Genomic DNA, 72,089 nt, shown 5'->3' on the forward strand with positions numbered 1-72,089 from the left:
AAATGTACTATATTGCACATTACTAGATTTTAGGTGTGGTTGCTGCATTAGTTATATTTTTTGAAGCTTTTTATATCTTTATTTTCCCCTGGTAAACACACTAACGCATTTCCTTTCCTAGGATGACAACATTCATTCACCCTTCTATATCAGGATAACAGAAACAAAAAAAGGGAGCTCCATCCCTTCTCCTTTTGTCCATAAAATAAAGGGGCGTGGTTCTGTAGTCCGCAGAGAACAATGTAATTGATAGCAGTCAGCACAGGTAGCAATAACACAAAGCTATCAGCTCACAAGATTTCCCACAGTATCAACAAGATATAACTAAATGCCTATACAGTAAAACCTTGGAGTGTTTTGTAAGACAAGCAAAATGTTTTCATAAATTTTGATCTAGTAAACAAGCGATGTCTTAATATACAAGTAGTGTCATGTCACAACTGAGCATAAAAGAGAAGAGAGCTGCCTCTAAGTGTAGCAATATGGTCACATGAAGGTACAACATTTAGCAACTCACATGGTTGATGAATAAACCAGGCACATCTAAGTATGCAGGCATCGGGGTAAAGGTGTCCACATAGACCATCCTCCTCACCACCATCAATGTCATCCCTTCCACACTGGGCTCCACGAGGGCTTCAAGCATCGCTTTTCGATCGCTATACTCTTCCCGGTCACGATTGCAGACTGACAGCGTTGAGAGCCGGTGGTGCGGAGGATGATCTATGTAGACAGCTTTGCCTGGGATGCCTGCATACTTAGATGTGCCTGTTTTAATCATCAACCATGTGAGTTTCTAAATGTTGTACCTTCATTAAATGTAACCACATTGCTACACTTAGAGGTGCCTCTCTTCTGTTTTATATTATGTAGCTCCTGCTGGATTTTGCTTCTAATCCCCTTGTGGAGGCTGCCATTTGTGGATAGACATTTGATGGTTACACAACCTATCACATTGCTATAATCTTTTTATATGGGCTATAAACTGAAGGACTTCTGGTTGTGGAACGAACAATCAGAGTTTCCATTATTTCTTATGGGGAAATTGGCTTTGATATACAAGTTCTTTGGATTATAAGCATGTTTCAAGAACGAATTATGCTTGCAATCCAAGGTTTTACTGTAATGGCATATTTACCAGACCAAAAATACCCAAATAAGTAAAGTTTATGTACAGTATATAAAAACAAGAATAAGGGATTATGATGTGACAGGGATCAGCTGAGTTTTTTGTATACTTTTATGAAACCTCGTTTACTTGCCTTTTGCTACACCAAACCATGAATTTAAACTTGGATAGTAAAAAAGGAGTGCGTTCATCATTTCAGGCTCCTTGTACATATACATGACAGTCACCCTTGCATGCCCACTCTTGGCAGGAAGCTGCATGCATCAACACAAACACACAGCTCTGAAGCCTTAGGCCGCAAGATTGTTGCCTGCTACTGCCTCTTTCTTCCTGAAAGCCAAAAGATGGTAAGCAGCTGTCCCTTGTGACTTGATACACAGAAAGGAGGTTCAGGGATCTTAGGGATTCAAAGCCAAAGCTAGTGAAGTCTCAAACATGTAATTGATTGAAAATATGTATTTGATAAACAGTTGTGCAAATATCGTATGCCATAAAAACTGCAACTGCCATCATTTTATTCTAGAGAGCCTATGTTTCCAAAAAACATTTATTTATGAGAGAATTTGAAATGATTTTCTAGCAAAAAAATATGTGTAGGAGAAATTAAATAATTGCCCCACTAGAAAAATTGTTAAAGGGCACATACTATAAACCCTAAAATAAAATAGTAGCTCAGTCCTCTAATAAATAGAAATTAATATACTAATTTTTGAGGGCTTTTTCTATCAATGAAAATTTCACCTTTTATACTTGCACTTCATGTTCCAGGGTGACAATGCTTACTATTGCCATACAACACTTTTTCCAAATCAAAAAAGGAAAGTTTTGCCTTTAATTATACTTTATGTATGTACTGGATTTGTGCATCAAAAATGTTTACGGTATCTTTTTATATGTCAGTCACTAACAATTTTTCTTTCCTGACAGACTCCATGGCAGCATATGTAAAGGTTAACCCTGCCTCCACTCCTCCCGTATAGGACCCCACTCCCATAAATCTTTGCTCTGAGCCAGAGGCCACGTTCCTTTTTTGTCCTCCTCCTAAGGGCCAGAATGGTTGAAGTCTTACCTTGAATAAAGTGTCCATGATCGAGGCATGGTTGTTCGGCAAGCTGTGCCCCTTAAGACATGCGGAATCTCCAGCAGTCCCCAGCTATTAGTGGGGTGGCAAAGGGCAATGGATTCAGTGCCATGTGAAATCTCCAGCAGTCCCCAGCTATTAGTGTCTTCCCACCTGCGTGCCTTTCAGTGTCTAAAATGATCATTACTATGGTGTCTACAGATCTCATGGTCAAGTGGACACTCTGGAGAAGGCGGCCCTTCTGGAAGGGGTTTCTATAGCAGTGGGAACCAGGAAACAGAATTCAGGTCATCTACAAAACCTCAGTCATGCCAGTGAGTCCCCTGGTAGCTGCAATGGAGAAACTGGCTCATTTGCCATTCCATTGCCCACTTTCCTGGTTCACAATCACGTCCGATATGACCAATACGGGATGGGGGGGCTTGCTACCTGTCGGGGATAGCGCAAGGCAGGGGGGCTGTCAATTTCACAAGATTGAACATCCTGAAACTACGAGCAGCCTTCCGCATCCTATAGGCCTTTCACCATATAAAGAAGAGAGCGTCAGTGCTCTTAGGCTAGTCAACAGTACGGCATGAATTAAAAGACATGAGGGACTCCCAGCCTGTTCTCTATTACGGGAAATGGAGCAAATTATGCCTTGGGCTCAGCAGAATTGAGCCTACATCTTAGAGGCTTATGTCCCCAGAGTCCAGAACATTCTAACAGACTTTCTTCCAGAGTCCAGTTGGACAACAAGGAATGGTCTCTACATGTGGAGGTTTTTCAGGCGCAGATGCCCTGACGGATCATTGGAAATGCAGCGGGTCCTGTGCGTTCTTTAAGTCCTGGTCATCCTTGGGTTTCTAAGGTGTTTCTTGGCAGTGATGCCTTATTGGCCAATTAGGCCATGGTTCCCCTCTCTAGCACTGTTCAGCTAGCGGAACTCAGTACCCCTTCTCATCAGGCCAGACTTTCTGTCACTGGGTGCATTTCTACATCCATGTCCAGCACGGTTACGTCTGATGGTCTGGTTCTTGAGATTGGAAGTCCTTGGCTGCTCCTCCAGAGTCATTTTTTCTCTCTTGAATGCTAGGAGAGTAAACACAAACAAAGTTTACGGGAGTATCTGGTCAAAGTCTGTGCAATACATGTCTGCTGCTGACGGATCATGTACTGATCTAGAAGTTCTAAATATTCTGGGCTTCCTCCAGTCAGGTTTAGATCTGGCTCTATTGATCAGCTCCCTCAGAGTACAAGGGTCAGCTTTATTGGCCTTCACAGGTGTTTCCATGTCTGGCATCTTTTCCTGTCCAACAATTCTTCAAGGGAGCAACTAGACTCAGACCTCGGAGTAAGCGGAGGTTTTCCAAATACATTCTCCCACTTGTTCTCAACTCCCTCTCGAGAATTGGAAAGGAGTGTTCTAGGGCTGTCTCTCTCAAGGCCTCTCTGTGTCAGGGTGCCAGGAAACCAGACCACATGGGAATGCAGGTAAAATAAAACAGTTTATTAAAGCAAACTACAATAAATGCACAGCAAGAGTGGGGAAGCGAGATCAGGAACAAGTCAAGTCCAGAAGTGGGTAGTCATCCAAGCCGGGGTCGAGTCCAAAAGCAGGTAGTCTGCCAATGTTGGGTCGTCTGCCGATGCGGGGTCATCTGCCTGTAAAGGGGTCAAGAGCCAGGAGAGTTGTCAGCCAAGCCAGGTCATCCACAGAGGAACACAAGTGCAAGGACTGCAACTCATCAGGTGATAGATATAGTCAGGTGTGCAGCATCATTACTGTGTGACACCCAGGCAGCAGGCAAGTTATGATGCAATCAGTTTTTATAGGAGGCAGCAGTCTGCACATGTCCAAGATGGCTGCCAACAGGAGGGCAAGGTAAGAAAGACTGCCTTTCTCCTGTCTATCACGTCGGCATAAAAAGCCTCAGAGATTGTTTCACTGGTCACAGAGAACTTTTCTTGACGTTCTTCCAGTTTGCGTGGTGCTTTACCTATGCTTGACTTAATTTCTAAGGGTACATCAGTCTTTCATGGGAACCAAGAAATTGTTCTGCCAACCACTGGAGTACTAACTTTCGTCCTTTAGACTTGGGAGAGGTCATGTTGTGACTTAGTTCGTTAAAGCGCATGTCTAGTAAACGGGGAATCCTGAGTTTGACTCTCAGTAGGGCATTCCTTTGGTTCTAGGAATCTCTCAGATATTGTGAAGTTATATCTACAAGCTACAGCTTTCTTCAGGCTTCAGAACACCAGTTCATTCTTTCTGTAGGAAAGGACAAAGAGAAACGTGCCTCATCACGGACGATTGTGGCAGGGATTGTCTGGGCCATCCGACAGGTTCACAGAGCCAAGGGCTTGACTTCTTTGGGGATGGTGACCGCTCGCTCAGCCAGGAGTGTATCTACATCCTGGGCAGCTTTGCAGAATGTGGTTCCCAATGTAATCTATAGGGTGACCTTGTGGTCCCCAATCAACACATTTATGGCTCATTATTGTGTAGAGCCGGCCTCTTAATCTTCTGTTAATTTTTGGTTTACAAATCCAGTTGGTTGACGGTGTCAAATAAACCCTTTTCTTTTGTTCTGAAATTGCCCACTCGTGTGTGTATGGCTAGTTAGTTCCCTTACGTATGCTTCCATGGAGTCTCAGGAAAACAGAACATTTTCTATCAAATACTTACTGTAATTTTCCCTTCTGATGGACTCCATGGCAGCAGGAGTTCCCTCCCAGAGTTATGAGTAAGCTAGTTACGGAACGTGGCCTCGAGCTCAGAGCAAAGATTTATGGGAGTGGGGTCCTATAGGGGAGGAGTGGAGGAGGGGTTAACCCTTATGTATGCTGCCATGGACTCCTTTAGGAATGGAAAGTATTTGATAGGAAATGTTCTGTTTTTTTTTTGCCTTTCCCAGCTAGGCTGTATAATTAATTATTTGCAACAGTTTGCCTTCAGCAAATTAAACTGCAGGAGTGAGTGAGGGATTGAGGGTTTACAAAGAGAAGTTCGCCCCCTAGAGGTCAGGTTGGAAACCAGAAGTCATTAAAGTAATTCTCCACACTTAATTTTCCAAGGTATTAACCCCTTCATATATAAAACAGACAGTTAGTATCCACTCTCTCTTCTCCTCTGCATGTAATAGCATTTTTAGAAAGGTGATGCAGAACATGATCCATTCCACAACAGCCACTTGTGTCCTCACTTGACACCTGTGTCCTCCCTAGACACATATTACATGAACATTATTATTACTCTGCCTTTAGAAGTGCACCTTCCCCCTCATTGTCCAGGGCTGCTGTCACCCGATTCCTACCCAGGCTGACTGCTATATCTTGTACATGTGTCCAAACCTTGCAGGGTAAAATTTGCCATACACCACATGCATTTTGTCACAAGGATAATCTGGTACAACTGTTCTACAACAGAACAAGTCTATTTAACCTAGAGGGTTGAATGGCTTAAACTCCCAATGAATGGTACTTTTGGATACACTAGATCTAGATGTGAATACATCTCTCAGTAGTTGACACAGAAAACTTCTTCATTTGGATAAAGTTCCTTTAGGGATGGTTCACACCAGAACACAGTGCAAGGAAGCCGCATTCCCTGCACATTTCCCACATTGCATTTAAACACACTGACCTTATGATCGGCATGCGAGTGCCGATGTAATAATAATGGCATCCCAAACTCAGATCGCTGCATTTGTAGGCATGAAATTGAATGGTACCACAGTACCATGCAATTTGGTGTTGCATGTGTTTGAAAGTAGTGCATGCACCACTTTTTCTGCGTTCTGTGTGATTTTCAGCTTATTCTAATGAACGGGCTGCAAAATTGCAACGTAGAGGAATGCGACATGCGTTCCTGTGTGGTCCTGATTTCAACCAGCATGAACTTGCAAGTTGTATATACATTTCACATTACTTTCCAGAATATCTTCACATACATGTACAGGCAGTTGCATAAAATGTGGCTGTTCCAATTGCTGAGGTAGAAATGGCTGTGCTACTGTACTGATACACTGTCCCTAGTGGTTACATTTAAAAAGGAGCATGAAGATAGAACTCAGTGCGTCCCATACGTGAATAAAGTCCATAGCAAAGGAAAGTCCATGAAACTTGGATTCCCTGTAGAATGGGCCAATGAAAGGGTAGCAAAGCAAACAAAGAATTATATTACAGTGGTAGGTCCTCATAGCCCTATTCCCATTGGACTCTCTCTACTGTAGGGATATCCCCAAGAAAAGTAGGATATCCCTGTAAAGGAAAAGGTCTCACACACAACCCAACTTCCCCCACCCACCCCAATTAGCCAGAATTTTAAGTGGCAATCACAATAAAATATCAACATACAATAGACACTTGCCTACAAGTGTGCTTCAATCCGACAAGGATGTTGCTACTGTCATGTGTAGGCTGTATTCCATCCACTTCCCCTTACTCCTAAGTTATTACAATTGTAGAAAGTGGATCATGTTTGATTACACAAGCTTCCTCTATTCTGGAAGAGAATGTTATTTGCATATATAAACATTGCTTTAATGATACAGTGATGCTTTATTTTCTTTTTCTCTTAAAGTGATTGTAAAGTCTATTTTTTTTTCTATTAAAATAACAAACATATAATACTTACCTCCTCTTTGCAGTGTTTTTTTTTTTTTTACAGGGCAGCCCAGATCCTCCTCTTCTCGGGTCCCAGAATGGAGACAATAATGTAGCAGGCCAAGAGAGATGACGTGGCCACTGCGGCGGCCTGTGTCACAGGAAGGGGAGGGACCAGGGGGGCTCTCTCTCCAATCAGATAACGCGTTTCAAAGCTCCCGCCTTCTTTGTCAAATAAAGTAATGGGAACGGCGTTACCATGAGGGGAAGAGTAATCTGTTAGATTACTTGTTACCCTCTAAATTAACTGCGTTAAGTAACACAGTTTACTTAAACACAGTTACTACCATCACTGGTTGTAGCAGAGCATCCCAAAGAGAGCTGGGAAAAGTCCTGTTTGGGGTTTTTATACATCTCCCAGGCTCCTCTCCTACACATTCAGGGATCTCTGATCCACGATCCAGTTTGGATCTTGGTCCTCTCCCCCAGGCCAATTTATGCTTACCTGAGACGGACAGCCAGTGCCTGGGAAATCAGACAACATATATACAAGTTGTATATGTTGGAAGCTGACAAACTGTAGGCTTGCTCAGCCTGGTAGTGAGGGCCTGTATTTTGTATAATTAGTGCCGAGACATGGCTAGGTTTTTGTTTTATTATCATTTTTTTAAGGTTTGGTTTTTGAGACACTGTACAGCAGCTGTATATAGACTTTGTAAATATCACAAATAAGCACTTCACAGTTTTGTCACTACCTGCTTGGATTTGGTATCTGTGCCTGAGAGACTGCTTACCCCAGGGATCTTTGTACCTGCTGCCTGTTCCCAGCTTACAATGTATTTTGTATAACTTCATCTATTTTCCTCTCCAGAGAGATGGGGCCATCATTGTTCACTCAACATCCACAGTTCCTTAAAAATAACTTTGTCAGGGTATAAACACTGTAACTTTGAATGTAATGTAAATGCACAGAACATATAATTTGTACTTCAAACTTTTACCTCCAGAGACTTGGAAATGTCATGCTTGATATTTATTTCACACAGTTGATGTATGTGGCCTTTTCTGTGACTTTCATAAAGGCTTCAGGGGTAATGTGAGTAATGTGGGTATAACATCCCTGAATGAAGAAGGGCATGATGGGAATGGAGCAAAATATGGCCTCAGGGTGGGAATGTAATCAGCAGCACAGTGTAGGAGAATGCACCAGCAGATGATTCACGGAGAATGAATAGAGCTGATGAGATATTTAGGGTTGATAACAAACAGCATAGTTATGATAATACTGGAATAAACATGCTGGGGACAATCTGACTTCATTCATTAAAGTATCTGAAATAACAACTGTCTGTGTTGTCCCCTAGCAGTCGTAATGGAATATTAATTTTCAACTTTGATTTGCAGCTATGGAATATCACAGACATTTTCTTTGTAGCACTACCCCCTAGATAGCTGCGGAGATTGGATTCCCCTGGGTTACCCATAGCAAACTTGTAGAAACTTGTCACTTTAACACTTGGCTCAGACAATGAACAGTCCAGAGGATTTGGTTTTTTGTATTTTTATTGGAACTTGGATGGGAGAAGGGATGAGTGGGATACTCCAACTTAGAACAATGCACAATGTAGAGGACATCTATCTGTCGAATGCGCCAAGGCCGCTGCTTCACTCTGCCACTGATGTGATCTTTTTTCAGGGTCCTAACTTGGTACCCACTTTCTCACTTGCTGTGTGTGCTAGACTCTCACTGGAGTGGTCCCCTTCCTGGGCAGACCCCCGGCAAGCTCCCTGGTACTCACGGACACTGTTTTTCCTCAGGTTGCTCTGTCACTTGCACCACTGTCAGTATCCACTAGACCCCCTGGCTCAGCACCACACTTCTGGTCCACGAGGCCGACCACCCGTGACCACCTACCGCAGCTGCAGGGGGAGAGACAGCCGTCACCCTCCTCCTGGGACCTGGCTTCTCGCCCAAAGACACCCTGTCACATGTGCCCGTGGCTTTTATAACATATCCCAGGATGCACCACTGTTGTGCTTACCCACTGGGATAATCATAAAAGCCTGTGTGTCACTGGCTGGGTTTCCTCCACTGTCCAACAAGCTCCCCTATTGGATACAGTGGGGACACTCCCTCATACCAAATGAATCACACATGGACACATGCAACAGGCCTAACTACTGATCAGGCTCCCCTGTGAAGCAGGCAGAGCAAACTATGCTTTTCCTAGCACCTACCTAGGAGGGTGCTACATCTTTTTAGGACACTTCGATAAAACAGACACAATGTAGTCATCATGCAATCATTTTATACCCTGCTTCACTTTTTAATGCAAGTTTAAAGTGAGCCTGTCAGAATAAAAAATGCAGCTGAAGGTCCATACAATAGAATAGCAATAGTAGAGATTTTAAACTCACTTGTCAAGAAGCCTCCCCCAATTGCAGTACTGCAGCCCCTGCCAAACTTTTCGGCATTCACAACTTCACAGAGTGTTGGATGCCCGTGTTCCCGGCCGCTGCATGGTTTCATCTCCTGAATCCTATGTCACTACAGTACTGGGCAGTGACATAGGAGTCAGCGGATGGATTTGTGGCCTATGTGGGGTATAAATCCATGCTGGCAATGTTGAATACCAGTGTTTTACAAAGGCTGCAGTGCTGGAACAGAAGTAAAGTGGTGGACATGGGCCACTGAAGAGATCAATATGAAAGCTCTTCTCTTTTTCATGAAGTTTTTTTTTTAACTTGACAGGGTCATTTTCAACTGTTCTGTATACTAATTAATCTTAACCCATCAATTTACCCCTTCTTACAAACCTTGCGTTTTTTTTCTACATAGTGATCGCTTCACATCCTGTTTGCTGTGTTCAGATCCAATCATCTGCTTTTTAGTCTTTTTTTCTCTCATGCTTTGTATTAAAATATGAAAAAAATAAGAATAGTACACTTCTACATTGTTACTCAGAAAGACGGTACATATTTAGGATGTTCATGTGTTTATTACCTGTGTCCCAGTAAAATGATAATGGGATCCTCTGGAACACCAAGATTGTTTCCCACATCTTCAATTTCAGGCTTCCAGCATGCATCTTATAATAACTGTAGCATGAGATTCTGGGGGATTGCCATTCCCATTACCACTCAGGACCTCTATCTTGAAGCATCCAATCTAAAGTGCTAAACTAAAGAAATGACGAGTAATGGTAATCTACAGATACTTAAAGTTATATTTTGGACAAAAAAATATGAAGCCTGCCACGACACGGAAGACTCTTTTCAACTTTTTATAAACCCTGAACTAACACTAACTGCGCTATCTTTTCAAAGAGAAAGCCCAATCCAGACAGTCCCATATATTTAGCAAAGACACATCCCACTCCAGCAAATAGAGAGCCCCATATATTCAGCAAAGAGACATCCCAATCCCGCAAAGAGACAGCTTAATCCAGCAAAGAGACGTCCCCATATATTCAGCAAAGAGAAATCCCAAACCAGCAAAGATACATCCCAATCCAGCAAAGAGACATCCCCATATATTCAGCAGAGGCATCCCAATACAGAAAAACAGACATCCCCATATATTTAGCAGAGACAGCCCAATCCAGAAAAAAAACATCCCCATATATCCAGCAAAGAGACACCCCAATCCAGCAAAGAGACATCCCCATATATCCAGCAAAGATACATCCCAATCCATCAAAGTGACATCCTAGTCCAGCAAAGTGACTTTCCCCATATCCAACAAAGTGAAATCCCCATATATCAAGCAAAGAGACATCCCAATCCAGTGGAGACATCCCCATATATTCATTCACTCATTGATTCCTCATCACTGGACCCCTCACCTATGGAGGAGCCATGCAGCTGTACACCACGGTTATTGAATTAAAAAGTCCCATCACAGCCCCTCTTCCTTGAACCCCTGTCCCCTTCACAGCCCCACTTTCTTGCAATCCAGCCCCCTTTACAGCCCCCTTCCTTGCACCCCATTCCCCCTCACAGCCCCCCTTCTTGCACCCCAGTCCCATTCACAGACTCACTTTCTTGCACCCCAGTCCCCTTCACAGCCCCCCCTTCTATGCACCCCAGTCCCCTTCACAGCCCTCCTCCTTCCTTGCACCCCAGCCGCCTTCACTGCCCCGCTCCTTCCTTGCACCCCAGTCGCCTTCACAGCCCCCTTTCCTTTACCCTCCGTCCCCTTCACAGCCCCCGTTTCCTTGCAGCTTTGTCCCCTATGTGGTATTGGGGGGCCACTGGTCTATCACACCAGTTGTACAAAAAATTGGCCAGTGAGTTTGGCACTGTGTGTAGCAGAGTTAATGCAGCAAAAGAGGCAATATTGTTGCAGGACACAAATACACTTATAAAAGTATACTCAGATAACACCCCACTTCAATATGTGGTATTGGGGGGCCACTGGTTTATCACACCAGTTGTACAAAAAATTGGCCAGTGAGTTTGGCACTGTGTGTAGCAGAGTTAATGCAGCAAAAGAGGCAATATTGTTGCAGGACACAAATACACTTACAAAATTATACTCAGATAACACCCCACTTCAATATGTGGTATTGGGGGGCCACTGGTTTATCACACCAGTTGTACAAAAAATTGGCCAGTGAGTTTGGCACTGTGTGTAGCAGAGTTAACGCAGCAAAAGAGGCAATATTGTTGCAGGACACAAATACACTTACAAAATTATACTAAGATAACACCCCACTTCAATATGTGGTATTTTGGGGGCCACTGGTTTATCATACCAGTTGTACAAAAAATTGGCCAGTAAGTTTGGCAATGTGTGTAGCAGAGTTAACGCAGCAAAAGAGGCAATATTGTTGCAGGACACAAATACACTTACAAAATTATACTCAGATAACACCCCACTTCAATATGTGGTATTGGGGGGCCACTGGTTTATCACACCAGTTGTACAAAAAATTGGCCAGTGAGTTTGGCACTGTGTGTAGCAGAGTTAATGCAGCAAAAGAGGCAATATTGTTTCAGGACACAAATACACTTATAAAAGTATAGTCAGATAACACCCCACTTCAATATGTGATAAATTTCATGTGCATGTAAAGCCAGGTGTCCCAATATTTTTGGTAATATACATTCTGTCACAGTGCTCATATATATAAAGCCTGGAAACGTTTGTATGACTTAATTAAGTTTATTTTCTAACCTGCACAAGAATTGCAGCTTGGTTGAAAATTTCAGCATCACCTTCCCGTTTCTTTCCTTTGGATTTTTACATAAGACATATTACTTGCACCAATGTTATCTGGTCTTCTGAAATGCTGTGTGAGCCGGTATTATGGGGAAAAAAAAAAACTTACAGTACAATAACAGTGGTTGCTCAGTGAACAGTGAGAAATGCCATATGGTCCTCCATCAAGATTGTTATATTTGGCCCAGCATTTTAAGGAAAAAAGTGTTTATTCAAAGAATTTAATACAAATCATAGATCACAAATTCTTTCTCCTGATTTATCATCTAATTAGTTTTATTCTGTGACATAATGATTAGAAAAGTTTGACAAGCCTTTAATGCTGTGCGCAAATTCAGTGAGAACAACTCAAAATGTAAGAAAAATAAACATATAACATTCAGCAATACTGTAGTTCACACTAAAAGGAAAAGTCCACTTTTGCACTTTTGAGGAAAAATTTATAAAACACGATTTCCACTTAAACAATTTAATGATCCTAAAAATGACATCCATACATGTCAGTCTGCAGCTGCTCTAATTTCCTCAAAGTGTCAGAAAATTTTATATTTCTTCTTCGCGACTTGGAGGCATTCATGCAGCATTGGTGTTATTGCCCACAGAGATCGTACTGTACTGCATGTGTAATCGGCTCACTACTTTTCTCACAAACCTGAACTGAGACGCAAGTCACGTTTCAGGTATTCCCCTGCTCCATTCTAGGAGAGATACTACTCTAGCCTAGGGCTACATGAGCGATTTTTAGTCTCAGAAACGAAAAAAAACTCCAAGAGATTAAAATGAGAAGTATAGCCAAAGCCTTTTTTGGCTATACTTCTCCTATGGATCACAGGAGTGTAGTTCATTCTGCTCTCCTGTGACCTGTTTACAGCCAACAGCGGGCTAATTTCCACTGTCGCCTACATCACAGACCCAGTCCAGGCTCTGAAAAGATCCCAACGATATAGTGTAAGGATCCACCCAGAAGCCTGGACAAGCAGCTGGCTCAGCCTCTTAGCTACTCCACTTCCTCCCCTCCCCAGCCCAGGGCTCGAGTGAGTGCTGGAGAGACAGAGCACTCTGACAGTCCCCAATCTCTGCTCAGACCCCTGCACCTTCCTGCACTGTTCCATCTTCTCAAGGAGACACAGTCCAACAGAGTGGCTTGCAGCAAGCACCTTGCACAAATCACTTAAAACCACATCAGACTGTGATAATACGTGTTCTACCATTTGAGCTAATTTCCCATTCTGTTCCACCAGAGCAGATTTAGAGCTGTCCTGAACAATCCCTGGCTCCACCACATGGATTCTTTCCGAGAACACTTCTGCGGCACGACCTGTGGTTGCCATGGGAAATATCCCACTTTATTATCAACAATAACAACAATAATACATTTCACAACATCATCATCAGCATTCCTGACTTTTTCAGGCTGTCTTAGCCCATTACTAGCTTGAGCCTGTGGGATATTTGGTACATCGCTTTTCACCATATGAGAAACACACTTGCCCGTCGGGGCAGCTACATAGTTGTCCTGGGTAACTTCAAACTCAGACACCATAAGGACCCCTCTGTTGCAACTGTCACAGATGCTAGGGGCAATTTCAACCATACCTTAGTGGTCAACCCTGACATATCTGCCTCAGCACTCTGCTGAATCAGTTCAGTTTCGTGCACAGAACGCATTTCACTCTTAGACACCAACACAGCTTATTCAGACTTATTTATAAGAAATACACCATCATGTTTCATTTTGGTTGAAAATATTTTTTTTCACGTATTTTAAAGATTTGAAAAACCCCCAGCATAAAAAAGAAAAAGGGGAAGGGGAAAAAGGGATAAGTAGCGAAGTAACATAGAGTAGCAGCACAAGAGCCACAATTAATAACATACCAAGTCAATATAATGGCTGGTGAGTAAATTAAGGAAAACGGAAGAGTAAAAGCGCAGAGGAGAAGGAAAAAAGTATAATGAAAGGAGAAAAGAAGTAGGAAGGTAGATACAGCATCTATTATTACAATACCATAGAGTACCTAAAGGTTGTAGCATCTCGACAAAGGTCAGCCCAATTGAAACACCTATAGTGGATATAAGTGGACATAAGTCAGTAATGGGATGGAAAGGTCGAAGGAAGCATCGTAGCAGGGCATTTCCAGGTTATGCAAGGAGTCTTCTCCGAAATTTGTCAGAAGTGGAATCATGGAGCCAGACATACCAAAAAGTACAGTATTGTGCTTTTCCCACGTGTCCATTTTTCTTGCCTGCATGTCCATGAGCATGGTATCATCAAGGATATCTACCCACATGTTTAGAGGGGGGTAACATCACTTTTTCAAAATGTAGTGATAAGCTGACGTGCAGCCGAAAAGGAAAAATCTGGGAAAGTTTATTTTCTGAGATTTGACAGAGCCTGGGAGGATAGATAGACTGGCAATCTTAGGGGAGGAAATTGGAGATTCATTATAGATTTCATAAAAAATTTGAAAAATCTGTTTCCAAAAGTGGGGGGGGGGGGTTCGAGTACATTCCCACCATACATGCAGGTATATCCCTGTCGCTCCATGACAGCGGCAGCAAGTATCAAGTGAGTTCAGGAAGAGGTAAAGGTAAATGAGTTGTGCCAATCACCTAAAGAGATCTCTGTCTCCAGATCCCTGGACCACAGTCATGTATAGGTGAGTTGTGCGCTATGTGTATGGGAAAGGATCCCTTTATAAATTAATGATAATGTGTGGTGAGGTATCTGAGAGAGACTACACACTCAATCAAAAGCTGTAAGGGACCTATGAGCCTGTCCTGACTGATGTAAAGACTTACAATACTACAATACAATGAAACACAGGTTCCTCAGCCAGTCTTCAGGATTGGGATTACCTCCCATTAGTGATCTGAAGGAGTCCAATGGGGGGTGTACAAATGATCGAGCTGTGGGCCACAACTCCCTGTCATAATTACCGTATGCTGAGGCTCCAATGTGTAACGCTCCTGCGTTTTACGTATGATGTGGATTTTCAGCTGCAGAAATATTCCACTTCAGTAGTCATGTAGAGAAACGCTGAGACACCAATCCCAACTCCCAATGACTCATCATGTGTGGAGGATCTCAATTCAGCAAGTAAATACACACACTCAATAAGATGTTTCCTAGAGTGACTTATGTATATAGTAACACAGTGATGATAGGCTGAAGAGACAGGTTGGGTAGAGATGGTAGATGACAGACACTTGAAAGGAAATGTTCTTGAAAGTAAGATAGTAGCAGATGGGATGCAGATAGGTTTAGCAATCATGTATGGTAGCAGATGACAGAGTAGCAGGTGGACATACAAGAGAGATCAACCCAGTGCAAGAACAGGTGGTAGTAGGCTCAAGAGCTAGCAATCTTAGATAATGCAGATGTAGTAATAGTCCTTAGTATGCAGAGCTAGATAGTGTAAGCTTTAGTATAAAGGTTATAGAGGTTTCCCCTGTGGGGTACTTATCACTAATAGCAAAGTAGCAGAGGAGAGGTTCGGCAAGAGCGGATGATCCGGTAGCGGGATACAGGGATCAGCGCAGCGTGGTTCCGACAGCGAGGTATGCTTGCAAGCATGAGAGCTTCAAGACAGGTTAGCATCAAGGCACAAAGCAGTTTGAACGAACACATGTGAGTGAGAGCCGGCGATCTAAATAGCCATCCAGTCCGGCGCTCAGTGATGACAGCATCAGTCTTAAAGGTGTAAGCGCACCTTACCAAAAGAGAATGGTGGGGCGCATACACTTATGAAAGAGTAATTAGGGTACCCAAAGGTACCAGAACATTACAGTACCCCCCCCTTAAGGCCGGCTCCTGAAGGCCTCTGGAGCTGGTTTGTCTGGGTACTTCGCATGAAAATTGCGGATTAATCTAGAGGCATGTATGTCAGAGGTGTTTAGCCAGGTGTCGTCTTGAGGCCCATAGTTCTTCCATCGAACCAAGTACTGAAGTCTTCCTCTGTGGATACGAGAATCCAGAATCTCTTTTATCTCGTATTCTTCTCCACCTTCAACTTGTACAGGAGGAGGAGGTGGGATAGTAGGCCTTATTCCTTGGTCAGGAACATGGGGCTTCAGTAGCGACACATGGAAAATGGGATGTATTTTGAGGTCTATTGGCAATGTAAGCTGTACTGCAGCTTTTCCAATAAGTTTCTTGATTGGGAAAGGTCCCAAGAACAGAGGTCCAAGCTTTTTGCTAGGGATTTTCAGTCTTAAATTTTTTGTTGAGAGCCAAACGAGGTCCCCGATAGCGTACTGAGGAGAAGGTCTTCTGCGAAGATCATAGTACTTCTTTTGTTGACTATGAGCGTGTGCAATGGTAGTATTAAGCAAACCCAGAGAGTCCTTTATTTGGGTAAGATAGTCTGAAGCTACTGGGTTATTTGAAGGAAGGATGCGTGGTGGAAGAATAGAGGAATGAAACCCATAGTTCAAGTAGAACGGACTCTGCTTGGTCGTACTGTGGGTTGCGTTGTTGTAGGCAAATTCTGCCAGAGGGAGAAGATCCACCCAATCATCCTGTTGGTAAGAAGTGTAACAACGTAAATATTGCTCGATGCATTGGTTGACTCTTTCAGTCTGTCCGTTGGTCTGCGGATGGTAAGGAGAAGTGAGCTTCCGCTCGATCCGTAGTATGTGACATAGTTCTTGCCAGAACTTGGAAATAAATTGTCATCCACGGTCAGACAGAAGAGTTTTTGGGATACCATGTAACTTAAAGACATGTTTCATCAGGAGTTCTGCTGTTTGTTTGGACGAAGGTAGTCTGCGAATAGCAATGAAATGTGCCATTTTTGTCAGATGGTCCACTGACACTAAGATGGTATTAAATCCTTTGGAAGGAGGCAATTCCACTATAAAGTCCAAGGACACAACTTCCCATGGAGTTTGGGGTATTGGTAGACTGCATAGTAGACCGGATGGTCTCGTAGTGTCAATTTTGGACCTGGCACAGACATTGCATGAAGAGACGAATTTTTGTATAGATGTTTTCATGTCAGGCCACCAGAATTGCCTGGTAATCAGATTAAGAGTCTTTGTCATACCCATATGTCCTGCCATAGGCACATCATGCGATAATTCCAAGATCTTGGTGCGTATGGTAGGTGGTATGTAAAGTTTGTCGTTGTAGTAGAGGAAGCCTTCTGCATCAGTATTTAGTTGTGGTGGGGGTGTATCCAAACTTATACCATGCAAAACCTCTTCCTTCAAGGAACGGACAACTCCAATAATGCGTTTGTGAGGTATTGTAGGAACGGAAGGGATTTCGAAGTAGTTTTCTTCAGTTAGTCGTGATAGTGCATCCACCTTTTTGTTCTTATCTGCAGGTGTGTAGGTCACTAGGAAGTTAAACCTTAGAAAGAATAGTGACCATCGTACCTGTCGGTGCGAGAGAGTTTTGTTAGTCTGAAGATATTGGAGATTTTTATGGTCCGTGTATATAAGTATTGGAAATTGGGTGCCTTCGAGTAGATGTCGCCAATTCTCCAGAGCCAATTTTATAGCAAGCAGTTCCTTTTCACCCACGGGGTAATTTATCTCTGGACTGCTTAGGGATTTAGAAAAAAAAGCGACTGGATGAAGTGGTGAAGTGTGAGTTGGTCGTTGGGAGAGTATTGCTCCTACTGCCATGTTTGACGCATCTACTTCCAGAATGTATTGGAGGGATGGGTCTGGATGGCGTAGTATGGGAGCAGAAGTAAACCTTGTCTTTAACAGGTGAAAAGCTTTATTTGCTTCATCTGACCATTTGAATGGTTTTTTAATGCTAGTGAGCTGTGTGAGGGGTCTCACAATGGCAGAGAAGTTTCTAATGAACTTCCTGTAGAAATTCGAAAATCCAAGGAATCGCTGTAGCGCCTTGCGTGTGGTTGGTGTAGGCCAATCCTGAATGCAGGATATCTTACTCATGTCCATCTGGATGCCTGTTTTGGATATGATTTATCCTAGAAACAGTACCTCTTCTTTATGAAACAAGCATTTTTTCAGTTTCACATAAAGGTTGTGTGCAAGCAATCTCGATAATACTAGTCTTACATGTCTTATGTGTTCAGACAGGGATCGTGAATATATAAGTATATCGTCCAGATATACCACAACACAGACATCTAGTAAGTCTCTGAAAATATCGTTTATAAATCGTTGAAAAACTGCAGGGGCGTTGCATAGCCCGAATGGCATTACAAGATATTCGAACAATCCGTATCTGGTTCTGAATGCAGTCTTCCACTCGTGTCCATCACGGATTCGAATGAGATTGTATGCTCCTTTCAGGTCCAATTTTGAAAAATAGGTAGCTCCACGCACCTGCTCAATGAGCTCAGGGATAAGCGGTAGAGGATAGCGATCTTTTATTGTAATAGCATTCAATTGCCTATAGTCGATGATAGGCCTGAGACTTGAGTCCTTATTGCGGACAAAAAAGAGTCCTGCTGCTGTGGAAGAAGTGGAAGGTCTAATAAAACCTTTTTCCAAATTCTCATCCAAATAGTCTTTGAGATGGGAAAGTTCATCCTGTGAAAGAGGATAAACACGACCGAACGGCAATTTGCTATTTGGGAGTAGATCAATGCTACAATCATAGTCTCGATGGGGAGGTAGTGCTTGAGCATTTTTCTCAAGAAAAACCTCAGAGAGATCCTGATAACATAGTGGTGCAATCTCATCTGTCACCACAGACAGGATCTTCCCGAAAGACGGGAGGTTACACGTACCCTCGCAATAGCAAGAGAGGAAGGTCAGGGTCCGTTCCTTCCAATCTATGGTTGGTTGATGTGTGTGCAACCAGGGAAGTCCCAAAACAATGGGAAAGTGGGGTGAAGGTATTAGATCGAAGGTAGTGGTTTCCATATGAGACCCGTTAGTAGTGACTAGGAGTGCCTGTGTCTGATCAGTGATCGGACCAGAGGATAAAGGAACACCGTTAATAAGACTCAATGAGACAGGTTTAAGTTTAGAAATAATAGGAACTTTATTTAAAGCAGCAAAACGTATGTCAATATAATTTCCACAAGATCCTGTGTCAATCATGGCCTTAGTAGTAATCCTGTTCTGGTCCCACTGTAATGTTAAGCAAACAGAAAGGTAAGGGTTAGTGATTGAAGTTGTCAATCCCCCTAGGAGGACATGTGAACACTCACCCTTCTTTTTGTAGACTAGGGGACAGACGTTTATCTTGTGATCCGGGGATGCACAGTACAAGCAGAGATTACCAGATCGTCTTCTGGCTCTTTCCATAGTTGATAGAGGTGGGCGTATGGTTCCTACCTCCATAGGAACGGGGTCAACGGCCGAGATCCGAGAAGAACTGGATAATGGCATTCCCATTTTCTCAGCCTTTCTTTCTCGTAGTCTTCTATCTATGGTGATACTGAGTTGTATCAATGCATCCAGGGTTTTTGGCAGATCCGCTCGGGCGAGCTCGTCTTTAACGGCCTCTGATAGGCCAAGCCTAAATTGGGATTTCAGAGATGCATCATTCCATTCTGAATCAAGGGTCCATCTCTTGAATTCTGCGACAAAGTCTTCTACAGGTCTCCCACCTTGTTTCAAGGATCTTAATTGAAGATCGGCAGTACTCTGCCTATTGGGATCATCATATAGGCTAGTGAGTTCTGCTAGGAACAAGGCATAGGAGTTGAGAAGCTGGTCGCTTTTCTCAAAAAGAGAGTCTGCCCAGGCCCGAGGATCGCCTGTTAGGTAAGAAATAATAGTACAAACCTTAATGTGATCAGTAAGGTAGGTACGGGGTTTTAGCAAGAAAAGTAACTCACATGCGTTTTTAAATTCGCGAAATTTTTTGCGATCGCCTGTAAATACCAAAGGAGGATTTATTTTGGGTTCAGGGGACTGAGCAGTGGTAAGTTGTGTCAGTCTAATTACCTGCTGCGACAGAGCCTGATTGTCTTCTTTTAATTCAGCAAGTGCGTGTATTAACGCAGTTACTTGCTGTTTTAATTGTGTCATCTGAGTGGTTATTTCTGCTGAATCCATTTGTGGTTCGTTCAATCTGTAACGCTCCTGCGCTTTACGTATGATGTGGATTTTCAGCTGCAGAAATATTCCACTTCAGTAGTCATGTAGAGAAACGCTGAGACACCAATCCCAACTCCCAATGACTCATCATGTGTGGAGGATCTCAATTCAGCAAGTAAATACACACACTCAATAAGATGTTTCCTAGAGTGACTTATGTATATAGTAACACAGTGATGATAGGCTGAAGAGACAGGTTGGGTAGAGATGGTAGATGACAGACACTTGAAAGGAAATGTTCTTGAAAGTAAGATAGTAGCAGATGGGATGCAGATAGGTTTAGCAATCATGTATGGTAGCAGATGACAGAGTAGCAGGTGGACATACAAGAGAGATCAACCCAGTGCAAGAACAGGTGTTAGTAGGCTCAAGAGCTAGCAATCTTAGATAATGCAGATGTAGTAATAGTCCTTAGTATGCAGAGCTAGATAGTGTAAGCTTTAGTATAAAGGTTATAGAGGTTTCCCCTGTGGGGTACTTATCACTAATAGCAATGTAGCAGAGGAGAGGTTCGGCAAGAGCGGATGATCCGGTAGCGGGATACAGGGATCAGCGCAGCGTGGTTCCGACAGCGAGGTATGCTTGCAAGCATGAGAGCTTCAAGACAGGTTAGCATCAAGGCACAAAGCAGTTTGAACGAACACATGTGAGTGAGAGCCGGCGATCTAAATAGCCATCCAGTCCGGCGCTCAGTGATGACAGCATCAGTCTTAAAGGTGTATGCGCACCTTACCAAAAGAGAATGGTGGGGCGCATACACTTATGAAAGAGTAATTAGGGTACCCAAAGGTACCAGAACATTACACAATGCTGTCTGGGAGTTCTGGATTATTAAAGAGGGAAGTTAATGGGCTAGGTTTCCGTGGAAAAAGCATAGAGCTCCCGACAACGATACCAGAGAGACAACAATGCCAAAGTTAAGGGAGAGATTGTCGTCATGGTGTGAAACTTAGCACTAAAACCTCACAGAAGAGCACAGCGATTCACGGATATCCTGTTCCACCATAGGGAGGGCATAGGCGTGCACGGGGGGTGTGCTGGGGGTGCCTTGGCACACCCTAATCACACAGTGAGGTGCAGATTCCCCCTGCTGATATTTCACAGAAGCCCCCCATCAGGGCTCCTAAAAAATACAAAAATAAAGTAATAAAGAAAAAAACAATTGACACCAGCTGCTACCCTTCTTATAAGTCCATGTTGTAATACATTTTAAAATGTTTTTTTTACATTTATTTTTAAGATTGTGTGTTTACATGCATATGTTGCTTTGGGTGCACACCCTAATGCAACAGGCTGCGCACACCTATGGTGGAGGGTTTGGTTAACGGACCGGGAAACCATTAGGTTAGTCTAGAGAAAATGGTCGAAGCATGATAGATTTCAAAGTCTGGTAAACCCATACCTCCATCAAGTTTATGGGAGCATAATACCTTATGTTTTAATCTGGGTGGGTGGTATTGCCACAAAAACGTAATCGCTAGGGAGTGCAGAGAGTGGAAAAAAGCAGTTGTAAGGGATATAGGAATTTCTCGGAATAAGTACAATAGTTTAGGCAAAATATCCACTGGAATTTTAAAACGGTGCCAGGATTCTAAGGCCCTTTGTATTTTGGTCAGGGGGGACTGAAGTTCAAGGAATATAGGTCATGCATGTTATGTGGTATCTCTGTTCCCATTGATTTGGGTTGCCAATAAAAGGGGAAGTTGTTCTGAAGGGCAGATAATACTTGATTTGATATAGAGATGTTTAGTGCTTTGGTTTTAGTAATGTTCAATTTAAAGTTGCTAAAGTAGCCGAATCTCTTGAGCTCGCTTAAGAAGGAAGGAATGCTAATATGAGGTTGTGGGACATATAACAAGTCATCCGCATATAAAGATAAATTGCAATGACCTTAGGGGGTGGAAATACAATAAATGAAATCCTTGTTCTGAACAGTCTGAGCTAAATGTTCTATGGGTATGGCAAACAATAAAGGGGACGAGGGGCCTGGTGCCATTGGCTATATAAAATGTCTTGGATTGCACCCCAATTAACCAGAACCCTAGCCAAGGGGGCAGAATACAAGGACATAATCTTGGAAAGCAGTTTAGGGCCCAAACCAATCTATTGCAGAGATAACCAGAGGAAGGACAAATTAACCCTGTAAAATGCTTTTTCAACAGATCAGAGTTGGAGGCAGTGGAGCAATGCGATTTGTAATGATTTTCAAAAATAATTTAGGATCGAAATTTTGGAGGCCTATAATTTCCACACCTCGAGTCTGGGTATGTTTGCAATCTGGGCCTGGAGTATCTGGGAGGGTAAAGGGTGTGTATCATCCGTCACCTCAAATGCCTCCGCCATGATTGGGGCCAAGAGAGGGGCAAAAGTCTTGTAGAATGGGGGTGTAAACCCACCTGGGCCTGGACTTTTGACATTCTTGAGGTCCTTGATGGTATGCAAAAAATTCAATAGTATGAATTGGTGCTTCAAGTTACTCATTGCTTTCCGAGATCATGGATAGAGCTGTATCCTGGATGTACTTATACATATCTGATGGTTCCGAGTTGGCAGAGGCATTGAGGCCCGGCGGAGGTGGTAAATTACATAGGGAGGAGTAAAATTGGCAAAATTCCGAGCCAATTACTGAATTCTTATATATTTTGTGGTTGGAAGGTGTAAGGAGATAAGGTATAGCCTGTGTAGGCTGTCTTGGTGTATAATTCGCACAAGGTGCCTGCCACACTAATTGGCTTGCGTATAGTGTAGATGCTTCATCTTGTGTCGTGCAATCAGAGAGCGATCTACAAACAGACGCAGAAGGTCTCTACATGCATTAGAGAGTTTGACAAGGGTATCGGGATCTAGAGTATGTTTGTTGCATTATATTTCATTTTAGCATCACTTGCCTCCCTGCTACATAGGGCACTGCATGGAGACAAGTCCTTAACAGTCCTAAATCTTGCTGTGGATTCAGCTTTACCTGTGCTTTCCTACTACACGGCGTATCACATTACAGAAAGTCTCTTTTTACACTAGAAGCAGATTTCCTCACTAAACTTACTCCCACTTCACCAGGATTAATCCCATAGCCAGTCTCTCTCACATTTGTAACAGCAACAATTTTACCATTCTACTTGGCAGGTGTTGCAATTTTCAACTGAGTGTCAAGTCTCTCTGCTGTGTTCTCACTGGCCAATGCCCTCACATGGCCATGGGGCAATATTGCAGCCTTCTCTGCAGGGCTGCTAATAGAAATCACGGGGCCCCGCACAGACTACCTGATAGGGCCCCTCCCAAGAAAATATTAAAGATATATTTAGCTAAAATTACAATAAAATCTTTATTAGCAGACACAAATACAACATAAGTCACATAATTCCTGCTAAATCTAAAACAAAAAATGGAGTTAATAAATAAAAATGAAGATGAGATGAAAAAAATATACAGTCTGGGCAGTTGGAACTCTGGGATCAGAGAGACAGATGGAGAGAAACAAAGTTACAGAGATAACGAACTCAGGAGCAGAGATAACATTAGAGCCAGTGCTGGGAGGGGGGCTCACACTGGGAGGGGGAATGGTGAGGGACAACTGTACCTTTCTCAGCAGATAAAAGCTGGTAGCAGGGAGAGGAGAGAGATCAGCTTTCAGCTGCTGGAGGAAGATTTCTATATTTGTTGTCCTTCACTGATTCCCTCCCTGTGTGGGCCCCCTATGTGCTCGGGCCCCCTACAAGAGGACCTATGCCCCCCCCCCTATCAGCAGCCCTGCTTCTCTGAGTATCCAACATCCCCTGCTGGCCAAACAGGTTTCTTGTTACCAAGGGTAACATAAGATCCCAACACATGGTCATACCCCTTGCAGGATGCTAGATACTGTACCCTCTTTACCGGGCCATTTCTAGGTTTCCTCCACTGACCAACAAGATCCCTCATTGGAAACAGTGGGGAGACTCCCCAGACTCAATAGACACACCTGGAAACATGTGACAGCTAGCTAACAATTCAGGCCCCCCTGATAAGCAGACAGGGCCACATATGCATTTTCCTAGCACCTACCCAGGAGGGTGCTACATATATATTGCAGCTTGCCAGTTCTTAGATATCCTGCTTTGGACTACAGAAGACACCCCATTCTCCTCCCACCTTTATAGCAGAGGGGGAGGAGGTGTTCTGTAGTTCACAAAGGTCTAATGGGCAGAGCTGATAGGACTGTTTAACCACTTCCCTCCCGCCCTATAGGCGATTGACGGCGGGAAAGTGGTTGCATTATCCTCACCGGATGTCATATGACGACGGCAGGATAATGCTCTCTGCGTGCCCCGGGGGCGCGCAGAGCGGCGATCGATGGTGCGGCGTGTCACTCTGACATACCGCATCTCCGATCTTGGTAAAGAGCCTACTAACGTAGGCTCTTTACCATGTGACCAGCTGTGACCAGTCACAGCTGGTCACATAGTACACAGGAAGAGCCGTTGATCGGCTTTCCTTAGTTCGTGCCTGACAGGCACGAGTAGAGGAGAGACGATCTGTGGCTCTCCTGACGGGGGGGGGGGGTCTGCACTGGTAATCAGATCATTGATTACCAGTGCAGACCCTCGGGGGGTGCCACTAGAACCACCAGGGATGCCCACCATTGACCCCAGGGATGCCCACCATGGCCACCAGGGATGGCAATCAGGGCTCAGGGAGCCCGCCAGTTCCCTCCCCATCAGTGCTGCCCGCCAGTGCCCTCCCCACCAGTTCTGCCCACCAGTGCCCATTATTTCCATCTATCAGTGCTGCCCATCAGTGCCCATTAGTGCCCATCAGTGCCGCTTATCAGTGCCGATCAGTGCCGCCTATCAGTGCCCATCAGTGCCACCAATCAGTGCCCATCAATGCCGCCTATCAGTGCCCAGCAGTGCCGCCTATCAGTGCCCACCAATGCTGCATATCAGTGCCACATATCAGTGCCCATCAGTGCTGCCTATCAGTGCCGTATATTAGTGCCACCCCATCAGTGCCACCCCATCAGTGTCTCCTCATCAGTGCCTGTCAGTGCGGCCTCATCAGTGCTCATCAGTGCAGGAAAAAATGTATCTATTTACAAAATTGTATAACATAAACAAAAAAAAACGTTTTTTTTTTCAAACTTTTCGGTCATTTTTTTATTTGTTTAGCAAAAAAGAAAAAACCTTGCGGTGATCAAATACCACCAAAAGAAAGCTCTATTTGTGGGAAAAAAATTAAATAAATTTGGTTTAGGTACAGTGTTGCATGACCACGCAATTGTCATTCAAAATGCAACAGCGCTAAAAGCTGAAAATTGGCCTGGGCAGGAAGGGGGTGAAAGTGCCCTGTATTGAAGTGGTTAAATAAAATACTTGTGAAGTGACAGAATCGTGAAAAGCTTTGACTATTTGCTTCATCTGCCTGGTTTACAGCAAGAAAACAAAGGTTGTAGCTGGGCATCCACAGGGCCTTATGCTCCTGCCTAGGGTACCTTGCGGATGATCCAGCATTAAAACACACAAGCATTTACAGCCTTTCCGGCCAAACTTTTGTTAACTACATAAATTCTGAGACTATTCTACAGCGCCCAAAAGAAACAGGGACAAAATACAAAATCTAGATAGATTCTTGGTTTAAATTTAAAGCTGGACTTTCAGTAATGAGCCATAATATAAACTTGTGTAATTCCTTATATAATAACCAAGCTTGCTGCACATTAGATTGGTTCTTCTTACTTTATTTCTAATCACACGGCTCTAGCTGTTACCATGCAGTTCTTGCACATTTTGAATTTTGAAATAATTGACAATATACTGAGCACAGTCAGCTCTTCCGGGAGTCAGCGCCCTACGATGGTCATGGGTTTTTAATCAATATCACAAGTAATCTATTTATGCTAAGAAAAAAATCATGCAGTTAGCATCTGCCAGAGTGCAAGAATGGGCAGAGATGTAAGTAAGTGGAACAAATATGTCCTAATTTACATGCTTGTCATATGATTTTGGATAGTAATGTCATTAGCTGTCAAGGCACTAAAAACATATTGAAGTCTATGAAATAACTTTTTATTCTGAGTCAGATGCTAACATGATCTTGGAATAACCCGTACTCTCTTGGCAACGTGTTTGTAATAAGAACATCAATGGAATCCACCACTGATTTCCAGCTCATGCAATAGAACCAGAGGCGTAATAATTGGGTAAACCCAAAACAGTCACGTTTTATGAAGAAGTATCAAAAAATGCTCATGAATCAATGTTTGGAAGCTTTTTGGAGAAAGATTTACCTACCGCTCTTACACTGCTGGTTCCTCGTCTTATCTCCTGAAAGCCAGCCAGTGCTGATTTAGTTTAAAGTAGTATTAAACCCACAGTATTTTTTAGCTTAACACATTGAGTACAATAAAAAAAGGTGTTCCCTGATAAACTTTGTAGGAATCTGCTGCCCTTGACTGTCTATATTTGTAAACAGCTGTTGCTTGTACCTATCACAGTTATTTATGTAACTGAGGCCACATGTCTCCATGGAAGAACTGTTGCTAATCCAGACCATAAGCAGGGGTTATTAGGCAAGTGATCCTATATAAATAGTGTACTATTGTTTATATATATATATATATATATATATATATATATATATATATATATATATATATAAAGATTGCTGACAGAAGTATATCTGCCCCCTACCTCACACAAACTTATATCAGATAGTTCAGTCAGTGACCCAGTATGCTAGTAGGTGAACCTGTTTATTGCGACTATAGGCAGCTTCTGTAAGTCTAGTTTACCCTGTCCCTTCTGTTCTGGGATTCTATAGCTAGTTTTAGCTCAGAGCTGAATTACCAGCATAGGATAGAGCCAGGCTAGGCATCCGCTGGCCAAACCCACTCTTCTACTTATCAAAGGTTCTGGTTCTCTTTTTTACCCACAGGTTTCTTGCAATATCCTGTTTAAGGGAGGCCATTTCTCATACCCCACCAGCACCACCACCAAAAGAGGGCTACAACTGTTTAAAAGTCTTACTCAAAACTTGCAGTTTACAGCTTTCAATGCTGTTGGCTCCTGCTCTCTCAGTTAGCTTGGGGAAGGGAGGGGGAAGGAGTAGGGGAGTGCTTTGCCATCCTAAGCTTTGGGGCTGCATGGTACTAATGATGAGCGCAGTGTAGTAAAACACAACTCTAGTCTCTGCTTTTGGGTTTAATACCACTTTATTAACTAGGAGCCACTCTTGCATGCAAACAATTATTACATTGCAGCTTACCAGTTATCAAATGTGACGGTTGCATTAGTATTCTTTTTTAGGTTTTCTTTCCTTTAATTTCACCTGGTGATCTGGCCAGTAAATCTGTTGTTTTTCAACAGAGCAAGCTGTCTAGAAACGTATCACTTAAGATTGTTGAGAGAAAACGTTTACAACTGACAGTGGTGTTTACAATGATCAGCTTTTATTTATTTATGTAAAAAAAAAAAGAGCTGTTGCTGTAACTGCAGTGTGAGCTGGAGTTTGACTTTCGTTTGTTAGTGTATTTAAATCTGCTTGCATGCACTAAAATGATGTACTGCATATGTTTTCTTTTATTTTGTCCTAACATACAATGTAAAGGAGCTTTCTGAACTTTGTGTAAGGTGATTGTAAATGTATTAGTTCACTTGTTACTAGAGGGGAGTTTGAAAGTGAAATTTTTATTTATATATTTCTCCCAAAAGCTTGTCTATAAAATGATCTATTGCTACAAATTCTATCCTTTGTAATAATTTGTAGGGTGTCTCCCTCCCTTACCCTCCTTGTAAGTAAGAAGCATAATCTAGATTCCTTCTAAAATCTGAAATTGAAAAGCAAATATGATGTAGTAGAATGCTGTGAAAAGGCAACACAAGTTCATGTAAAGGTTTGCTAAATGTTAGGCAGGACTGCTTTACTTTTATAGTTTTTTTCATATCACATGTGCTTCTTTTTAGAAATTTCAGTGATAAAAGATTTGTGAATATGATGGTAACACTAAGTTCCTGTAAGGTTTAAAGCATTTTACAGTAATACAGAAATGTGGTATTAGATGGGACACAGTAATTGGGATCAATGGGGGCATTATCTCTAAAATCCAGTTAATTCCTGATTGTAGCCCCTCTACAGCTGTACAACCCTTGTTATGGCTAAAGCCTCGTACACACGCAACGATTATCGGCCGACCGATCGACCGTCTTTTGTCCAGTGTTGTTGTGTTGATTGAAATGTGCTCTAGACTGCACACAAATTTTCTCAGCCAACAACAACCAACTTCAGAAGTGATGTCATGTGCTGGTTTGCTTTCCGTGTGTTTTTTCTTCTCTGAGCATGCCCAGTCTTGCTCATCTGATTTTTGTCTGCCGAAATCTGTACTGACTGACGGAAAATCGGCCGTTGTTTTGACGGCCAACAAAAATTTTATAGCATGCACACCAGATTTTGTTCGGCCGAAAAGTCGGAGCCGGTTGTCGGAAGCATCATACTAACAAGCCGAAAATCGGCCGATCGGACGTTGGCCGAAAATTCACGGCCAACAATCGTTGCGTGTGTACGAGGCTTAAGGCCTCTGTCACATGTTACCAAGAGTGGATTTTTTTTCACTACGTATTCTGCAATTACAGGTTGCTTTATAAATACAGATCAAAGTGACATGACTATGTGTGACTTCACTTTACTGTAGCCATTCATATCAGGTAAAATAAATTCAGATGGGTTGATAATAGTTGCTACCAAATCTTAATAGTCATCACACTTGTCATAGCAAGTAGGGTGTTCCATCACTTGACTACCTAAAGGCACAAGGACAGCACAAAGCTTGAGAAGGGACCAATTAACTTAAAGTAGAACTATCAGCACAACTTTTTTTTTTAAATTTTGGATAGAGTAAGGGAAGGTTATAATGCTGTGAGTTTTTTTTTTTTTTTTTTCGCCATCTGTGTCCCATTGGGGAGATTTCCCTTTACTTCCTGTCCCATAGCCAAAGAGGAAGTGAGAGGAAACCATGTAAATCAAGGGAATTCCTTGGGGATCCCCAGGTCACCAGAATGAGTGTCCCCCATTGGAAGATTTCCCTTCTATTACTTTTCTGGGGACAACCCAGAATTTTGGTTATTTCTTTTACTTTCACTTTCAATGATAATGCTAACCAGGACAATTACAGAGGGTAAATCTTCTTAATGGAGCAGCAGCGCCCTCAAGTTTCACATTTACTGGAGCACCTGGTATGAAAGTAGATGTTGAACGTGACAACTACTTGGCATACTTACAATTAGTTCTTGAAATTTATTGAAAAAATAGTTACTGAGACAAACCGGTACAAAGAGCAACAATTGGCTACCCTGCATCGTAAGTTTACAAGAAGCAGAAAGTGGGAACCAGTAACCAAAGAGGTCATTTGGAAATTTCTGGGCCTAATATTACTTCAGGGAGTGGTGGGGAAATCCCTGCAGAAGTGGTATTGGACAACTAATACATTACTTGCCACTCCATTCTTTGGCACGGTCATGTCAGAGTACAGATTTTCCCTGATCATTAAATATTTACACTTCGAAAACAACAAAGAATTTGATGAAACTACTCATCCTGCACCAAAACTAAAGAAAATTTGGGAAGTATCTAAAATGATTCTAAAGAATTTCCAACTGAGCTATGTGCCAGAAAGAGCTATCAGCATAGATGAAAGTATAATGGCCTACAAGGGAAGGCTCAGCTGGGTACAATACATTGTATCAAAGAGGGCATGATTTGGCGTAAAATCCTACATGCTGTGCAACTGGTCAACTGGCTACATTTGGAATTCAGTGATATACACTGGAAAAGGAACAAAATTCAATCCTAAATACAGCAACTATGGAATGGCAACATCTTCCGTTCTTTAGCCCTAAATCAGGGCTATTGTGTAACAACTGACAACTTTTTTACGTTTCCTGAACTTTATAAGTTTCTTCTGCAAAACAAAACAGAGGCCTATGGAACTGTTAGGGCTAACCGGCGCGACATACCACCAGCATTTGGCAATAGGAAGCTAAAGACTGGAGAAATGCTTGCCTGGCAGAAAGGCAAAATTATGGCACTGCGATGGCATGACAAGAAAGAAGTGTGCCCAGGGGCGTAACTACAGGGGTTGCAGGGGTTGCAATCGCTAACGGGCCCCATGCTCCAGGGGGCCCGGTAGCAAACCAGTGGGTGAACTTCCAGGATCGCAAAGGTCACACTTGCGACCGGACCCTGGCATTGCACCACTGTGGGGAAGCCCCAAGATTGCAGGAAGTGGGCCCACAAGATTGCAGGAAGGGGGCCCACTGCAGAACTTGTGAAAGAATCCTGCTGCAGGACCGTAATAAAAGGCCATGCAACGAGTGTAAAGAGCCCCAGGATTAGTGGGAAGAGCCCTGGGCTTGAAGGTAAGGGCCCCGGCCAGGGGTCTGGGGGGCCCTTCATGGTTTCTTGCATCAGGGCCCTGAAGGTTCTAGTTACGCCTCTGAGTGTGCCTAATGAGTACAGTTCTTAATACCTCCACTGTTATGGTAAGCACGAAAGGTGGGAAAGAAATTGTGAAGCCATAAGTAGTGATAAACTACAATAACACCATGTGAAGTGTGGACAGAGCCGTCCAAGCAATGCCGTTCTACCCAGCAATAAGGAAACAGCAAAAGAAGTACTACAAGAAGATTTTCAGACATCTTCTTGAGCAATGCTTGTGGAATGCCTACATTCTGCTCAAGAAAAGAAAAGTGACAAGCCCGTGATTCATTCTGACTTCATTTGGAAAGTTGCCGAACTTATCTTTGTGAACCACCAAACACCATCAATGGCTGTAAATAGAGCTGGACATCGTTCTGTTGGAGTTGTCAAGCCAGAACACCTGACTGGTCATCGCTTCGTGGACTACATGATGCCACCAACCGAGAAAAAGTCAGCACCTACAAGGATGTGCGTGGTTTGTTGCTCGAAGTGAGATGACAGTGGAAGGAAAATCTGAAAGGAAACCACATTCTATTATCCCGATTGTGACGTCAGACTTTGTGCAGTCCCATGTTTCAAAACTTTTCATACCCGGGATGTTTACTAAACCAATATGTAGTGTCTAGTATTACAGTGATAAGTAAAATTGCACCCTTGTTTAAACAAACTTCAGTGTTTTTAATTTGATGACATTTTTGAATAAAACTTATTACTATATTATAATTTGTGATTTCTTTTTTTAAAGCTTTATCATACCCGGGATGTCTACTAGACTCTTGTTTGGACAGATTTAAGTGAGTTATTCCTAAGAATTAAAGGCCTACAATATAAAACAACAGATTTTCATGCAAAACAATGTACCGCTTTGACGTTCAAAAATACTGACATAATCAGACCGCCAGGGAGGTTAAACCTCCTTTCTGCTAACCTTAAATAATGGCTGTGTGTCCTCCTCAGGGACCTTAGAGTAAACAGTTTATTATAGTTGCAAGAATCACCTTTGATATATTTGTACATTGTAATCATATCCCTTCCTAAAGCCTAGTATACACTACAAGTTTTTTTTTTCATACAACCCAGCGAGTCAGCTCCAGTCAGAGATGCTGTACTAGTGATCCAACATTAGTACAGCAATCTCCCCCGCCAAGCTGTTGTGTTCTGACAGGGGGATGGCCCCCGCCAGAACACTCCGATCAGCGATCTATGCCATTGGCTGAGAGCGCTTATTGGGAGTTGGACGGCTGCTGGTTTTTCAGCATGCACGTCCGACATACACATGGGCCAAATGTCGGACGTTTTTTTTTTTTAACCAACTGATGTCACCCAACATTTAGCCTGTGTGTACCTGGCTTAAGCACTTCTTCTCCAGAGTAAATAACTGTAATTAATGTAATTACTCCTCATACCTGAGGTGCTACGAAGTAAACTGCAGTCATTGAGCATGGACTCCCATATTGTTGAGTGGATTAGGCAGTGGCTGAGTGACAGACAACAAAGTGTTGTAGTCAATGGAGAACATTCAGAACAAGGTCATGTTACCTGTGGGGTACCTCAGGGATCTGTACTGGGACCAATTTTGTTTAATATCTTCATAAGTGATATTGCAAAAGGCCTCGATGGTAAGGTTTGTCTTTTTGCTGATGACACAAAGATATGTAACAGGGTTGATGTTCCTGGAGGGAAACGCCAAATGGAAAAGGATTTAGGAAAACTAGAAGAATGGTCAGAACTCTGGCAACTGAAATTTAATGTGGATAAGTGCAAGATAATGCACCTGGGGCGTAAAAACCCAAGGGCAGAATATAGAATATTTGACACAGTCCTGACCTCAGTATCTGAGGAAAGGGATTTAGGAGTAATTATTTCAGAAGACTTAAAGGTGGGAAGACAATGTAATAGAGAAGCACGAAATGCCAGCAGAATGCTTGGATGTATAGGGAGAGGTATAAGCAGTAGAAAGAGAGAAGTGCTTATGCGCTGTACAGAACACTGGTGAGACCTCACTTGGAGTATTGTGCGCAGTACTGGAGGCCATATCTCCAGAAGGATATAGATACTCTAGAGAGAGTTCAGAGAAGAGCTACTAAACTAGTACATGGATTGCAGGAAAAAACTTACCAGGAAAGGTTAAAGGACCTTAACATGTATAGCTTGGAAGAAAGAAGAGACAGAGGGGATATGATAGAAACTTTTAAATACATAAAGGGAATCAACTCGGTAAAGGAGGAGAGCATATTTAAAAGAAGAAAAACTACCACAAGAGGACACAGTTTTAAATTAGAGGGGCAAAGGTTTAAAAGTAACATGAGGAAGTATTACTTTACTGAGAGAGTAGTGGATGCATGGAATAACCTTCCTGCAGAAGTGGTAGCTGCAAATACAGTGAAGGAGTTTAAGCATGCATGGGATAGGCATAAGGCTATCCTTCATACAAGATAGGGCCAGGGACTATTCATAGGATTCAGATATATTGGGCAGACTAGATGGGCCAAATGGTTCTTATCTGCCGATACATTCTATGTTTCTATGTTTCTATGCTACATCCCTTTATTCATTTTGCTGCCTTTTGTGGAACTTTTTCTAATTCAACAATATGTTCATGATGAGGCTCAACCGGTGTTTTGTAAAAAGGTAGAATTAGCAATGTATACCCTTTTTAATGCATGATGTGATTTTGCTAGCTTTGTTAGCCGACACTTGGCATTGCATGATAATGCTAAGTTTGCGATTTACAAGCACCTTCTTTTCCATCACAGCACAGTATTAAATATAGTATAAGCAGGAGTTACTGCAGTTGCCACAACAAAGTAACATCAGCATGCCAATGTTTTCCAGCCGAAGGATTGACATCTCAACTGGATGGCTTGTTTATTTTCACATTATTAGATGGATGATAAATCTGTATCATTAGTCAGTCTACCACTCATTTCTCCTCATCTTTATCCCTTCCATGCAGTCTTCCTTTTGTGTCAAGTTTATCTTTATCCCAGCCCCCAGTCCTCTGTGAGATTGCTTCCATTCTATGTGAAAGCTTAATTGATAGCAGTGCAAGGATTTCCATTAAATATAAGCAAGTCCAGTTTGGGAGTATAAGGAGATGTATCAAAACTTTAAAGTTTGGGATCTGAGAAATAGTAAAGTTTCTAACAGATATTAAATAGTAGTTTTATGTAAAGACACATAAAGTGTGTGTATGTCTCAGGAGCGCGTAAGCACTACTGTTCCATGACAGCTGCTGGCCTCATTCCAGCACCTTGGTTTTGTCTGTGATGCATTCTCCCTGTCTGCCTATCCATCTGCAAGGCGATTGATGTAGCCAGTCTCTGGGTGGAGACCAAACCTGATTCAAGCCAGCCAGGTCTGCAGTCTCACGCTTGTAATAGTGCAACACATGCTTAAAACTCCCTGTTTGGCTGCCCTGTTCCTGCTATTATGGATTACCTTGTTGATGACGTTTTTTTATTTTTTTTAAAATTCTTTTTATTGCAAAGTATTTTAATTACACAAAACATAGCCTATTAGGGCATACCCCGGCTTAGGTAAATCAACACATAACTACTTACGTACTACTACAAAAACATAAAAGCCAGTAACAGTCCCACCGCCCATAAGCGTGGGCTAAAACTAGCCTGAAGTGCACCCTATTCAGACCTCTTTTCCAGAAGAACTATGCTTATCCTTTATGACAGAATGAGATTTCTCTTCCTGCAACCAATCCTCCACCAGTTGACTATGACCTCCATACCCAGGTCAACCGCGTTCCCCACCTTCCCCTGCTTAGGTTAGAAGCTAGTGTATTAGATCACCTGACTAGTCTTTTTCATCAGTTGTTAGATTCAAGTTTGTCAAACTCAAAAAGTGCCACACCTTTTCAAATTTGTCTGGGCATCCTCTGGATGTATAAGCGGCTTTATTTGGTGGTGCTACTGAATTGACCAATTTCTTCCAATAGCTCAGGGTTGGAGGATGTTCTGATTTCCATTTAAGGACAATCGTCTTCCTTGCATAGAATAAGAGAAACCCAACCAGGGTGCGTGTTGCTCTAGAAGCTGGTAGTGTGTTCATCAACCCCAGGAGGTAGATGCCGACCGTCAAGGGGACCATGCCATCTATTAAGTCGGACACAAAATGATAGCCCCGCAGATTCACAAGGGCATCTCTAGCAGGAGGCCGAGATGCTAGGGTACATACGGTGCATGCGTTGTGGAGTAGGATAAATCCTATGCAATATTTTAAACTGAATCAGTTTGTCTCTAGTTGCTATCAGTGGTCGGAACGGGCCATCCGACTTCTCCTCCCAATCCTCCTCATCCCTTGTTAATGACCTTGGATCGGCTAATACCTACACTCAGAACTCAGCCTGCCCTGAACCTGGACTGTCAGTGACCACTCTGCCTGTCTGCCAACCGCAAGTACCTGTTCGCTGTGCTCAGTTCGCACCTGCCCCTGTGTGGTAGCTAGGCACTATAGTATACAGGCATGGTGAGAACCATTGATGTCTATTTATATTGTGTAACAGCGCCTACTTTATATTTTCTATTTTTATTATATGTGGTTTTTGCCACATGCTAAAGGGCTGCAGTTACGTGTTAGGTTATTTTCCAAGTTATGATTGGCGCCATCCCAAGGTGTATATAGACTAAAGCATTCTGTATAAGACCTGAGCCAACCGAGTACAGATAGGCCTGCTTGCCTTATGGGAAAGGACACTGCTATAGGCGAAGAACACAGAAGCTAGCTACCATGGCTGACCACCTACGCTAGGGGTTGGTGTGAAAGTTTGTTTATACCGGAGGAAGAAGATATTGTCATGGGGATAACCATAACTATCAGCTGGGGAAAACACAAACCATCCAATTGGTTCTTTCTCTAAAAAGGATCAGCAGAGGAAGACTTGAAATGTCAGGGACATGTACAACCAATTGCCATTGAATGGACAAAGATTATTTTATTTCTGTAAACATGTTCGCAATTAGCAGAAGAATGTTGTAAGGGGGAAGAGAAGAAGAAAATTGAAACTCTAATTGCTTTGATTATTATGAATTGAATGGTGGTGGTGAAGCAGACAACTACGGGAACCAGGTCAAGATGACCAGAAGGAAACATCAGAGAAGAATGCTGATACTAAGGAAAGTCATGAGCCAGCATTTGACCAAAAAATCTGAATTAAAGCAGACGTAAACCCATTGATTCAACGGTTTCAACAAACATTTACATTCCCGGCATGCCAGGAATGTTAACTGTCACATTGATTGTGCTCTCAACCAAACTGTCAAACTATCCAATGGCTGGTGTTATAACTGATCACATGTGCAGCATCATGGCAGTTGAAAATTAAACAAAGGCCAAGATGGCTGCTTCCTTGGCTGAAAATGATAGGGGGGTTTAATTCCACTTTAATAAGAGGAAAGGCTACTTCTAAAATGGTAAGCTTTGGAGCCACGCATAACATGTTCCAGCTGGTTTGTAGAACTGCAGTTGTTTTTTGTAGCCATCTCCAGTCTGGCAATTCTCCTTACCGCAATATAATATATTCATCACAAAATGCAATGTATATAGACAGAGGTCATGTCAATTGTACAAAATTTAAAACTCAGACCTATATTGCAGAAGAAGAACCATCACATCATCCCGGGGTAAAAGCACGGTGGTAACCAATGCCAAAAGCCAGTCCAAAACCTTGAGGATGTCATCATCATCATCATCACCCGCTCTTACTGGTCAGTCCTTTTCCAGCCAGAAAATCCTTGTATTATGCTGCAGTAACATGTTGCTATGCAGTCACATTGAAATCTAATTCCAATTTATCTGCTTGTCTGCTAAATAAAGGCTCACCTAACCAAGCTGCCTACAGTATAGTCCTTACAATGCCAGTTACAGTAAATGATTTCATGGCTTTTAGAAAAACCTTGGACTATTCCCAGCCTCAATAAAATTACCTAGCTGATATTATTTGATTAACAAAGCTGTTTCTTGGCTATACTCTCACATTGCGCACACTCTGAATTTCACTCTGTGAATGCTGGTGAATGCAACTTTCCATTCCTGGACCATCAGCTACGACCAGAGATAGTACTCATCATCTCCCAAAGCTCAATGGCTCATTTTAGTTGGCTATTATATGCCATGGCAATTACTCCGGGAAACAGAACTGGTAACAACCCCCCAATTGGCCACATCAAGGTCCAAAAGCAGACAATTATATTCACAGAATTTTCTTCATGAGAGTTCTCACCACCCAAAATAGTGACACTGGCAACTGCTGCTCTTCCTTCTTCTCCCCATCACACGTGTACAGTGAAGTCATATTGCAGCTGATGAGCCTTGGCAAGAGGCAAGCTGCTGTTGTGTTTGCCTAAAGCAGAAATTTGACTGCGGAGTTTCTCTAAAGTGCCCTTTAAAATGATATTCAAACTTTTTACATTTCAAATGCAAACTTTCAAAAAACCCTCAGGCTTAGTCCTATTCATGTCCAACACTGTTACTACATACATGATGAAACAGTTGTCACTGGCAACAGATAAATAATGTTCAACCATTCCATTGAAGGGAAAAAATCTGTACAAATAAGCCAAACCCAGAGGCTGCCTTAACAATGCATTCATCTGTATGGAACATATTATGTATTTTGCTAATCGCTGTCTATTGCAAAATATAATCATATAAGCCGGCTGAGCCCACAATTGCTGCCAACATGCAGCCAACCTATGCTTAACTATTTAATATTTGACGGTTTAATGCCTCCTACAGTTCAGACCATTTTTTTTCTTTTATTTGATTAATCCTGGCAAGATTTATTTTTACTCCATTGGAACAACACCAGACCAGATACAGTATCTGCAGATGAAATGAGTACATGGTTCTGTCAGTGTACATTTATATTGTCAATTTATCTTAAATAGTACCTCCAACAGAGACTGCTACAAGAACATTACCTGATGACGTTTAAGAAACAGATAGCAACAAGGATGTACATTCAAGAGCAGTCTTACATGCACCCGACTTTTCTCAGGGTTCTTGTTCTGCAATGCTGCCATCATGGTTTCCGGAGCCGGCTGTCACTTTCTTATGACTCACAACTGGCTCTCCACTGTCCTGTTCTGAGATTAGTTCTGCAGCCTCCTGGGATGTGTCACGTTATCTCAGGAGGCTGCGGGTGGGATGGGGGGACCAAGGCAACATCATCAACAAAGAATGTCTAAACCCAAGAACAAAATTAAATTAAATATATTGCAGTTTAGCCATCCTGATGTGTTAGAGCTTTTACCCTAATACATGAATTATATAACTGCAGGATCACTAGTTAAAAATGAAAATAAAGAAAGCGTAAAAGAGCAAAGTAATGCAGCCACCACAGACATCTAAGAACTGGTTAGTTTCAATATTGAATAATAAAAAATGATTTGTAGCACACCCCTCATAAGAGCTGCTGAGTTAGGGTTCTCACTTAGTATTTCCTTCATTCACTCAGACACAGAAATCAGACCCTGGTTTGTTTTTGTTGTTTTATTAGGGGATGATAACTTGGATGGGGTAGCGGAATTTTGGGATGCTGAACTTGAAAAATGTCTAAAACAGAAAAAAAAGGGACACCTTCCTCCATATTTACACAGATCATCTTCTTCCTTCCTCCTGCACAAACTTGGTTCATTTGTACAGCACCTGCTGCTCACTCCTGGAGGAACTATCAGTGTATATTGCTAGTTCAGCAAAGGCCCATTATAGGCAAGAACTCTTACTCCCTAGACAAAAGTAGCCCAAATGGAGCAAACAGAATTACATCTCTCCTTCTTTATCCCTGTGGCCACTGATCCCAGTTCCACTTGCCTGTAAAATGCTAGCCCACCTAGCTGCCACCAGCCACACCTGGCTTTTCTCCCAGTACTCTCGACTGACTCTCTGCACCAGTCTTGCCCAACTAATACACACATGGAGAATCCCCAGGGCAAGGCTAGATAAAGATTTGGCACATGGCGGTCTTCAAGAGAGCACTGTTAAGCTGACAGTCTCTCCCCTTGTCTTGTCCCTGCATCATGCTGATCTACTCACTGTCTCTGCTTGCTCCTTCCCGCTGCCTCTCCAGCATGAATCCCTCCAACTGCCTCCTGTAGTGGGACCCTTCCAGGCCAGCTTTCCTGAGCTCCCCCCCCCCTTCCCAGTAAGGGGTCCCTCAAGGGCCACTGATATAAGGTGACCAGATTTTCAAAATGACAATTTTTTTTTATTGGCAAATGGTAAACTACTTTGTAAGCATATTTTCCTCAAATTATATATGCCCATCAGTGCAGCCTCATCAGTGCCCACCAGTGCCACCTCATCAGTGCCCATCAGTGCTCCCTCATCAGTGCAGCCTATCGGTGCCCATCAGCGTCACCTCCTTAATGCAGCCTCATCAGTGCCCATCAGCGCAGCCTATCAGTGCCACCTCAAAAGTGCCCATCAGTGCAGCCTATCAGTGCCCCTCAGTGCCACCTCATCAGTGCCCATCAGTGCAGCCTATCAGTGCCCATCAGTGCCACCTCATCAGTGCCCATCAGCGCAGACTATCAGTGCTGTCTTATCAGTGCCCATCAGTGCCACCTCATCAGTACCCATCGGTGCAGCCTATCAGTACCATCTCATCAGTGCCCATTAGTGCAGCCCATCAGTGCCCATTAGTGGAGCTTATCAGTGCCCATCAGTGCAGCCTATCAGTGCCACCTCATCAGTGCCCATCAGTATAGCCTATCAGTGCCACCTCATCAGTGCCCATCAGTGCAGTCTATCAGAACCCATCAGTGCCTCCTAATGAGTGCCCATCAGAGCAGCCTATCAGTGCCACCTCATCAGTGCCCATCATCATCACCTCATCAGTGCCCATCATACAGGACCTCCGGGTTCAGTTCCTCTCTAGCTCTTTAGGCCCTCAGGTCGACTACCTGAGGCTGCATGGCACCTCTACAGAGGGGGAGGTAGTCGCCCCCCTCCCCTCCGGGACCTCGCTATCCAGACGAAAAAGACCCTCAGCACATGTGCTCCTGGCATTTATACAGTATCCCAGAATGCACCAAGGCACTTTCCTCTGCCAAATCACCAGGGCTGTATTAAACGCCTGTGCACTCATTTGTCAGGTTTCCTCCCACTGCCCAATATACCTCCCTATTGGACCAGTGTGAAACAGTCTGCAGACAGACTGAGTTGCACCTGAGCACATTGAGCAGACCTCACTAGCAGATTCGGCTCTCTGGTAGGCAGAGAACAATATAGATTTACCTGCAATCCCTCTGGTAAGCAGACAGGATTCAAAAACTATACTCTTTCTCTAGCACCTACCTAGGAGGGTGCTACAAATAAATTCAGCATTAAACCCAACTGTTGATAGAGTGAGCATTTTGGAGCCTATTTATAAAGCAGCAGTATGGCCTAACTGTGACCATACCTGTCTTAAAAAAACCTCTGGAACATTTATAAAATGTTTGTATGCTTTATATGTCTGTTTTCTGATTCACTTGGTTTAGGACTCAGAAGCATGTAAAACTCAATTTATTTATGTAAAGGGGGGTAGGGGATAGTACAGGGAGAAGGAGAATAGCTGTCACATGACATTGGCAGGTCATGTGATACGGCTTTCCTCCTGTCCCAAAGAACAATCCACAGTACCCAGTAGGCTTCACACCACACTTTGCATTTTGTGAATTAAATGTAGTGTTACTCCAACTGGAGCAACTTAGAGTTACCAGGTTCTTTCCAAACTCAGTACATAGGCAGCCAGGCACACAGCAACAGTCCATTCACTCTGGCTGGGGTTTGTCTTTTTTTTAATTCTATTGCTTGTACAGGCGGTCCCCAAGTTACAAAAGACTCCTACTTACAAAGGACTCATACTTACAAATGGGGAGGGAGACAACAGGAAGTGAGAGGAAATCTACCCCTAGGAAGGGAAATTCACTCCTGTAAGAGTTATCATGGGAAAAAGGTGTCTCCACTGAAGCTTTATCACCAATCCGTGTTTCCACAACAACCTAAAACTTTTAAAATCCAGTTGTCATAGGGACAGTCAGAAAGTGAGGTGACATCTTCTGAACAGGGGCACAGACAGCAAAACAAATGTTATTGGGGTGTTAACCCTTCCCTATGCTATCCAAAAAACATAAAAAAATTATTATTTTGGCTGAAGCTACACTTAAAAATATGTACCTGTTCGGACTTTAACAAACAAATTCAACTTAAGAACAAACCTACAGACCCTATTTTGTTTGTAACCCAGGGACCGCCTGTAGTTGCACAACCACTTGCTGACCAGGCCTTTTTCTGACATTTTTTGTTTACAAGAAAAAATCAGTATTGTTTGCTAGAAAATTACTTAGAATCCAAACATTATATATATTTTTTTTAGCAGGGGCCATAGAGAATAAAATGGCAGTCGTTGCAATTTTTCATGTCACACATTTATTTGCACAGCCACTTTTTTGGGGGGAAATACACACTTTAATGAATTGAAAAAGAAAAAAACACACTATATACAGCAATTTTTTTTTTTTTAATATGAAACATGATGTTACGTAGAGAAAATAGATACCTAACGTGTCATGCTTTTAAATTGTGTGCTCTTGGAATGGCACCAAACCGCAGTACTTCAAAATCTCCATTGGTGGTGCTTTTAAAATATCTACAGGTTACTGGTATAGAGTTACAGAGGAGGTCTAGTACTAGAATTATTGCACTCATTCTGTGGCCATACCCCACATGTGTGGTGCGAACACTATTTACATATGTGGGCTTGACCTACATACGCATTCACCACTGTGCACGAGCACGTGAGACGGGGCGCTTTAAAAAACATTTATTTTTATTTTATTACATTTCTTTCATTTTTTACACTGTATCTTTAAAAAAAAATTAAAGTAAAGATTAGTAAGTAGATTTGACCAAAGACAAAGGTAGACTGAAGAAGTCTATAGGTTAATGGCTGGAGACCCGTACCCATACCTCCAGGTGTACCTCCTGGTTTAGAGGCTTCCCTTGCTGACCTGTACTGTGATTAGACACAGCATGAGTTTGTCAGTAAGTTACAGCCAATCATTTTGGCTGTACACCTGCTGGTCAGCTGTGGCCAATCACAGCACAGGCTCTGGCTGGATTTTTTGCCTGCCATCCAGAACTTAAAGCAAGAGGGGAAACCCAGCCAGATCAGTGAGTAAAAGCAGCACACATACACTTGCATACACTTGTTAGGCACACAGTTAACCTCTTGATTACCCTCCTGATCACCTAGCCAGCGCCATTAGTGCAGTGTTAATTTACAGTATTATGACTGATCACTGTATTAGTGTCACTAGCGATGTCAGTGTCAGTCAGTTAGTGTCACTCCCGGCCAGTGTCAGTGAACCCCAGATTGCCCGTCACACTATCACTATCACCACCAGCATAGTAGCCGACGGATCCGCCACACTATCACTATCACCGCCAGCATAGTATCTGTACAGATCCGCCACACTATCACTATCACCGCCAGCATAGTATCTGTACAGATCCGCCACACTATCACTATCACCGCCAGCATAGTATCTGTACAGATCCGCCACACTATCACTATCACCGCCAGCATAGTATCTGTACAGATCCGCCACACTATCACTATCACCGCCAGCATAGTATCTGTACAGATCCGCCACACTATCACTATCACCGCCAGCATAGTATCTGTACAGATCCGCCACACTATCACTATCACCGCCAGCATAGTATCTGTACAGATCCGCCACACTATCACTATCACCACCAGCATAGTATCTGTACAGATCTGCAACACTATCACTATCACCGCCAGCATAGTATCTGTACGGATCAGTACCTTGATCACAATCGGAACTATACTAGTGTTCCTAATAGTATAGTGTCCCAAAAATGCCGTGTTAGCAGGATAGGCCCCAATCACTTCCAGTACTTGCTGTATGTATCAGAATGATTTTAGTGGATATGTTTTGAAACAGAAAGTAGAAAATATTCTGGGGGGGGGGGGGGGTTCCAAAATTTTCAATATTTTTTTGTTTATATAATAAAAAAAGTGAACCCCAGTGGTGATCAAATACCACCAAAAGAAATCTCTATTTGTGTGAAAAAAATGATCTAAGTTTAATTTGCGTAGTGTTGCATGACCAATTAAAGTAGCACAGTGCTGAATAGCACAGAATGCCCTGGTCATGAAGGGGGGCAAAAGCTACTGGAGGTCAAGTGGTTAAACGGGTTCACTGCTGTAATACATTCTTGGTTTCAGGGCCAGTTCACACCACATGCAATCCAGCGTTTTTTTTTTTCTGCATCAAAAACGCATGGATCCCAGAGAGTTTACCAACTTTATATTCTTCTCAGGGCTCACTACACTCCCCTTAAGCTACACTCAATGGGTCTACGACCAGACGCGCTATGTTTTAAATGTGGGGGGGAGACAGGCAACCTAATTCACTTGTGTTTGGCTGTCTCTGGGCCCCTGTGTGCTCCCCTGCCCCCCCCCCCCACACTTACTGTGCTGCCCCCACTGTGCTCCCTTCCCTCTCCTGCCAGCTGCTGCAGGGGACATGTGACAATAGAGAACCAGGAAGGGGGTCGGTAAATATGTAATTTACCAGCTCCACTCTTTTCTGAATGGACAGGGTCGTAGTCAGTGACATTGTAAGAAAATAAAATAAAATGATAAAAAATAATACAATTAAAATACCAAAAAATAAAAAATACTGCTACCAGTGGGTGAACTTCCAGGATCACAAAGGTCACACTTGCAACCAGGCCCTGGCATTCCACCACCGTGGGGAGGCCCCAAGATGGCAGGAAGGGGGCCCACTGCAGAACTTGTGAAAGGGTCCCACTGCGGGACAGTAATAAAGGGCCCCACAATGAGAGTAAAGGGCCCCAGGATCAGTGGGAAGAGCTCTAGGCTTGAAGGGAAGGGCCCACGGCCAGAGGTTCGTGGGGCCCTTCATTATTTCTTGCACTGGGGCCCTGAAGGCTCTAGTTACGTCTCTGTATATTGGGTATACTCGACACGGTCACTCAGGACAGATGTCTGAGGGAGGCGGTGGCAAGAGCCCTATTTCAGGCACACAGACTTTTGTAAGTACACTGGATCGCACCTGAACCACCCACGCACAGAATGTGGCTGGAACAGATAGGCAACACTCTGCAACTTGAAAAGCTTATCTATCAGCACAGGGGTTCTCCTCTCAAATTTGAAAAATTATGGGGTGGCTGGCTAGCTACCTCAGGTCTAGCTTCTATGGATCTGGTATTGGAAAGACTGTTACACTGTATTGCACTTGTTTCTTACTGTGCAGGGGCGGGGGTATGCTAAGTGGTACTTGTTTGCTCAATTGTTGGACTTTGCATCTCTCAGTTGTATTTGTATTGCTATGTATGCACATGTACTATTGCACTGTATTGTTTGTTGGCATCTCAATAAACTTGTTATTGATTTAAACAAAAAAAAAACAAATGGATAGTAGGTTATATGGTTTCTAATAGCACCAGTGCTTGCAGTTCCAGTGCGTTCCAGTTCCAGAGAAAAAAGTTGAACATGCTGCATTTTCCTGCACTGGACTGTACTGGAACGCTGTAAAATGCATCAAAAATGCACCAGAACGTACCTAAATGCAACAAAAATGCACTGGAACACACATGTCCTTATTTTAGGTAAAGAAAAAAGAAGGGTAAAAAAAGCACTGAAATGTATCAAAAACGCTTAAAAAACACATCAAACACACACTGGAACGCGTCAAAAACATGCATGCAGAAAAGCATCTGGAATGCATCTTGTGTGAACTGGATCTAAAACCATCTGATGGCTGTCTCATGTAAAATTAAAAATTATCCAGGCAGTTGTAAACACTTCAAGCTGAAATATGAAAGTCCCAACTTCTCCCTTAAAAGTCAAGCTTGACCCGCCTCCTTATACCGTACACCAGTGGGTTCCAGTTATGCTCTGTATAATGGGCACCTGTTGTTGCACATTGCATAGGGGGCTGTACAAAGCATTGTTACAATGCACCACACTGTTTACATGTTTTGTTCTTTTTTAACTTCATTAAAATGTCACAAAATGACATTTCATTCAACTTTAAGCACCACAGCAGATTGCAATCCAGTATATTTTGTCACAACACACTGTGTCAGCTATAGGTAGTCACTCCTGGGCCCACCCCTTAAGTAATAATGGTTGGATAACTCACATTTTATTTTTTTTTTAAGTCTTGTGTGTATATATAAAAAAGAAAATGTTTTTCTCCTCATAGTTTTCTTCAAATTTCTAGTGGAGTTTCTTTTTTTTTAAATTCTCCTCAGTTTTCTGCACGTTTGGGGTAGAGTTCTCTTTTCGTTCCTCACCAGGGAGAGGAAGGGGGGGTTTATATGGTGAGATTTGGGTGGACCCATAAATACAGTCAGGAAGAGTAGATTGGTAAAGGTATCCCTCCTTCAAAGATTAAGGTTTGTATAAGAAAAGAGCCGAGAATTATATGTACACTGTGGGGTATATGGTTGTTTTTTGTTTTTTTTGTTTTTTTTTTGTTTTTTTTTTTTGCTACCTTTTTTCTTCTTTTCCTTATGTTTATTTCAATAATATTACATGTGTTTTTAAATGTTTTGTATTGTTATGTTTTTTCTTCTCTTGTTTTTGAAAAAATGTAATAAAAATAATTTAAAAACGAAAAACCCACTGTGAAAAAAATGCATCCTGCAGTGCATTGGTGGGAACTGAAACAATCAGACATTAGGTATTTTGTCTTGTCTATGCCTTGGGCACTACACTATTGTGAATGGGTCCTTACGGAGGCCACCTATCCAAATTAAGGATCAAAAAAATAAGACTTTTAATCCAGAAGGGATGGGGCCAAGAGTTTTTAGAAAAACATGAGATTTGCATATTACTTCTCTAGCCCTACTGATTATATTTACATATGATTTTCACTAACACTAACTTCTGTTTATATTTTCTGATTTTTTTTTCCATTTGAATTGCTCAGATTTGTGGCACATTTACTGCTAAGTTGAAGGTTGCACATGATGCCCCTGGATTACAAATGCTTATGAACCTCCACATGCTGTTTATTCAGTTATTGCTCCATGGATAGTTGTAAAAACATGTAATTGCCCATAATAATATTAATAACACAAATCCAGTACACAAGCACAGCATGCCTGCGTTCCTCATATGCCCCCAAAGCCCGTTCTTTAAGCAAGGGCCATTCAATTAGCCTAGTAAATCTTTTCTATCTTGAAGCTGTTTTGAGGAATGTTTTCATTTCATAAAGTATGTGTTGGCCAGAAGTTATATTTAATAAAATATACATGGGAATATGTCTTATTTAATGGGATTTCCAGTCCTGGAGCACTTGTGTCTTTGTAGATAACGGGAGACAGAGGGCTCTCACAACATAGGGGGCTGACGGAGGTCACCGCTACTAATGATTCCACACTCTTATGTAGACTGCAAGAATGATAGCATTCCTCTGTTTTTGCACCAAGATGTTTTGGAAGCCATGTTTCTCACAGATTTGAAGTGCTATTTTTGAACGATATTTCGTTTAATTAAACATTTTTTCCATAGCTCCTTCTGACCAAAATCTAATTTATGATTTCAAATTATGGTGATAAAGCTAACAGTAAGTAACCCATAAAATCAAGTACCACATGAAGTGCTGGACTTTAATGTTTTTATAATTTTACAACGATTACCAGGGCAATCATATCATATTAGGCTACAAATATGAAAGTGTCTATAGAACAACTATATTTCTCACACACCTTCAATTTTCAACTCTGCATTTCCAGACCTAGGCAAAAAGGTGATTGCCTTAGGTTTCATTAGGTTGTGGGTTACCACCTTTTTTGCCTAAAGGAGAACTTCCCCCAACCCTGAAGTCCACCAATATATTATAGAAAAGAAAATCTATACTTACCTCTTTCCTGAAGTCTTAATGCCAGCCCAATGGCATCCCCAGCACTTTCTCTTTTTCTTCTGGTGGTGAGTATTCTTCCAGGATTGCCAATTCAAAGAAGGGGGTTATGTGTGAACAACAGGCTGAGCTAAGAGGTAATGGGCAGAACAATGCTAATGTCTTGCTGCCTGAAGAGAACCACTATGGCTGAGCCAAGCAGGAATTTGGGGACAGTGCTGCAGCATGGAGAGGTCGATTAAAAAGTAGGATTTTTTTTATACCACAGGAAGGAGGGGGAACTAAAAAGAAAAAAAAATGGTAGCCAGCATGGGGAGTATAGGAGCACCTGCATCATCAGGATTCATGGCCCTTGTGTACTGTCAGGGTGCCAGGAAACCAGACCACATGGGGATGCAGGTAAAATAAAGCAGTTTATTGGAGCAAAGAACAATAAACGCACAGCAAGAGTGAGGAAGTGAGAGCAGGAACAAGCTGGGGTCAAGTCCAGAAACGGGTAGTCATCGAAGCTGGGGTCAAGTCATCCAAGCTGGGGTCAAGTCAAGAAACGAGGCCACCTGCCGATGCTGGGTCGAGAGCCAGGAGAGTCGTCAGCCAAGCCAGGTCATACACGGAGGAACACGGAGAAAAGAACACTGCTAGCAGAGATGCACCTTGGAGCACAAATGCAAGAGCAAGGATTGCAACCCATCAGGTGATAGATATAGTCAGGTGTGCAGCATCATTGCTGTGCAACACCCAGGCAGCAGGCAAGTGATGATGCAATCAGAGTCTATAAGAGGCAGCAGTCTGCACATGTCCAAGATGGCTGCACACAGGAGGGCAAGGTAAGATCTTGACAGTACCCTCTCCTCAACGGCCCCTCCTCCGCTGAGCAAATAACGGTTTCTGAGGAAAGCGAGCATGGAAAGCACGGAGAAGGGTGGGAGCATGAACATCAACGGAGGGATCCCAAGAGCTCTCCTCAGGACTATAACCCTTCCAGTGCGCCAGGTATTGAACCTGACCACGGAACAGATGAGAATACAAGATGCTGCTAAACTCATACTCCTCATGATTGCCCACAGGAATGGGATGAGGGTGAGGTAGTGAAGAAGCATAGCAATTGCAAACCAGTGGCTTCAAAAGTGACACTGGAGATACGCATGCCGGGGGAAAGACCAAGGGCATAGGCCACCTGGTTCACCATACGGGGGATGCGAAAAGACCCAACAAAATGGGGTGCCAGTTTCGGAGTGGGCACCCTGAGGTTGAAATCTGCCTGGAGCTCCTGATGCTGTGCAGAGACCCATGAAGACTCTTTAATCTGCACCCAAGAGGAACAGAAGGCACGAAGAGGATCCTCTTCAGCCGGGATGTCCTGTGGCAAGAACGACTTGGGCAACACAGTGGGTTGGAACCCATAATTGGTCATGAATAGAAACATTCCAGAAGACGAGTTGATGTCAGAGTTCCTGGCAAACTCTGCCCAGGGTAGCAGATCAACTCAATTGTCCTGATGGTCAGAGATATAGCAGCGGGGAAATTGCTCCAGAGCTTGGTTTGAACCCTCAGCTGCACCATTGGACTACGAATGGTAGGCAGAGGAGAAGGAGAGTCGAATACCCAACTGGGAGCAGAAGGCATGCCAGAACCTTGAGACAAACTGGCTTCCACGGTCCAAGACAATCTCCTTAGGCCAACCGTGTAAATGGAAGACCTCCCTGGCAAACACAGAGGCAAGCTCCTGAGCGGTAGGCAACCACCTAAATGGAACACAGTGGCACATTTTGGAGAACCAGTCAACAACCATGAGGATAACTGTGTAACCTCGAGACCTGGAAAGTTCCACAATAAAATCCATGACCGGGTGAGACCAGGGATGCTCCCCATTGGGAATGGGATGCAGTAGGCCCAAAGAAAGGTGCAGAGTAGACTTGTTCTGGGCACAGACCGAACAAGCAGCCACATACACAGCAACATCAGTGTGGAGAGAGGGCCACCAGAACTGATGGGAAATAGCCCAGGATATCTGGTTCTTACCAGGATGACTGGCAGTCTTGGATTTATGGTACGTGTGCAACAGTCTGATGCACAACCCCTCAGGTACAAAACATTTGCCAGCAGGTCTCTCTGTGGGAGCATCAGCTTGGCTTGTTCCCCAAGAGAAGAAGTTAAGTTGGTGTGGGTGGCAGCCAGGATTTGATCCGAAGGTATGACCGGTGTCAGCACATAGTCCTCCCTGGACAACTCAGAATACTGGCGAGACAAGGCATCAGCCTTAACATTCTTGGAGCTGGGCAAATAGGAGACCACATAGTTAAAACGAGACAAGAATAAGGCCCATCTGGCCTGATGGGGTGTGAGCCTCTAGGCCTCTAAGAGATAAGTCAGATTCTTATGATCGGTGAGAATGAGAACTCGGAACCATAGAACCTTTGAGCAAATGTCTAGACTCTTTAAGAGCCAGGTTAATGGCCAAGAGCTCTCTGTCTCCTATCTCATAATTGCATTCAGCTGGAGACAGCTTCTTGGAGTAGAACCCACAAGGAAGTAGGGGTCCATCAGGTGTCTGACATTGAGACAGGATGGAGCCTACTCCCGTCTCAGATGCATCCACCTCTAGAACAAAGGGCAAACCAGGATTGGGATGAGACAGAATGGGAGCCCAAGTGAAAGCAGACTTGAGGGCCTTGAAAGCTTGGATGGCAGCAGGCATCACATTGTGGGAATCGCTGCCCTTTTGGTCAGATCTGAGATAGGTTTGGCCAAAGAGGAAAAGTTCCTGATAAATTTCCGATAGTAGTTGGCAAACCCAAGGAAACGCTGAATAGAATTGAGACCACTGGGGCGAGGTCCTTGTATAACAGCCGAAACCTTATGAGGGTCCATGGAGAACCCCCTCAGCAGAAATGATGTAGCCCAAGAAGGCAACCCTAGAGATTCGTAATGACCAGTTTTGTTATTAAACGCGGTCTTCCACTCGTTGCTCTCCTTGATCTTTACGAGGTTCTATGCAGCCCTGAGGTCAAGCTTGGTAAAGACCGTTGCTCCCTTGAGGCGGTCGAACAATTCAGTAATCAACGGAATTGGGTATGCATTCTTGAACATGATGCGATTAAGGCCCCTATAATCAATGCAAGGTCTTAACTCACCCCCTTTTTTCTTTACGAAGAAATAACTGGCACCCGCTGGAGAAGTGGACTTGCGAATGTGCCCCCGGGCAAGCGCATCCGCAACGTACACCTCCAGGGCCTTATTCTCCACAACCGAGAGAGGATAAACCCTGCCACGAGGGTGAATGGCACCAGGTTGCAAGACTATGGCACAATCATACGGACGATGAGGAGGAAGAGTACCAGCCTGCACCTTGTCAAATACATCTTGATACTCATGTTATTAAGTATGCAACACTAAATCCGAGGAGGTACAAAGTACCTTAACAGGCCCATGGACACAAACAGTGCCACACTGTGGAGACCAAGAGAAGATCTCGACTGATTACCAATCAAAGATTGGATTGTGTTTCTGAAGCCAAGGGTACCCCAAAACAACAGAGTAGTGTGGGGACAAAATAACATGGAAACAGGTCGACTCCCTCAACCGTGATTAGCTGTTTATCTTTATGTTAAACCGGGGACGAGGGAATTCCACCTAAGATCTGCCCCCGACAGGACCTTAGGTGTAAGCATTTCCCGGACAGGTGGGACAAGATTTCAGAAAATGCCCACCAAGAGCGCAATACAGGCACTGGCCCTCCCTCCTCCTAAAGGCCTGCTCAGCCTCGGAAAGGCGAGTGAACCCCAGCGGCATGGGTTCACAGTCAGACACACCATCCCCATGAGGTGTGGGAGGTGAGGGAATGGATGGGAAAGAAAACTTAGGAGCCAATCTGGTAGGAGGTGTAAGATTCAGGTACCTCCGGTACCCTTAATCACCACTTTCCTCTGTAATGCGTCCCACCTTTCTCTTCAGGTGGTACGCATATACCTTTAAGAACGATGATGTCACTGCTGAGCGCAGCAGAGCGGCTATTTCAACCGCCGGCGGTCTCACTCACACTGTTCGTTCAACCGCATGGTTGGTTCGATCAAGCCATGCCTGAAGCAGCCATACCTGATGTTACTCGCTCATGTATCTCGCTACCTGGACTTGTTTCACTCACTGATCTTGTATCTCGCTACCCGATCACTCTTGGAATACTGCTTCTACTTATGGCTATCTCACCCTGCTTTCCTGCCTTGATATCCACATGCTTTCAAGCCTGTCTCCCGATCGGAACCTCCAGCTATTCCCTTTACCTGGAGAAGACCGGAACCTCGCTACTGATCCCTGTAACTCGCTACCGGACCATTCCTCATCTACTGGACCTCTCTAAACTACTAACATTACAAGTGATAAGTACCCCGCAGGGGAACCCTCCATAACCTTATTGCACTATCTACCTATGCACATTAAGGACTGTTACTACCTATCCATACTATCCTATCATCTGCACTGTTACATAGATTGCTAGCTCTTGAGCCTACTACCATCTATCATCTGCACTGCTGCATAGATTGCTAGCTCTCCTGTCTACTACTATCTATCCTTGCACTGGGTTACTCTATCCTGTATTTGTCATCTGCTGTCCTCACCACCTATTAGCATACTCGATACTAACCTATCTGCATTCCTAAATACCATCTTGAACTCTCCTATACAAACCTATCAAGTGATTACCATCCTTGTCACTGTTCACACCTGTCCCTTCAGCACATCACCTTCATACTATCATATACATCCTATCACTCCAGGAACATCTCATTGAGTGTGTATATATCTGTATGTTGAAGCTGACAGGCCCACGGTGATGAGTCCTGGAGAGTTGGATCTGGTATTCAACACATCTCTACATGACTACTGAGTGGAGATTTTGCAGCTGCAAATCCAGCCTATACTAAAAACGCAGGAGCGTTACAGATTGAACGAACCTTAAAAATGGATTCAGCAGAATTACCCACTCAAGTGACACAATTAACACAACAAGTAAAAGCGTTAATACTTGCTCTGACTGACGTACAAGAAAAGAATCAGACTCTGACACAGCAGGTAACCCAGCTCTCACGGCTTACTGCTGTTCAGCCTCCTGAACCTCAAATAAACTCTCCTATAGTGTTTACAGGTGATCGGAAAAAATTTTGTGAATTCAAAAACGCATGTCAATTGCTTTTTTTGTTAAAACCTCGTACATACCCCACTGATCAAATAAAAGTCTGTACCGTTATTTCATACTTGACGGGTGATCCACGGGCCTGGACAGACTCTCTCTTTGAGAATAATGATCAGATTCTCAACACCTATTCCTTATTTCTAGCGGAACTCGCTAGTTTATACGATGACCCCAATAGGCAGAGTACTGCTGATATTCAGTTGAGGGCCTTAAAACAAGGAAGGAGACCTGTAGAAGACTTTGTATCTGAGTTCAAAAGATGGACCCTTGATTCAGGGTGGAATGACACATCTTTGCGAACTCAATTCAGACTCGGGTTATCGGAAGCTGTTAAAGACGAGCTCGCCCGAGCGGATTTACCTGGCACCTTGGAGGCCTTGATACAACTTAGTATCAACATCGACAGACGACTGCGAGAAAGAAGGGCTGAAAAGTTTGGAGTGCCATTGTCTAGTCCTTCTCGGATTTCGGCCGTTGACCCTGCTCCCGTGGATGTAGGAACCATGCGCCCACCTTTGACGACTACTGAACGGGCTAGAAGAACATCCGGAAATCTCTGCATGTACTGCGCATCCTCGGATCATCTGATAAACACCTGTCCCCTTGCCCGCAAAAAAGAGGGTGAGTGTTCACATGTCTTGCTGGGAGGATTAACGACTTCCTTTTCTAACCCCTATCTTTTTGTTCATTTAATATTACAGTGGGACCAAACTAGGATCACCACCAAGGCTATGGTCGACACTGGATCTTGTGGAAACTATATTGATACACGCTTTGTTACCTTCAATAAAATACCTATTATTTCAAAATCTAAGCCTGTTTCTGTTAGTTTCATTAATGGTATTCCACTGTCTTCTGGTCCAATCACCAACCAGACACAGGCACTCCTTGCCACTACCAACGAATCACATGTGGAGACCATCACCTTTGATATACTGTCCTCACCCCATTTTCCTATTATTTTGGGACTTCCCTGGTTACACACACACCAACCAATCATAGATTGGAAAAAATGATTTTGGTTTTCCCTTCTCACTATTGTGAGAATACGTGTAACCTCCCATCTTATGGGAAGATTCTGTCTGTGGTGTCAGATGAAATTGCACCACTATGCTATCAGGATCTGTCCGAAGTGTTCCTTGAGAAAAATGCTCAAGTGTTGCCTCCCCATAGGGATTACGATTGCACTATCGATCTACTCCCTAACAGCAAATTGCCTTTCGGTCATGTTTATCCCCTTTCACAGGATGAACTTTCTCATCTCAAGGAATACTTGGATGAGAATTTGACAAAGGGGTTCATTAGACCCTCTACTTCTTCCACTGCTGCAGGACTTTTCTTTGTCCGCAATAAGGATTCCAGTCTCAGACCTATTATCGATTATAGGCAATTAAACACGATTACGATAAAGGATCGATATCCTTTGCCGCTCATCCTTGAACTTATTGAACAGGTGCGTGGGGCTACTTTTTTCACCAAATTAGACCCGAAAGGGGCATACAACCTAATCCGAATCCGTGACGGGGATGAGTGGAAAACAGCATTCAGAAACAGATACGGACTATTCGAATACCTTGTGATGCCATTCAGGCTATGTAATGCTCCCGCAGCTTTCCAAAGATTCATAAACGACATCTTTAGAGACTTACTTGATGTCTGTGTTGTAGTATACCTAGACGATATACTTATTAAAGCCCCGTACACACGTACCGATGGTCGGCTTACAAATGTTCCTCTTTTCTCCCCGGGATGTCGGTGTCTGCTGAAAAGTGCAAAGACAGCACAAGGACAGCACAAGAATTTTGTCCGCCGACTGCAGAAGTGATGTCATGTAATGGTTAACTTTCCCTGTGTTTTCTATTTTCTGAGCATGCCCAGTCTTGCAAATCTGCGGTCTGTCGGCCGAATTGTGTACTGACAGGCGAACAATCGTCCGTTCTGGTGTCGGCATACAAATATTTTCATGTTTGCACGAAAGACTTTTGTCCGCGGATTGTGCGCAGACATCTGTCGGAGGCACCATACTAACACGCGTACAATCGGCAGATCCTTCGTCCACCGACGTTTGTATGCCGACGATCGGTACGTGTGTACGGGCCTTTATTCTCGATCTATGCCGGAACACATAAAACATGTAAGGCTTGTGTTGTCCAGACTGCTCTCACACAGACTATATGTGAAATTAAAAAAATGTCTATTTCATAGAGAAGAAATATTATTTCTAGGATACTTCATACTCAAAACTGGAATTAAGATGGATATGAGTAAGATATCCTGTATTCTAGACTGGCCTATACCAACAACTCGTAAGGCCCTACAGCGATTCCTTGGATTCTCGAACTTCTATAGGAAGTTCATCAAGAACTTTTCCGCTATTGTGAGACCTCTCACACAACTGACAAGTATAAAAAAACCATTCAAATGGTCAGAATAAGCAAATCAAGCCTTCTGCTTGTTAAAATCAAGCTTTACTTCTGCTCCCATACTACGCCATCCAGACCCATCCCTCCAATATATTCTAGAGCAGTGGTTCTTAACCTTGTTGGAGGTACTGAACCCCACCAGTTTCATATGCGCATTCACCGAACCCTTCTTAATTGAAAAAATAAAATATGATTTTTTCAAATTCAAAACATAGGTATATATTTAGATATATATTTATACATAGGTGCACAAAATGAACAAAACCATAAAAAAAAAAAAAAAAAAAAGGCCCCATAGCTCAGGGGTTAGAGCACTGGTCTTGTAAACCAGGGGTCGCGAGTTCAAATCTCGCTGGGGCCTCCCTGCAAGTGTTGGCGACTGTATCTCAAAAAACAAAACCATTAAGAACAAAGAACAAAACCATTAAAACATGGGGTGTCAGGAGGGCACACACTGGGGTGGGGGGGTTGGGAGGGCATACCATGGGGTGTCAGGAGAGAACACACTGAGGGGGGAGGTGTTGGGAGGGCATACTATGGGGTATCAGGAGGGCATACACTGGGGGGGGGGGCTGGGAGGACATACCATGGGGTGTCAGGAGGGAACACACTGGGGGGAGGTGTTGGGAGGGCATTCCATGGGGTATCAGGAGGACATACACTGGGGGGGGGGTTTGGGAGGGCATACCATGGGGTGTTAGGAGGGCACACATTGGGGGGAGGTGTTTGGAGAGCATTCCATGGGGTATCAGGAGGGCACACACCAGGGGGTATTCACAATGCTTTATTGGGCTAAGTGAAAAGGACATGCATTTCCATCTGTCAGCTAACAGCACCTCTATGCTAAGCTGCAGTAACTCAGCAGACGTAGCATAGAGGTGCTTGTAAACTAATCCACCATGTACAGCTAGCTGAGCCTACCTCCAGGAACATTCACTCGGCTCCCTCTGCTCAGCTGCTCACACTTCCCTCTTCTAGGCGGGCGCGATCTCCGTGGTCAGGTACATCCCCATCCCGCCCACTCACGCAGCAAGCAGCCTGCAGGAGATAGGCTGGAAACCTGCTGGGGGAGGTACAGGGGGCGGAGTGTCAAGTGTCTATGTGTAATGGCTGTGAGTTGTCCCGACCGCAGCTCTGATTTCCCGGGGTGCGCTCGGCCTCACAATCAGTAATATTTTCTCGGGGGGAGCAATTGCCCCTTTGTCCCCCCCCCCCGCCGAACCCCCCGGAGACTGACTCACCGAACCCCTGGGGTTCGATCGAACCCAGGTTAAGAACCACTGGTCTATGGTAACCCAACACATTAACCCAACGCACCTCTGACACACATGCATTGCAGAGCAGCGTGTTGCACTCGGAAATAATGGCGACTCTGATTTTTTGTCTCTTTAGGTGTGTGTGTTGGCAGTCTGTTCAATTGAACACAATGCTCCAGAATAAACAGCTGTGAATTCAGTCTTGTAGCTAGTAATAAATTGATCAGAGGGGGTGCAACTCCGGCAACAGAAAAACATTAAAGTGGAACTGCACTCTCTCAATCAACATTGACTGTTTTAACCACTTGCTGACCAACCACAGTACATGTGCTGCCAGGGCCGCTGATAGGGCAGTACAACCAGCCCTGCTGTACCGGGCCCGGGCTCCATGAGCTCCACTAGGGGCCCAGGCAGCTTTAAAGTTAACTTCTGCCTAAATAAATAGAAAGCCTTTTAATCCCATCCCCCACTTCAATTTCATTACAGGGTGTATAAATATATTTTCCTGGGCCCCATGAGGTCAACAGAGGGGCCCAGGAGGTGATAGCAGGGGAGGGACTTTATTTCCATTTTCGGGGCGTAGGCACACTAACCTTGTGCACTGTGTCTATGCTGCACTGAATGAATATGTAGTTCCGGCCGCCCTGGCGGAGTGATTCGTTTGTGCATGCTGTGGAATGAGGAAGTGACTGATGAGAGATGGATGAGAGGTCTCAGCAGTGCACAGACCAGCAGCACACAGTGACACTGACAGACTTCTATGGAAGGAAGGTACAGCTCCCAGACTCCCTGACTGTGTGCTTATAATCATATTCATTATGATGATCACAGCACAGCATGTACTTTATGGCTCTGGCTCGGTGTTATATGGCTTTGGGTGCTGACTTTGTTAACTTATGGCCATACTGATTGTAACACAGTGCAGCCTTAACAAAGTCAGCACCCAGCAGCCATGTGACACAGAGCCATAAAGTCCATGCTGTGCTGTGATCATCATAATGAATATGATTATAAGCATGAGTTGCTAGTTCACACTTGTGTTTGGAAGGGGAAAGGGGGGAGTAAGAACATGCAGCTGAGCCATGTTTTTACCTCCCACTACCACCGCTCCCCTTAAATAGCCTTTCAACCAAGCTTTTCAATTAGGTCCGCCTGTCAGCTTTACATGCGGATCTGATTGAATGTTCCATGTATGTCTATGGGGGTTTGGATGTAAATAGACTTGTGTCCATACACCCTCCTTCCTCCGGGTTTGCAGACCTAAATGTTATAGATCAAAGCTAGCATGATGTAAAATGGATATGAGTGAATTTACATCTGGCCACCCATAGAGACATTACAAGTCATTCATAGACAGGGCTATTGATTGGCATGATTTTGGGACCCGACCCCATTGTGGATCAGTTCGGGGCTAGGCACTTCAAGGTCCTATGGGTGGGTTCTGACTTGCAAGAGGTTCAGGACTTCCTGATGCTATGGTCCTCAACAGACATTACCCCATTAGAAAAACACTTGAGGGTTCTCGATGCAGGACCACTGATAAGCCAGTACATGAGCTTAGCAGGGAGGGCCCGGGCAGCCTCACAGACAAAATGCACCCCCGCTCATTCCACTCCTACTAGCTTAAGGGGTGTTATATACTACATGCAATTCCAGTTCCCCTTTCTGATTATGGGATGGTGGAGGCGGAGCAGTTGAGGGACTTTTTTTTTTCAATTTTGGGCGCATGCGCATTCCCGCACCTGCTCCGCATGTTGCTGGCTGCTGTGCTAAAGTCCTGGATGCCTGCCACTGTGGCTGCCCATTGCCTACCCTGGCGGAGTGATCTTCCTCCACTCAGGTCCCCACTCAGCAGCCGAGATGAAGAGGCTTATGTGAGGCGGGTGGCAGCAGCAGTGGCAAGGAGAGACAGCTTACAGTGAGCAGAGGGAGCCACACTATATCGTGGATGGAGCACATGTAAGCTGCAGGTTTAGTACGTTTCCTAAGTAAATTATTAACTTTTTTTCCTCCACAGGTTTTTTATTTTTAATTGTACTGCGGCATGCAGAATGGGCCCTAAGTAAATAAGTATACTTTGCTTTGTAATATAAGACCCACCTAAATTAGTTTTGCTAATTTTAGCTAAAATTGCAGAATGTATTGAAGCCACTGCATCATGTGCCAGTAAAGCAGCTAGCATTTTCAAAAGCAATTTTATAATCACTGTATTTCTTTAAGAGACCCTGTCATGTAACAAAATACCCGTGTGATAAGGTTCTGATGGCAGTAACAATTTTCCAAACGTAAAAGAGCAATGGATGTTGTGAGCCTATATATCCTCCATCTTCTGCTAGTTATACTGACTTTGCTGTATGCTTTGTACACAGATCAGCGATCTGGCATTTTCGTCTCACTGCAAAGCAAGGAGAAAAAACAGACTGTTCTGTTAGTAAAAGCAGCACATATTACATAAAAGGCAGGGTCTGGGGCGGGACCCGGGGCGGAGTTGAGGGTGGGGCTAAAGGGGGCCCCGTCAGGTAGGCTGTACGGGGCCCCATGATTTCTATCAGCGGCCCTGTGTGCTGCGGCTGGGCAGCACGTGCAGGCAAAATCAAGTACATATACACCATTCTGCCTGCTCCAGTTTAGGGGCATGCAGAGCGCCCCCCCCTGCTGGTGGGAGATAAAGTGTTTTGAAAGCTGGTGGATTATGGTTGGCGGTTGAGGAACCTTTCAAAAAAACACAACATAAATAGGAGGGATGTTAAAGCCCCATACACACACGCAGATCGTCGTCATACAAACGTCGGCGGACGAAAGATCTGCCGATTGTATGCGTGTTAGTATGGTGCCTCCGACAGCTGTCTGCACACAATCCGCGGACAAGAGTCTTTCTTGCAAACATGAAAATTTTTGTCTGCGGACACCAGAACGGACAATTGTTTGCCTGTCAGTACAGAAATCAGCCAACAGACCGCAGATTTGCAAGACTGGGCATGCTCAGAAAATAAAAAACACAGGGAAAGTTAACCATTACATGACATCACTTCTGCAGTCAGCTGAAGTCTGCGGACAAAATTCTTGTGCTGTCCTTGTGCTGTCTTTGCACTTTTCAACAGACACCGACATCCCGGGGAGAAAAGACGAACATTTGTATGACGACGATCTGCGTGTGTGTATGGGGCTTTATTTGCAACTTTGTTTTCAACACGATCTTTCAATTCTATTTCTTTAGTAATGGTATTGATTAACATTTATTCAATTTTTATTGATTGTTATTATCATCACTGTTATTATAAATTTTATTGGTTAACATTTTAACATTTATTGGATGTCTATTTTTTTGGGCAATTATATATGTTTTTAAGACATTTACCAAGGTGACTAGGGAAGACTATAGTTTGTATTTCCTAAATCAATTTCTCTTACATTAAAATAAAAAAATGAGGGCTACAAGTTTTAGCTGGAGATGGGCTTTCATCTTTTATCTCTCACTAACCATCCATTTAAAATTAAATGTTCATCTAAGACTACCCTGTCCACAGGGTGACAACAGTGCAAACAGAGAACGGGGAAAAACAAAAACTTTGTTACATAGTTTGGAAAGAGAAACAGGCCCATCTAGTTTAAGAAATATTGATAGTAAAGGGTATGGGCGCTACTTCTAATATGTGCCGGTTCACACTTGTGCGATGCGGGAACGCTGCGAATATGCAGCGTGATCCCGCATTGCATCCGCCCATCTGGCAGTTCCCACTGCCATATGCGATACGCAGGGGGTGTCAATTAAATGTTAACGACACCCCCAGTTTGATCGCATATCGCAGTGTGATCTGACAGTTCGCACAGAATCGGATCGCACAGGTGTGAACCACTGCGCTCCGATTCTGATGCGGCTGAAAAAATTCCTCATGTGCGTATTTGGTGCGGATACAGTGCGAATTCAGCCATACAAAGTGTATGGCTGAACTCGCATCCGCACGAGATCGCATGTAATGAAGGAGCAGTGCTCTCCGAATTGCATGCGATCTCGCAAGCCGCACAAATGTGAACTGGCACTAAATGTTGGTATATTTAACACTGGTATGTGATGATGTATCTGTTATAGTGTTATTGGTGTGACATATGGTAAATATATAACAACACACTTATACATACATGGCATACAATATGATATAGCTATAAAGTGCTCTCGTGCTCAGTGCCACAAAATTATGATATGTAAATAAATTATGTGATAACAAATCCTGTGAAACGGTGAAATTCTTCTGTGGTATAAGAATATAATAAATATATAAATAAATAAATAAATAAATAAATAAAGTGCAGCAGTGTCAAACCTGTGAAAAAGGTGAATACCTACTGTATAGGTACAAAGTATGATAAATAAATATAGTGCTACAGTATTATAGGTAAAAAATATATATATATAAATAAATACACATATATATAAATATCTCCAGATCAAATATGACCAAAGTCCCAATATTATGTGCTGAGATGACCTGTCAGCCACATTACTCTTTGAAGGTGCTGTAGTGCCAAACCAATCCAAAGAATAAATCTAAGTATTAACAGTATGTGATCCTTTTTAGGTGTTTGTGATATCCCAAGTATATGAGAAGCCAAAAGAATAGGTGAGACGGTGGTACTGTGCTTATCTCTTACTTGGCTGTGCTCTGTGCGGTGATGCAGTGCCCCTGAAGAATTGCACTCATAGCAATGCTTTACCCTGTAAAGGGGTAGCAAGCTCTGCACAGCTAATACTGTAGCACTATATTTATTTATCATACTTTGTACCTATACAGTAGGTATTCACCTTTTTACAGGTTTGACACTGCAGCACTTTATTTATTTATTTATTTATTTATTTATTTATTTATTTATTCATTATATTCTTATACCACAGAAGGATTTCACCTTTTCACAGGATTTATTATCACATAATTTATTTACAAATCATAATTTTGTGGCACTGCTTTACAGCTATATCATATTGTATGCCGTGTATGTATAAGTGTGTTGTTATATGTTTACCATATGTCACACCAATAACACTATAACAGATACATCATCACATACCAGTGTTAAATATACCAACATATATTAGAAGTAGCGCCCATACCCTTTACTATCAATATTTCAATTTTATACTTCTCACTTGGGTGAGAAGTATTCTAGGAGGCTGCAAACTTCAGGATTATATCTTTCTTTTAGCATTTTTCCTAATTGCGTGGGATTACCATATCATCATCTAGTTTAAGCACTTCCCGACCGCGCTACAGCCAAAACACGGCTATAGCGCAGATGTCCGGTTCTTTGAGGGGGTCCATGGATGTCATCCCAGAACCCTGCCCTCTGGGGCATACATCAGGCACGCTCTGCGACCGCTGTGTCCTTTGGACACAGCTCATCCCAGATCAGAGTAAAGGACCATGGGATCTGTTATGTCCAATCACAGCTGATTACACATAAACAGATTTACCGGTAATCAGCTCTCCTTTGCTCACGCACTGTGTCTGGGTTAGAAAAGGAGACCTGATAACCAGCAAGGCTGTAAGTACATTGTTTACACTGAGAATCAAGGTCAGTGCCATGATTATCTATGCAGCCCCATCAGCGCCCCTCAGTGCAGCCTCATCAGCGTCCCTCAGTACAGCCTCATCAGCGCCCCTCGGTGCAGCCTCATCAGTGCCCATCAGTACAGCCTCATCAGTGCCCATCAGTACAGCATATCAGTGCAGCCTCATCAACACACGTCAGAGAAGAAGAAAAATTATTTATGACATGGTATATGGATGGTATATGGATGTACAGGATGATATATAAGAGAGGTATATGGATGAATAGGATGGTATATAAGAGATGTATATGGATGTACAGGAAGGTATAGAGAGTGTGTGTGTATATATCTATACACACACACACACTATCCTGCCAAAAGCATTGGGACGCCTGCCTTTACACGCACATGAACTTTAATGGTATCCCAGTCTTAGTCCGTAGGGTTTAATATTGAGTTGGCCCCCCTTTGCAGCTATAACAGCTGCAACATTTCTGGGAAAGCTGTCCACAAGGTTTAGGAGTGTATCTATGGGAATGTTTCACCATTCTTCCACAAGAGCATTTGTGAGGTCAGGCACTGATGTTGGAGAGAAGGCCTGGCTCGCAGTCTGCGCTTTAATTCATCTTAAAGGTGTTCTATCAGGTTGAGGTCAGGACTCTGTGCAGGCCAGTCAAGTTCCTTCCCCCTAAACTGGCTCATCCATGTCTTTATGGACCTTGCTGTGTGCACTGGTGTGCAGTCATGTTGGAACAGGAAGGGGCCATCCCCAAACTGTTCCCACAAAGTTGGGAGCATAAAAAAGTGTCTGAAATGTCTAGGTATGCTAAAGCTTTAAGAGTTCCCTTCACTGTAACTAAGGGGCCAAGCCCAACCCCAGAGAAAAAAAAAACACAGCATAATCCCCTCTCCACCAAATGATTTGGAATAATGGCGAGTGTTCGGATACATTCAGGTCTCATCTCTACATCTCTATAGAAGTGTGTCCGATGTTTCCCTTGTATCAATACAATCTCCACCTGTCCTCATTCCAGAAATGTAGGCTTATCAGAACTAATGAGTGTAACCTACAGTCCTCCAGGTGTGCAGACCCCCCACTTGGAGGAGGAATGGACCACCCTATGAAAGATTCAGATATTCTCATATCCTTATCACAACCAGAGTTGTCAGGTCGCTGTCTCTGCACAGCTGGCTGGTGTCTGTGTTGAGCCAATGATGTGAAAGGGAGAAAATGGCTGACTACAGATGACAGGGCTAGGCTGGGCTGCCATTAGAAATGATGGGGCACTGGAGAGCTGACCAGACAGCCCCACGTATCCACAGGCAGCCTCTGTTGGCGCCCACTGCTGACCAAATGGGAAGTACTGCGTGTACCCCCTATTGATGGTCCTGACAACAGGTGATCTGTAGTATTTGCAGACTGGGCCCGAGGGTGGCCTGGAGTATTGGTAGAATGGAGGATGACCTGTGATATTGTCCATATATACTGGAAAATGAACTGAAGTGTAAATGGACGAAATTGAGGGGTGGTCTGGAGTATCAGCAGATAACTGGGGTTGACTTGTAGCAAAGACATTGTTAATAGATAAGACTTTACCTCCGACCAGTGCAGCTGATTAGTATTGATCCTCAGAGCTTCCAGTGGTGCCTTGGCCTTGGATCTGTTCATGGTGACCAGTCTTTTCTGAGCCCCGGATTCTGCCTTTTGGGCACTCCGCTTCTCCTTCCTGTGATCATTCCTATTCTTGCACCTTCACTGGCTGTGCCCTTTTATCCTGGCCTTCCACAAACAACTATCCTTACCAGAAACAAGATGTAAGACAAAGAAATAACTCTGTTATAAAACATAAAAGTAGGCCAATCATATCCATTTTTCAAGTTAAAGAAAATAGAACCACTTCACATCAGGTGCCTCCATTTGTGTTCCCCATAAATTGGGAACCCCAATCAGAGTACCTTCACATATCAGTTGCCACCACATATTAGATGCCCCCATCAGAATATTACCTTAGATCAGTTACCCCAATCAAGGTACCCCTTTATTACAGGTGTCCCCTTAAGACTGTCCCCTTACATCCAGCGTCCCCATAACAGTGCTACCTTATATGAGGTGTCCCCATAGCAGTGCCCTCTTACATCAGGTGTCCCCATAACAGTGCCCTCTTACATCAGGTGTCCCCATAACAGTGCCCCTTTTCCTTTACATCAGGTGTCCCCATAACAGTGCCCCCTTACATCAGGTGTCCCCATAACAGTGCCCTCTTACATCAGGTGTCCCCATAACAGTGCCCCTTTTCCTTTACATCAGGTGTCCCCATAACCGTGCCCTCTTACATCAGGTGTTCCCATAACAGTGCCATCTTACATCAGGTGTCCCCATAACAGTGCCCCCTTACATCAGGTGTCCCCATAACAGTGCCCTCTTACATCAGGTGTCCCCATAACAGTTCCCTCTTACATCAGGTGTCCCCATAACAGTGCCCCCTTACATGAGGTGTTCCCATAACAGTGCCCCCTTACATTAGGTGTTCCCATAACAGTGCCAACTTACATCTGGTGCCCCCTTACATCAGTTGTCCCCATACCAGTGCCCCCACACATCAGGTGTCCCCATACCAATGCCCCCTTACATCAAGTGTTCCCATAACAGTGCCCTCTTACATCAGATGTCCCCATCAAATTACCCCTAGAAATCCATACCCCAATCAGAAAATATCTTCATGTTTCAATTGCCCCCTTTAATGTGCCCCCATATATCAATACCCCATAGAGGTACCCCCGTAATACAGCCTCCCCATAGACTAGCTGCCTCATTACATAAGGTGTTCCCATCTTATGTACACCCGTAAAGCAGGGGCCTCATCAGAATACCTTCATACATTGTTTATCCCAAACAGAGCATCCCCATAGATCAGTTACCCCCATCACTGTGCCCCCTTACATCAGGTGTTCTTCTTCACAGTGCCCCCTTATATCAGGAACCCCAATCAGAGTACCCCCATAGATCAGTTGCCCCATCAAAATACTCCCATAGATCAGTTTCCCTCATCAGAGTGCCTTCACAAATCACTTGCTCCATCACAGTGCTCCCATAGATCAGTTATCCCATCAGAATGTCCCCTTAGATTAGTTGCAGCCTTAGATTATCCATCAGAGTACATACACTATATTGTCAAAAGTATTGGGACACCTGCCTTAACACGCACATGAAATTTAATGGCATCCCAGTCTTAGTCCATAGGGTTCAATATCGAGTTGGCCCACCCTTTGCAGCTATTACAGCTTCAACTCTTCTGGGAAGGCTGTCCACAGGGTTTAGGAGTGTGTCTATGGGAATGTTTGACCATTCTTCCACAAGAGCATTTGTGAGGTCAGGCACTGATGTTGAATGAAAAGGCCTGGCTCCCAGTTTTCGCTTCAATTCATCCAAAAGGTGTTCTATCGGGTTGAGGTCAGGACTCTGCAGACCAGTCAAATTCCTCCACCCCAAACTCGGTCATCCAAAGACTGGGATGAAATTAAAATTCATATGTGTGTAAAGTCATGTGTCCCAAAACGTTTGACAATATAGTATATATAGATTAGTTGCCCTCATCACAGTGCCCCAATAAGATAAGTTGTACTGACAAATCAGTTGCCCCATCACAGAACCCCCATCAATTTGTTGCCCCATCAGAGTACATATATACATTAGTTGCCCCATCACAGTCTCCCCATAGATTACTTGCCCTAATCACATTGCCCCCATAGAGTAGTTGCCCTCATCACAATGTCCCCATAGATCAGTTGCCCTATCAAAGTTTCCCCCATAGATTAGTTGCCCCCCATCACAGTGTCCCCATTGATTAGTTGCTTCATCATAGTGTCCCTGTAGATCAGTTGCCGCCCATCAGAGTACCCCCATAGATGAGTTGCCCCCCCATCACTGTGTCCCGATGAATTAGTTTCCCCCATCCAAGTACCCCCATAGATCAGTTGCCCCATCACAGTGCTTAGTGTAACTGTAGGAGAAATCCCTATAGCCTGACAGGAAGGAGGTAGGAACTAGCAGGAGAAACGTGCACACAGCATGCATGTGAAGTCATTGGTTGCTAGGGATGCCGGCATCCCTAGCAACCAATGACTGCTGCTCACAGGACCAGGACCTGTGGTGGTCCACCATGTTAGTGAAGGCTTTATGAACCTATGAGCCTGTGCAGGAGGTGGAGCAAGGGAGTCGAAAATCACCATTTACATATGTGTGCAGGAGTAACGTATTACTTCGCATTTCTGTGTAAGCACGGTGGGACGGGGGAGCTTTATTCATTTTTTTATTATTTATTTTATTTTTAAAAATATATATATTTTTTACACTTTTTTATTTATTTATTTGTTTTTTGTAATAACTTCATTGCTATCACAAGGGATGAACAACATCTCCTGTGACAGCATGGGCTGTGACAGGTCCTCTTTATGGAGAGATTTGGGATCTATTAGACCCCAAATCTCTCCTCTGGCCCCCAATGCAGCCAATCAGACTGAGATCGGTCCGATCAGCTGCTTCTCCGGCCATTGGTAGACAGGTAAACAAAGGGGGCGGAACCAGGAAGTGATGAATACTTGTGGCTCCCGGTTTCCAGGGTTACAGAGAGAGGGGAATGACGTCAGTTTCTCTCTCTCTGTACAGGACAGCCATCGCCGCCGACCGCATCGCTCCTCGCCTCTGCGATGGGACTGGAGAGACGGGGGCAGGGGAGAGGAGTGGGACCCCCTTCCACCACCCCTATAAGTGATCGAGGTTCAAGTAGCTAATTGGCCCCTCAGATCACTTCTACCTTGTAGAGAATTTGCTGGCTGAAAACAATGATACAGAGATGATGCCTGTAGGTGCACCCACCATCCCAGTATAAACCCGAGGACGTACGGGTACGTACATTTGGGGGAAGTGGTTAAAGGTAAAGAAGAGATTTGGGTCTTTTTGACCCTAGAGCTCCCCAAAAAGAGGACCTGTCATCCTTATTTATCCTTGTATTCTATTACAAGCGATATCTACATTCCTTGTAATAGGAATAAAAGTGACAAAAATGAAAGGGACAGTGTAAAATAAAGAATAAAATAGATAAGGGAAAAAAATCCTTTAGTGCCTGGATCCCTCAGTACTCACGCGCAGAAGAGAATTCAAACCACACATGTGAGGTATCGCTGAGAACAATACATTGAGAACAATAAAAAAAAGTGACCCGGAACATGCCATGCGCTACTTTGCCATGTTTGTCGCACATAGGGCAGCCACTTTGAAATCAGTAGACTGCTCTATGCTTGTTGGGTAAAAAAAAAAAAAAAAACGCTTGAAAAAATGGGTGTTTCCCATACAGGTGTATGTCAGAGGTGTGACTGGGGCCTTCATCATTTCACAAACTATGGAATGCTTTGAAGTCAGAAATGAGCAGTTAGCACACGTGAAAAAATGAAAATACATAAACAGTGAAGGGGTTAAAATGACCCTTAAAATGACTATCTGAGCACTCACCCCTCCCTCTCTCTGAAAGTAGCAGATGCTCGTGTCTACAGACACTACACCCCCACTGAGCCCCATGTGTAAGCCCCCTCTTTCAGACTCCTCATCATCCCCCACATACAAGTTAAAAGTTGAAATAGAACTAAAGACAATTTTTTTCCCATTTAGAATAGTGTAAGGGAGGGATAAAACCTCTGTCAGGGTTACTTTGCCATCTGTGTCCCCATTGGGGAGATTTCCCTTCACTTCCTGTCCCATAGCCAAAAACATAAGTTAGAGAAATCCCCCAAAATGACATAATCCCAGGGTGTCACCAGAACTAGTGTCCCCATTGGAAGATTTCCCAGCTAATTCTGCTTCTAGTGACAACCCAAATATATTAGAATTTTCTTTCACTTTGGGTGATAAGGGTAAACATGAAACACAAATAGGGTGAATATCCCTAAAGGGGGCACACACAGCGATAAAAACCTAACAGGTGTTCTAATCCCTCTCCACTCCATGCAAAACTAAAAATAAAAACATTTTCCTTTATTTATATTTTAACATATGGGCAAGAAATGAAAAAAAAAAAAAAAAAAAAAGATTTGGCAGTGAAAGGGTTAATAAACGAAAAAGGGGGAAGGCATTGGTTTTACAGTTAAAGGTTTAAAAAATAAATGAAATATATAGTTTGGTAGTGAAAGGGTTAAAAGCTGAAAGGGGAAAAAATGGATTGGCATGTAAAGGGTTAAAATGGAAAATAATTGGTTTGTAAGAATGATCAAATAAAAGAGAAGCGGGAAAGAAATGAGAATATTTGATTTTGATTTTTATTCTAGGGAGGATTTATAAGGCTCTATTCACTGTGTTATAGGAATACAGACCTTTATTTCAGCCATGGGACTGTAAGGGTTAAATCTCAATCAAAATAACTGTCACTTCCAGAAAAACATGTTATTGCAGGAGCCGTATCCCTATTAGATCTGTATACTGAGCCTACAGGCTGAATTCACACAGCTCACAAACAAGGACGAGGCTCCTTTAAGAAAAATCGGCAGTTATTTTTTTTGCTGAGTCATCAAAAAAAAAAAAAAAAAGTCACATGACCAGACCTCAGAGCTCAGCCTATATAAGGAGCTGCTGCAGGAGAGAATGTTCTGTAGACAAGTGTTTGCTGACCAGTGAAGACCTGTCTATATCTCTGCTGATTCAGCTGAGATATTTCTTGCGATTTCATTGGATTTGATTTCATTTGAATTCAATTTCATTGTGATTTCATTGTTGTACGTTTAAAGCGTGTTTCATTATTCTTAATAATGAACCAATTTAAATGTAAACAGATTGTTTCTCTGAAAAACACCAAAGAGAAACCCACCATAGGAAGAGCAGCTATGGAAGGAGCTATCAGTGACCAGCCTGCAGATACTCCAACCAAGAAGCCCACCAAAATGAAGAAGGCTCGGGCTTTTGTGCGCGGCTGCTTCAGAGCCGTTGTTAGATCTATTGGTTCCGGCCGTAAAGCCAATAGACCTCACCGAAATACAGACACTGGGATTGGTAAGTATTGTGGATATTGATAGATACAAGATAACTGACACCCTTTTATTGGATCCTTCTTTCCTATTGATGACAGGTCACCCCCCTCCCCCCATATGTACACCTGTATAGGGATTGCCATGAACATTGATGACAGGTCACCCCCCTCCCCCCATATGTACACCTGTATAGGGATTGCCATGAATATTGATGACAGGTCACCCCCCGCCCCCATATGTACACTTGTATAGGGATTACCATGAATATTGATGACAGGTCACCCCCCTCCCCCATATGTACACCTGTATAGGGATTGCCATGAATATTGATGACAGGTCACCCCCCTCCCCCATATGTACACCTGTATAGGGATTGCCATGGATATTGATGACAGGTCACCCCCCTCCCCCATATGTACACCTGTATAGGGATTTCCATGAATATTGATGACAGGTTACCCCCCTCCCCCATATGTACACCTGTATAGGGATTGCCATGGATATTGCTGACAGGTCACCCCCCTCCCCCATATGTACACCTGTATAGGGATTGCCATGAATATTGATGACAGGTCACCCCCCTCCCCCATATGTACACCTGTATAGGGATTGCCATGAATATTGATGACAGGTCACCCCCCTCCCCCATATGTACACCTGTATAGGGATTGCCATGGATATTGATGACAGCCCCCCCCCCCCTCCCATATGTACACCTGTATAGGGATTGCCATGAATATTGATGACAGGTCACCCCCCTCCCCCATATGTACACCTGTATAGGGATTGCCATGAATATTGATGACAGGTCACCCCCCTCCCCCCATATGTACACCTGTAAAGGGATTGCCATGGATATTGATGACAGGTCACCCCCCTCCCCCATATGTACACCTGTATAGGGATTGCCATGAACATTGCTGGCTTTTGTCTTGTAAACAGCAATCTGCAGATTTATTAATCAAGAGAAACAAACTGTAAATCTTGGAGCTTTCACTCCCCCCCCCCCCTCAACTCTCTCTCTACACCTGTTAGCTGCCAACTGATTTTTTTTTTTAAACTGTCAGTGTGAAGGAGACCTGCATGGTACCAGGGATCTGCTAATCTCAGGTGCAATGCTTTACAGGCTCCTGAAACAAAAAAAAAAGTAAATGTACATTTTTTTAACTGCTAAAAATTGCCATTTATTATTCTTAGCTAAAAGGTGAAGGAATCCTTTATGGTCGGCTCAGATTGAGCCCCGGTTCACACTTATGCGAGTGCGGGGTTCGCATGTAATGTCGGAGCGCACTGCTCCTTCATTACATGCAATCGGCTGTGCGGTGCGAGTTTAGCCATACACTTTGTATGGCTAAATTTGCACCGCACCCGCAGCAAACACGCACAGGACCCTTTTTTGCAGCCGCATCAGGATCGGATCGCACAGCGGTTCACACTTGTGCGATCCGATCCTGTGCGAACTGCAAGATCGCACTGCGATATGCGATCAAACTGGGGGTGTCATTAAGATTACATTGACACCCCCTGCGTATCGCATATGGCAGTGTGAACTGCCGGGGGTGGGTGTGTGATGCGGGAACAGGCTGCGAATTCGCAGCCTTCCCGCATCGCATAAGTGTGAACCGGACCTAAGTGTTAGCTCTCTATTTCTTTTCAATGTACACAAAATCAGACACAATGGAAGAGTTTTATTTTATTTTTTTAAATAATTATCATTTTTATTTTAAATAATTGTGATGAGTTTTATACAGTATCTCACAAAAGTAAGTACACCCCTCACATTTTTGTAAATCCTGTTATTCTATCTTTTCATGTGATGAAAACAATCTGAAGAAATGACACCTTGCTACAATGTAAAGTAGTGAGTGTACAGCTTGTATAACAGTGTAAATTTGCTGTCCCCTTATAATAACTCACAGCCATTAATGTCTAAACCGCTGGCAACAAAAGTGAGTACACCCCCTAGGTGAAAATGTCTAAATTGGGCCCAATTAGCCATTTTCCCTCCCTGGTGTCATGTGACTCGTTACTGATACTCAGTTAAAACCCTCTTCATATCCCCCCACAGCACTGCCCCCTTCACCCCCTCGCCCCCACAGCACTGCCCCTTCACATCCCCCCCAAAGGAAAACCCTCTTCATATCCCCACACAGCACTGCCCCTTCACATTTGCCCGCCCCCTTTACATTCCCCCTACAGCAGCCAATCATCTCCTGGTTAATGTGAAAAGTTAATTCAGGCAGCTGGCTCTCTCCAGGCAGTGCTGGTCCCGCCCCCGGTTCAGAATTGTCCCTCCTCCCACCGTCCCCCTCTGCTCTGTAACGACAGCGGTGGAGGGTGGGAAACAAAAGCATTAGCTAAATGACGCGGTCACAGCGCTCCAGATAGAACAGTAGCTTGGGCCGGACGCGCACCGTGGGCCACCATTTAGTGATGCCCGTTCATATAAGGAGGTCCATTCGCTAAAATTTTCTTTGGGCCGAGGTCCGAATCTCAAGTCTGTGCTATGACTCAGAAAGATTGGCAAAACAAAATGTGTCCATCAGCGTTGCTCTTAACATAAAATATTCCCATTAGAGTGCCCCTTAACATAAAATGTGCCCATCAGCGTGACGCTTAACATAGAATATGCCCATCAGCGTGACCCTTAACATAAAATAAGGGGCACGCTAATGGGCACATTTTATGTTAGGGGGCACTCTGATGGGCACATTATATGTTAAGGGGCACACTGCTGATGGGCAAAACAAAACGTGTCCATCAGCGTTGCTATTAACATAAAATATGCCCAGTAGAGTGCCCCTTAATATAAAATATGCCCATCAGCGTTCCCCTTATTTTATGTTAAGGGTCACGGTGATGGGCACATTTTATGTTAGGGGGCACTCTGATGGGCACATTTTATGTTAAGGTTCACGCTGATGGGCACATTTTATGTTAAGGGGCACTCTGATGGGCACTTTTTATGTTAAGGAGAATGCTGCTGATGGGCAAAACAAAACGTGTCCATCAGCGTTACTCTTAACATAAAATATGCCCATTAGCGTGCCCCTTAACATAAAATATGCCCATTAGCGTGCCCCTTAACATAAAATATGCCCATTAGAGTGCCCCTAACATAAAATATGCCCATTAGAGTGCCCTTTAACGTAAAATGTGCCCATTAGCATGATCCTTAACATAAAATATGCCCATCAGAGTGACCCTTAGCGTAAAATATGCCCATCAGCGTGACCCTTAGCATAAAATATGCGCATCAGCATGACCCTTAGCATTAATTATGCCCATCAGCGTGACCCTTAGCATAAAATTTGCCTGTGACATACTGAAGCAGAGCATGATCCCCCTCCCTTCTGGGACTGGGCCGCAGGGCAGTATTCCAACATGATATTGACCTCAAACACACCTCCAAGACGACCACTGCCTTTCTAAAGAAGCTGAGGGTAAAGGTGATGGACTGGCTAAGCATGTCTCCAGACCTAAACCCTATTAAGCATCTGTGGGGCATTCTCCAGCGGAAAGTGGAGGAGCGCAAGGTCTCTAAAATCCACCAGCTCTGCGATGTTGTCATGGAGGAGTGGAAGGACTCCAGTGGCAACAAGAGGGTTAAGGTAGTACTGGAAAACAATGGTGGCCACACAAAATATTGACACTTTGGGCCCAATTGGGCATGTTCACTTAGAGGTATACTCACTTTTGTTGCCAGCAGTTTAGACATTAGCAGACTTGTATAAAGTACTCAAAAGTTCTACTTGAGTAAAAGTACAAGTGCTCGATCAAAAAGTGACTTGAGTAGAAGTGGAAGTGCTCGCAGAAAAAGTTACTTAAGTAGAAGTACTAAAGTATTCAACATTTTTTTTACTTAAGTATTGCAAGTAGTTTTTTAAAAAAAATTGCTACTTAAGTACTAAAAGTAAAAAGTACCAGTAGTTTTGAAAAAAAAATTCTACTCAAGTACTGAAAGTAGAAGTACAAGTACTGTGTTATGTAGTTATTAAAGAAGTCAAACGTTTGAACATCATATTGTTTTTTATTATTTCAAATGATTAACCTGTGTTTGTTAGTAGTTTCTTGATGAACTTTAAGCGCTGTAGCACCATTTATTTGTTTGTTTCATATTTTCTTTTTATTGGAAAGATTTGGTATAGCAGCTTTTATTATACACAGCCTTTATTTCCGTATGCGCTGATTTACAAATGACATTATACACATTTTTTTGAGCTTTATGCAACCTGC

Source organism: Pelophylax lessonae (assembly GCF_965119305.1).
Source record: "Pelophylax lessonae genome assembly, chromosome: 2".
NCBI lineage: Eukaryota > Metazoa > Chordata > Amphibia > Anura > Ranidae > Pelophylax > Pelophylax lessonae.